At 33.5% G+C, this 58,064-nt stretch overlaps 4 protein-coding genes and 1 pseudogene across 58 annotated transcripts; 2 read left to right on the top strand and 3 right to left on the bottom strand.

Annotated features, from left to right (window-relative positions):
• Positions 1 to 2,327: 2,327 nt before the first annotated feature.
• On the bottom strand, positions 2,328 to 8,136 carry LOC147406827 (clustered mitochondria protein-like). 5 transcript variants are annotated; one of them, XR_015176603.1, is made up of 7 exons: positions 7,028 to 8,136; positions 6,796 to 6,907; positions 6,439 to 6,525; positions 4,477 to 4,732; positions 3,774 to 3,922; positions 3,353 to 3,424; positions 2,328 to 2,623 (listed from the first exon to the last, which is right to left on the bottom strand). XR_015176603.1 is itself a non-coding variant. In XM_086435108.1 (7 exons), the coding sequence occupies exons 4-6, from the start codon at positions 4,644 to 4,646 to the stop codon at positions 3,353 to 3,355; spliced, it is 306 nt and encodes a 101-aa protein (XP_086291234.1). In that variant the 5' UTR covers positions 4,647 to 4,732; positions 6,439 to 6,525; positions 6,796 to 6,907; positions 7,028 to 8,136; the 3' UTR covers positions 2,328 to 2,623. The 5 variants fall into 5 exon arrangements, 2 of the variants coding, with proteins under 2 accessions (XP_086291234.1, XP_086291235.1); XM_086435108.1 differs by having other exon boundaries at positions 3,859 to 3,922; XR_015176605.1 differs by lacking the exon at positions 2,328 to 2,623 and having other exon boundaries at positions 2,630 to 3,424; positions 3,774 to 3,897.
• A 7,434-nt stretch (positions 8,137 to 15,570) lies between these two features.
• LOC147406826 (7-deoxyloganetin glucosyltransferase-like) lies at positions 15,571 to 19,313 on the bottom strand. Its single transcript, XM_086435107.1, has 2 exons — positions 18,739 to 19,313; positions 15,571 to 16,675 (listed from the first exon to the last, which is right to left on the bottom strand). Exons 1-2 carry the CDS (start codon positions 19,277 to 19,279, stop codon positions 15,741 to 15,743), a joined length of 1,476 nt encoding a protein of 491 aa, XP_086291233.1. The 5' UTR covers positions 19,280 to 19,313; the 3' UTR covers positions 15,571 to 15,740.
• Positions 19,314 to 34,251: 14,938 nt separating this feature from the next.
• Positions 34,252 to 34,830, bottom strand: LOC147406825 (UDP-glycosyltransferase 85A8 pseudogene; annotated as a pseudogene).
• Positions 34,831 to 34,936: 106 nt separating this feature from the next.
• LOC147406823 (ubiquitin-like domain-containing protein CIP73) lies at positions 34,937 to 48,510 on the top strand. Of its 39 annotated transcripts, none has more exons than XM_086435082.1 (10): positions 34,937 to 35,041; positions 35,133 to 35,179; positions 35,927 to 36,118; positions 36,406 to 36,636; positions 37,317 to 37,374; positions 45,307 to 46,512; positions 46,780 to 47,113; positions 47,310 to 47,365; positions 47,839 to 47,993; positions 48,082 to 48,510. In XM_086435082.1, exons 7-10 carry the CDS (start codon positions 47,097 to 47,099, stop codon positions 48,247 to 48,249), a joined length of 396 nt encoding a protein of 131 aa, XP_086291208.1. In that variant the 5' UTR covers positions 34,937 to 35,041; positions 35,133 to 35,179; positions 35,927 to 36,118; positions 36,406 to 36,636; positions 37,317 to 37,374; positions 45,307 to 46,512; positions 46,780 to 47,096; the 3' UTR covers positions 48,250 to 48,510. The 39 variants fall into 39 exon arrangements, 29 of the variants coding, with proteins under 29 accessions (XP_086291208.1, XP_086291219.1, XP_086291222.1 ...); XM_086435084.1 differs by having other exon boundaries at positions 34,943 to 35,179; positions 36,406 to 36,493; positions 45,307 to 45,352; positions 45,528 to 46,512; XM_086435076.1 differs by having other exon boundaries at positions 34,943 to 35,179; positions 36,406 to 36,493; positions 36,597 to 36,636.
• Positions 38,391 to 44,968, top strand: LOC147406824 (uncharacterized). Of its 13 annotated transcripts, none has more exons than XM_086435073.1 (9): positions 38,392 to 38,826; positions 40,118 to 40,172; positions 41,805 to 41,846; positions 42,100 to 42,148; positions 43,402 to 43,438; positions 43,641 to 43,683; positions 44,254 to 44,315; positions 44,517 to 44,641; positions 44,735 to 44,968. In XM_086435073.1, exons 2-8 carry the CDS (start codon positions 40,167 to 40,169, stop codon positions 44,539 to 44,541), a joined length of 264 nt encoding a protein of 87 aa, XP_086291199.1. In that variant the 5' UTR covers positions 38,392 to 38,826; positions 40,118 to 40,166; the 3' UTR covers positions 44,542 to 44,641; positions 44,735 to 44,968. The 13 variants fall into 13 exon arrangements, with proteins under 13 accessions (XP_086291201.1, XP_086291199.1, XP_086291196.1 ...); XM_086435070.1 differs by having other exon boundaries at positions 42,100 to 42,179; positions 43,636 to 43,683; XM_086435063.1 differs by adding an exon at positions 39,748 to 39,846 and having other exon boundaries at positions 38,393 to 38,826; positions 42,100 to 42,179; positions 43,636 to 43,683; positions 44,254 to 44,641.
• Positions 48,511 to 58,064: the final 9,554 nt, after the last annotated feature.

Here is a 58,064-nt window from a genome sequence, read left to right as displayed (position 1 = left end):
AGCTTTTCGAAATTATTAAAAATCTTCATCTCTGAAACAAATTTTGGAAGAGATTGATTCGATTTCTAAAAAACAATTATCTCTGTAGCTTTCTTGTCTTTGTAGTTCCTCCCATTCTTCATCGATTTCAACTCATCTTGTTCGTCTGAGTTGTTTTCGTTTGTAACATTTGATTTTGCTCTTCTTAGTCGATTTTTTGTCATTTTTTCTTATTTTGGTTGTTTTCTTTGGTAAATCGATTGGAATCTGCTTGTTTTGTAGAGTTTGATAGAAATTATTACAAATCCGAGTGTTCATACTAGTTTTGTTATCTAATTCGTGATTCTTAGTCGATTTTTAATGGATCTTGACGCATGAGTTAAAGATCTAGCATTGGAATACTTTTTTTTTTATCACTCTTACGATGAACAAAGCTCTTCGATGTTTGAACTTAGCATTGAGCCTTGGAAATTCAGATAATTAAATTTGCTTCCTGCAATTCAGTGTCAATGGAAGTGAAGTTTTGATTATTTTCTTTGAAAAGTCGATTAGTTATGGTACTGTGAATTCCCTGTTTCAAAATCTTGCTAGCACTATTTGTAATTAGCTGTAGTTAGTGGGTCTCATTCAACACCAAACATTTTGGCCAACATTTTAGCCAACCATTTTTGTCCTACATGGGTTAAAAGTTTTGGAATGGCCTGATTTTTGGTGATGATGAGCTCCTCACCATATAGATCATCCTCACCAAAAATCAGCCCATTCCAAAACTTCTAACCCATGTTTTGCCAAAATGTTTGGTGCTAAACATTTCACGTAGTTACTAGTATCATAGTAAGGAATTACTACTATTAGTATTAGTAGTCAATAGTAGGTAGTGATATAAGTAACATTAGCAACTTTATAAAGCATTGTTTGAAATAACAGTAGTAATAGATGTTTGAAAACGTATGTTGTTGTAGCTAAAATATCCGCTGCCGTGGATATGAATAAATCCGTCACAATAGACATGTAGCAACTGAGGCAAATTATGTCGTTAAACTTATAATGACAGCTGAGACGCAAGCGGATTTTTTTTTCCATCGCAATAGGTTGTAGCAACGGATTTCTTGCCCTGTAGCAGCAGAAATATTTATTGCTATAGACCTTTTTTCTTGTTGGGTGAGATTATGAGGGTAGGATATAAAAAGTCTGTTTCCACGTTTAAATTGGGATATTTATGAAAAAGTGATTAATTTTTGACGAATTTACGACTCCGACTCATTGTTCATTTTAATTACCAAAACATGAAGGGTAATGAATTTAGAGGTTTTTAAAGTGACTATTTTACATGTTTAAAGTGACAATTTTATCGATTTAAAGCTACCATTTGACAATTTTGCAGGTTTAAAGCAGCTAATCGGAAATAACCACTTTAAACCTGCAAAATTGTCACTTTAAAACTTACCGTTTTTAATTTTTTTAACGAAAACATGGTCATTTACATTTTGGTAATTAAAATGAACAGTTATTCGAAATCGTAAATAACTCATTTTCAACTCACGAAATGGTAATTCACCCGTTTAGATATCCCATCATCCTAAGTTCTAGGAAGAGGGTCAATTTGAACCTTGTTGGGTTCGAACTTGTAAACACATTATATAGATATTACTTCATGCTCCTTAGTCATTAGCACAAATATAAAATCCCGAATGTATTCCTTTATCAAGGCAAACATGTATGTGCCTTTGAAAATCAAGGGAAAATCTTATATGCTTCATGAACAATTGTAGGTACATGGCAAAAGGATAACCTTGAAGTTTTGTGTAAAAGGAAAACTTATTCCTAATAAGAAAATTTTGCTTTGATCTATGAATAAAGATCTAATCAAAGGTAATGTCAAACAATCTTTAATATTCTTACCGTTACTTTGTCAAATTCCCAACTGACTTGTTTGTCCAAATGTTTTCGTAGGATCTTATTGACACTACAACAAATATGGCAATTAGGAACGGTTTATTACCGTTCCTAATCCACTATGAAACGGCTTGCAAACCGTCTTTAATCGAGGCGTCGTTAATGAGGTTAAACGGCTGAAAGCCGTTCTATATTTCATTATTTGGAACCGTTAAAAACCGTTCCAGATCTCTGAATTTGGAACGGCTTAAAACCCTTCCTAATCTGCGTCTTTATATAACAACGTACATTACCCCTAAAAGATTTGAGACATCGGATTTTATAGAACTGATGTCCTAGGTCTGAGACTTTAGACATCAATTATAAACCGATATCTAAAATTGTTATAAATCGATATCTAAAATTATTATTATTATTATTTTTCTATTTGCCTATTACCCATGGTTAAAATAGATCCAAATAAAAAACATCGAGGTTCTCTATCACATTAATTTATACACAAAAAGAGTTGCAATGAGTCATAATTTACAAATCCAAAATTACAATGCATCGATAAACCATTTACAATCATTACACAAGCACAAGTCCTTACAAGGAAGCAATGCCAGCACTCCCATCCCTCCTATCTTCTTTAAGATCCCCACAATGCCCGCAACTACCAATAAAATAATTCTTTCGTATCACCACATTGCATACTCTCACAATAAACTTCCGCACCTTCAAAGGAGTATCCGAGAAGCAAGTGCTCCTGATCAACCAAAGAACCAAGGATTATAAGGTGAGAAACTTTCATGTCCACTAGTTCATAAAAGCCACCGATTTAGAATGAGTGTACTAGAGAGTTGTATGTAAAAACTAAAACAAAATGGATATAATTTCATAAAAGCCAGCTCTTATAGTGCAAGAAAGCAAAGAAAAACACACACACACATAGAGAGAGAGAGAGAGAGAGAGAGAGAGAGAGAGAGAGAGGGAGAAGATGAGAGGAAGTAATCATTTAATAGGTTTTATAAACTTTGCAACATTATTAGAAAAAAAAAAGAACAGAATTGATTATCTTAAAATGGATATCAAAGATATCAGACACAATAAATTTTCACATCTAAAAATATAGATAAGGATCCAAAGGGTAGACTACAATTTTAATTGTCACAGAAATGTTTGTGAAGCAGATTTCCCAATTTAATAAAATTCTGAAGTCATACTATAGAAAAAAATTCAAGTGGGTAAAAAATTCAACAGCTTCAAATGTATAAAAGATTAAATGCATATTCAGCAATGATAATCTCAAATTATACACACACACGCGCGCGCGCGCACAAAAGAAAGTAAGAAATGAATATTAATCGCGGAAAAGAAAAAAAATAAGCTAAATTAATGAGGTGTAGAGTTTAAGATAATTATACATCATTGTAAAGCTCATAAGTGTTGAATAAATGCCAGAAGATAAACCAGGCAAAAGAAACATGGGCAGAACTCAAAGGGCACTCATCTTCCAGTTTAAATGGACGGATCTAGTAGTCATGATGGCATAACCCACTGCAATAGCCTGAAAATATTAACAACCCAACTTGGAGTTAAAAAGAAAATCTTATATGCCCAAGAATGTGTTAACAACTGAAACAATGACTACAAATGAAAGTAACTTTTTTCTTTCATATCCAGAATCTCAGGAACCAGATGATATGAGAAATCACAGTACTGACAGGTTTTATATATTTATTTATTTATTTATTTGATAGATAAGCAGTAAAGAGTTATGTCTGTGGCATATTGGCATGACTAGTCACGTGGAAGGATGTACAAATGAAATAATAAGGTCATTGGATCTGGATTCAGGAAAGAAACAAACAATGTTGTTGGAAATTGGAAATTGGAAATTGGAAAGAAAGACTCACTTCTAGAATGACAGAAAAAATGATAAGATTCCTAGCCATTCTTGTCCACGTTAAACCCAGGTTGATTACAACCTCATTTGGATACCTTTTCTTCCTTCTCATGCTGCAATTCCACAAGCTTGATCTGTTTTGTTGAGTAAACACACTTCCTATCAAATACAAAAACAGATGTATATTTGCCTAGATGATATAATTCACTATAATAACATTATTCGACAAACAGAAGATCTATTATTCTCAAATAAGATGGATATAATATTAAAAAAAAAATTGTTTTGTTAATGGCTAAGATACCCCTGCATATTTCTACTATTACAAAAAAAGAGTCATGATAATTTGAGTAGTTCTTTGACATGCTGATAATGTCTCCTGGTATCAAGATACAAATTTGTTTTGTTAATGGCTAAGATACCCCTGCATATTTCTACTATTAACTCTTACTCTTGTTTAAGGGACAGTATGGTCAATAAAAACACAATTAAAAATGTATAAGCTGTTTTTCACCCAAACCCTCGTGGCTTTTGGAAGTGCTTTTACACTCAAAAAAATACTTCTTGTATATCTTCACCAAACAATTGATATTGCAATCATGATTCTTATAGAAGTGATTCAAAGAATTTGAGGCTGATAGAGAATAATATTTCTGTTAAAAAGACTACCACGTTATGCTAGATTGAAGAAGTAAGTTGGAGTTGGAACTTACAATGAATGAAATTGTTCTTCAGCACTGTTTTTCATAGAGGTGGGCTTTGGATTTGGATCAGACTTGGGCTGAATGAAATTCAATCTTCTTGACCCAAGATAGATGACATGAGAGTACAATTGAGAGAGATCTGCACAAACAGAGACCACCCTAGTCCTCCTCCTAATCATTGTTCTGAGTTTCCCAAGCGTTGTTCTGAGTTTTGTGCTAGAATCTGATCAGGTTTCCGTGAAGCATGCAAAGCATGTGCATCCTTCTGTTTTCCAATCCAATAAAAGAGAAAAGTAAGTTGTTTCCTTAGTGCAAGTGCAAATCATATTGACAACAACGACTCTTGAAAGAATATCTGTAATTAGCTATATCTGTAGTTACGATTATAATCAGGAATATGTCTGAAGAGATTGATAGAAAGGACAATCCCGACTACTCAAAAATGAGCCATGCAACTGTAGCCACAACAATGATCCCAAATGAAACATGTCATTGTTTCCACAAGTTGACATCAGCAACTAAAAAACTAGTAGATAGACTAAGTCAAGTTAAAAATGACGAAATCACAACCAAAAATTTATTTAAAAAAGAAAATATTTAAATTGAGAAGATTTTCTAAAATTATGAAGTCACAAAGGCCGAAATATTCTAGTTAACTGAAGCAATGGGATGGTTTGAACTAACATTAAACAAACGGTGAATGTGGAAGAAGCTCTTCATATTTAAATACATAGAAAGAAAAAAGAACTATAAAGCAAGGTTTATACAAATTATAAACCCAAAATAATGTGAAAAGGGAGCCAAACATGCACATTGTAGATCATAAAAGAAACCAAAATGTAGAATACAACATGGATGTCAAAGCAAGCAACTTCAAAAACCATTCACTCTCTCCCTCTCTCTCTCTCTCTAATCTATAGCGTCACATTAGTACCCAAAACACCACATCAAATTTGCTTCCTTTCCTTTTCATGTTCCCTTATTTTTCAATTAGTATTCGATTGCCCTTTTTCTTCATAAAACTTCAATTCATTGATTTTAGACAGTTTTGGACCCATAGCTTAGTTGATTTACAGATTGCAATGGCACTTTGAGGTCTTGGGTTCAAATCTAGGCTTACCCACTAAAAAAATAGAATTTGAAAAATGCACCTGATCAAAAAAAAAAAAAAAAACTTAACACAAGAAAAATAGCGACGCATAAACAATTTAATTTTCAGTTTTATCGTCTGCTTTTGTTCCTTTTATATTTTTATTTTTTTTAGCTTTTTCCAGAAATGTCCAGAATCAGGAGAGTAACAAAAATGAGTTGAAATTACAATTTCTTCATAGACATAGAAGCAAAGAACAAGGATACAACTTCTAGCAGAAGTGCATACAAAAATTGCTTCATGGTGAATGGCCATAACAAATCAGTCCATGATGAAATGTCAAAACTACAAGACTTAAGATTTGGGAATGAAACCATAAATCAATAATAATTGAGATGATAGAACTTTAATTTAGGTCTTGTTTTTCAGTTTGCTATATATATATATATATATAATTGGATTCCAACATCAAAATCTCAAAATCTGCCACATTTTTACGTTTGCCACCACCCATTATCAAGTGGATTGATAATATACCATTAGGTGGGTGCTAGGCTCTAAGCAAAGAAATATTGTATATTGATCGGACAGCCTGTTTATTGTAAAAGCAGAATAGTATGTAGAAAAAGCAGGGTTGAGAGCATTAAAGATTGGCACCAAAACCACCATGTTTTTACTTTCAAGTTTCAAATATGTTTTTACTTTCAAATTTCAAACATGGAAGATCTATTCAATGAAGTTACTTTCTATTTACATGCAAGGGCAACATTTCAGATTTTTACTGCAACTAAATGTGCAATGGTAAAGGTTCAAACCCAATATCTCAAAATTGTAGAAAGAACTTCAAGAACATAAATAGTTAAGCAGATAAGAAGGCTCACCTTGAGAATGTGTTTTGCAGACCTAACAATAATTTTGACAACACAATGATCCCAAATATGAGGTAAATGCCTAGTCATATCAGCTATCTGGAGAACATGATTCAGACTCATCAGAAAGAACCAAGTAGCGATTAGATTAAAAAAGAAAAAAGAAAGAAATATAACAAATCTTCAAATTGGAATTAAGAAAGGCTTATTTTCCTAATTTCTACAGCTTAAGAGAAAATGCATGGAAAAGGCAGTTAAACAACATGTCCTTTATGCACAAGGAATGTCCACATATTCAGCTAATGCTTGCTTTTCCCATATAACGGACATTAATTCCATGAGAATGTAATGCTTCAGTTAATGTCTGACCATCCATGGGTGAAACCTCAAGCGTGCAAAGATCTTGAACAAACTTAGGGATCACTTCATCTTTAAGATATAAACAAACCTTTCTCACACTATCTTCATCAGCAGCTACCTCCTAATAAATACGAAGAGGTTAAACAAGAGAACAGAAAATTGGAAGTCTATTAGAATTACAAAGGTGAAATCAAAAGGAAGCATCATCACATAGTTAATAACTTAAAATAACAAGACTTACTTCTTGACTCCCAGCCAACTTAAATTCGGTAAATACATTAGAGTTCAAAAGTTTTTCCTCAGACAATACACCATTTTCAGCAGGTGCAGAATCACATTCTTGGACAGCCTTAATATTCCCACTTGTTGTATACTGTGAAAACCATTACAAAGTAACTCTTAATGTGCTTAAAATAATTAAGAGGTAGCTAGTTGAGTACAAATTATAGGTACAATGTTTGTCAGACAGACAAGAAAATATGTGTTGAAGCCAAACATGATAACCCTGGAAAAAACATCAGATACAAATGCAATTATTTATAGTACTGCAATATATAGTATAACAAAATCTAAAGATAGTGTTAACCACATTCTAAGAAGACTTGTAGATTGATGGACACAGTAAAACTACGTCCCCATATATATAAATATTACAACAAAAAAAAAAGGAAAAATTAATCAAGATCTTGCTGTAACAACCATTTTCACAAACATCTGATACATATCAACGAGTGTTCAACATAAGAGATCATTTAGTGAAACGTGATGTTCTTATTATGCAGAACAAATATACATACAATTCTACCTTTACTTTGGACCGCTATTGTCCAGGTTCCATCAAAACATTTGAAGGGATATATTGTATCAAACAGAGCTTGTTCAGTTATTTTCTGAAGAAGATGGGTAAAAAAAAATTATAATTTTTATTTGAAATCGGAATCAAAATTCAAACTGATTTAACTTCAATCTCACAGTTTACTTCGATTTGATTTTAATTTGGATTGAAAAGGTGAAAGAGTTTTTTGAGAGTTTAGATGAAGAACTTAACAAAGTGAATCAGAATCAGAAATCACAAAATAAATTGAAGCGAAGCACAATTCGATTACATACCTGCTCCGTGTTCAACTCAGCGTCATCCATATAAATCTAGCTCTAGGAAGAAAGATCAGAAACAACTATCTTCAAATCTCTACAACTAAATCATCAACAGATCCTCAAAAAAATCGAAAATTTGGAGAAAATTTGGGCTTTTAATGCAAAAAAAAATATATCGAAATTACAGATTAGAAATTATCGGAGAGAATATCAAAATGTAAAAAGTAGTAAAACGAAAATCTAACCCGTGAGAGAGCGAGAGATCGAGAGAGATCGAGAGAGAAAGAGAGAGAGAGAGAGGTCGACTGAGAGAGAGAGCGAGAGATCAACCGAGAAAGCGAGAGATCGAGAGAGAGAGAGTGAGTGGCTCGTTTCCAATAATGAGACAGAAATGAGAAGGGAAATCAGATGTTTAAAACGGCTTAAAGAGGTAAAACGGTTTAAACCCGTTTTTAATTAAAAACGGATAAAATCCGTTTTATACTTTTGTTCTTGATTCACTGTTTTCTTGTAGTATGAGTTTAGTTCTACATCGGACATAAATTGCATTGCCTCTCTCCTTATAAGTTTTTGGGCCTCTCCACTCATTATCAATTGATTTTGAGTTGGAATCCAAATTTATCAAACTCCTGTGAAAATATCAAATGGAGATTAATGAAGGAAGGTCTGAAGGATTAATTTGAAGAACCCCCCCGGAATTATTTAGCAAATTCAAAACTTGTTGCTTTTGTATTTTTTAAATGTGCTTTTATATTTTAAAATTTGCATTTCTTTCAAGTTGAACCAGGAAAGAAAATTGAATTTAAAAATTGCAAGAACACCTGCTTTCTTGGTAAGAAAAAATTGCATCACCATTTCGCTGATTGGGTAAAACATCCTTTTAAAACGCGTATTATTGTATCTAAATGGTAAAAAGGATCAATCCCGGCCCATCAGTTTTGATCATCTAAATCTTGTTGGGATCCATTGATTGGTGGGTTTCAAGCATCAAACTTGTGCCAACTATATTATTGTTTTTTGGTCTTTATTTATGGATTCTGTAGAGGTTTTTGACTACATTCTTCGTCTTCAACCAATTTGAATTTGAAAAAATAAAATTTTCTTCCCTTAAAACTTTAGTAAAACGTGACAAAATATGCGATGCTGGTAACAGCCCATTAATTTGGGCAATAAGTGAGGAGTGAGGTCATATGACGTCCTGCAGATATTACAAAATGACGTGTCACCATCTTTGACCATATGTGAGATTCATTGACTTTACAATTGGTAACGTAACCACATCTTCAACTTCTTGTAAAAAAATATTTATTAATTTTCCTTAAAATTTCATCGCCTTCATCTTCTCATCTAATATTTATTTGTCTTACTCACATAAATGGTGAGTAAGACAAATTTATGTGCTCTCTAAATCGTTATTTTGAATCTTTATATGTCCTTCATATAAATGGTGGGTTTTGATCATCCAAATCTTGTTGGGATCCATTGATTGGTTAGTTTCAAGCACCAAACTTGTGCCAACTAACTTTTTTTTGTGGTTGACATTTTTCCAATATGAATTATATTGTTGTTTTTTGGTCTTTATTTATGGATTCTGTAGAGGTTTTTGTTAAACATTCATACTAAGTTACCACTTATGATCAGATTCAATTACATCAAGCATGATAAAAACTTTTAATATTTTTAACCATGGGGTGTTACCGGATGAACACTAGAAAAGCCTATAATAACATGTTAACTCTTCCCTCTTGGAATATTGTAAACTAGGGAGATATTTTATGCTCACAGAAAAGTTAATACCGAATGTAGTGAAGGCTCGCACGAGCCCTAAAAACCCTGAAGGCAAGACTCTTAGGTGTTGAGACCAAGTCACGTTGGCCACTCAAATGACTTCAAGAGGTGGACCAGTTTGGGTACTGTAGATCTATATGTCTCGGGATACATAATTGTACTTTCCCACAAAAAAGAGTATCCTGAGACATACAGATCTATGGTACCCGGACTTGTCCGTGTCGTAAGTCATATTATCACGACTATGTAAACTATTTAAAATATAACATCTCAAACCCAACCACCTCTCATTCATTTGGGCCCTCTTACTCATGGATGTTGAATCAATTCCTTTGTTGAAAATTTGAGAGTGATAACCAATGAGAAAAATTGGAAAATGAAACAGTGATAAAAATAAATAAAATAGAATATGAAATCTACGTGATTAGATAGGATTGTCTGTGTTCAGAGACAATGATCATATCTTTTCACTATTTCCTTAAAAATTTGTTGAGTTATAAACTCTCAATCGCTCATAAGGATCTCATGGGGATCCTAAGGCAAAAGTTACAAAATTGACGTATGAGTTAGACCCATGGAATCTCTCTTGGAGTACAATTAATTCTACTGATATAATACCACCAATAGAATACAAGATACAAGTATATAACACCTTGGAGTATTAAAAATCTACATGTTTTGATAATTTTTAACTGTTGATTTGGAGGGTTAGAAATCATCATCAACTACTTGTTATCCTAATTATTAGGGTTTGTAATGAGAATCATTGCATTTAAAGAATCTCTACATTTAATCATAGGTTTGAGATCAGAATACTTGTGAAAAAGCTCTCATAAAAAATACGAATTCTCAACCATGTTGTTGGGATGAAATACGTATCTCAATGATACATCATGTACTCATAAGATACAAAGTCTAACCATATATAGGATTTTTGTATTTCTTCCCGATGGATGACTCCAACCCTTTGTCATTTGATTATACTATGAATTATATATCTTCATTCAATGATTATTATTACAATCTTTTCACACCACCTTCATTTATATCGCTCTTTGGTCTCTCTCCTCGTTTCATTAACGTCTTTATTTATACCAAACATTTTTTCCCCAATAATGCAATTATTAATCTTCTTCACACATGTTCAAATCATTTAAGACAACTCTTTCTTATTAGATTTAGTCCTAAATTTCATCTAACACATTCGTCTCTTATTTTATAACTCCAAATCCTATGTGTCATCCATCTCCGCATTCTCATATCTATTATGCAAATTTTATAAATATATTGCTTCTTAACAATCTAACATTTAGCTTCATAGTGTTGATCTTATTATTATCTTGCAAAATTTTCATTTAAATTAATTGTTATTTGTCAATCATAGAAAACTTTTCAAATATTAGTTATTGTCCACTCAATGGTAATTCTATAAGTCACAATCTTGTTATTATGTTCTTCACTTTTGTATAGAATTGAAAACAAATTAATATCATTCTTTTGAGATGCAAATGATTTAAGGGTTTGATGATCCAAACTTAGAAGATCAAACATGATTAAATAATCAAAACTACTAGAATTTACGGTATGATTTTATCGTACATGCAGGTTCACAAAGGGGAAATTCAGTAATGTTGACTCATTAAATTTTGGAACGTATTTACAGATAAGAATGAGTAGGGATTTGCTGTTTTGAAAGTTATGTACTTACTTGCTCAAATAATAATACGACGCCACGTGTATTAATTTTTTTTTTTAAAAGTAAGCATTTAAACTGCTGCCAAATTTTCTCTGAGTGACGAATCACTTTTGCACATTTAGCACACATGGCGTCATGCCATTCGTTCATTAGCTTACCATGTAACTTTCGAAACGACAGATCTCAGTTCGATTAGGATGGGATGTCACGTGACATCATTCCTCGCGGCTTACCAAAATTACTGGATTGCCGGCTGAAAGATGTTTTTTTTTTGTCTCATTAGAAGACGGGTTTTGTTAACTCGTGCCCAAAGCACACGTACGTTAAAGTGCAGTAAATGCACTTTCGAAATTGGTATGTGAGGATATTTTGATAATAAAAAAACAAGAGAAATTTACAGGGCAATCCATCTGTCGCAATTTTATTTAAAAAACTCCCTTAATTTGTCATGTATGTTATCTTACTTTATGAATCAGTCTAGCATGATTAACTTAATAAGATTTCAAATTTTAGTAATCGTCATAGGCACACGAGATTTATCAAATTAGCAATTAACTCCATAGACATCTAGATTTTATGGAAAAACTTATATTAAAAAAAAAAAAAAAAAAAAACTTTGTTGAGTTTGATTGTAAGTGTTGAAAATGGATGGTTATTAATCTTTTAAATTTAATCTTAAAAATCGATCGTAAAAATTACTTATTTTTAGAATTTTTTTTCAAAATGTTCTTAGAATGTTTTCCCTTTATAACCTTGTCTTATCAAATCATGTTTTTGATACCATGGGTAACAAACTCGATAAAGTGAGGTTTGGTGGGTAACAGACTTCATAAATTAAAGTTCCTTGGTGTTGTGAGAATTCCAAAGGAGTTTTTGCAATTAAAATGCAACAGTTAGGTCTGCCCGGTAAATTTCTCAAAAAAATTTAAAGGACATTTTCGATACAAAATCCAATTTCCAAAGTGTATTTATTATGCTTTAACACATAACCTTACACGAGTGATTGTTTGCTCATAACGCTGTAAGTAAATTTGCTCACAGTCTGACACCATTTTAACATGTGGTGTTGATGATATATGTAGACACCCCAATTTGCACGAACTCATTATGAAAATTCAAATTTTCTCGAATTGATTTCAACTAAGAATTCAAGTTCCTCAACGGGCCCGCATTATCACGTGGCATCATTTTTATGCATACATTCATCATGTCATATAACTTTGCACACTCAACCATGTACTAACCCATTCAAAATTCGTATTCATTTTCCATTAACTGATCTATCACCCATACTCTCACCATAGTCCACTTCCTAACCAAATCTAAATCCAAGACAAAGTCCACATTTTAACTTAAATTCAAGCTCATTCTTTAAGTCCTAAACCCAATGCTATTCTAAACCCATAACCCAAATATATTTCCTAGTCCAACCTAAGTCTAAGACAAAGTCTATTCTCTAAGTCATAAACCAAGTCCACTCTAAGCCCAACACTAAGCCCATTCTCTCACATCCCATAAAAAAATGACACATGTTGATCTCCCATAAGTCCTCAATACCCAATGTTTAATCTAATTGGAGAGTCAACTCCCTTTGTGAAAGTTCAAGAATACCCTTCCCAAAAAGGGTGGTCAAACCAAAAAGATTATTTGGTCTTTGGTAATAATCCATAAAGTTGAGAGAGCTTCAAATCATACCCTCAAAAGGTGGGAATCTTCAAGTACATACATGGAACCCTCCCATTAGTCCATTTCAAAAATATACATTCACCCTTGCTTTATGAGTTATTTATAAATGAACCAATATCTACTTTTCACCTACCACTTCACCTTTACACATGTCACTCCTCTACTCACCCTCCTAAAAATAATTTTGTTCTCCCATTAATCCATTTCAAAAATATACTTCTACCATTGCTTTATGAGTTATTTACAAATGAATCAAGGTCAACTTTTCACCTACCATTCCACCTTTACACATGTCACTCTCATATTCATCCTCCCAAAAGTACTTTTGTTTTCTAACCATTATTTACCAAAAAATCAAAGAATACTTTTTAAGTTTCTTCACAAATGTCATCTTTACCCTCACACAAATGAAAAATCCAAAAAGAAATAACTTAAATCTCATATCAATTCTCTTTATTTTTAGTGTTATACCACTTTATCTCTAAAAGTTCTCCAAAAACTCAGTAAATTCTTTTATTTTTTATGAAAAATTCATGCTCTCAAGCCCCCATCTCTCAACCTGTACCAAAATCCCTACTCATTTACCCATCTTTTAATTTCAAGTTACTCAACCCTCAACCATTTTATTTAACTCTCAAGTCTCCCTCTCAAGGTTCAAGTTCATTAAGGGTCAAAGTGGGGTTATAAGATGTAGTCTATTTATTTCAAAGTTTGCATTCTCTTTTTCTATTTTCATTTTCTTTTATTTTTAGAAATCCCTAAGATGTAATGCGTACCTTCTCCCACCTCCGATAGATTGGACTAAAGTTCGATCAAAATGATAAGGGTTGAAGTCCTTTTTACCTCAATCTTATGTATCATATTGTACATAATGCATACACTCACATATGTATGACAATGATGAAGAAATGTGTCACTCTCTTGATGGGGTGAAACACTGGAAACTTCAAGGAAATTTCATCATGGAATCTCTCTAATAACTTAAAACTAACATTCATATCCATATAAATGATGTGACTACATGGGTCATCCTTCTTCATAAGATGTCCCTGAGTTCACATTGAAATCAAAATTCTTCTTTAAGGGGATATTTTCATTCAATGCACACACCACCTTAGCATGCATCTTCTTTTTTATCTATGTTTTTTAAGTTTTTTTTTTTTTAAATGGCCAAGCAAGATAACCACCTTTGGTGGAGAGGATAAAGTGCCTAACTCCTTCCCCATCCTTTAACCAGACCTCCTTACCTAGATCTTAGGAAGACCTTGCCCTTTTCAACACATGAGAATCACTACAATGCCATGAAAAAAAATGATTTTCAAAAAATCAATTCGGATGCCCATTCACACTCATTTCCAAAAAAGAATGGTGGCGACTCCAAAGAATGTAACATTGAGGTTAATGGCGAACATTTGATGTCTACAATATAAGTAATAATAGAAGATTTTTTCTCTTCTGCCCATTGTAAAAAAAAATTAAATTTTCTTTTAAAATCACCTCTTGGCATTCAAAAATATGATCCAATAAAAAGTTATTGTAGAGGATGAAATTCTATGAATTTCAAAAAGGAAAAAAAAAATTAAAAAGTTATTTTTCACCATTGTATTTTAATTTTAATTTTAAGTGCTCAATAGTCGTCCATTTTCAACACCATTATTAAGCTCAAAAAATGTTTTTTTTTTTTTTTCAATTTTTTTATCATGAGTTTTTTTCATGAAATCTAAAAGGTCGTGATTTTCCATTGTCAATATGATAATCCACGTGGATCCCACAATTCTTTTTAAGATTTGAAATCTAAAAATTAAGATTTCTAGGTGGTGGATGTGCGGGCAGGAGAAAGAAATTTCTCTCTTATTACTTTTATCATCAACGCTACATGTCAAATAGGTGTTAGGATGAGATGTGAGCAAACAATCACTCCCCTTAGGCACACACGTAAACAAGACCTTGGAAGACAAGAAACAAAGTCCTTTGATGTTGAATTCGGATTTGACGGTGGAGGATTGTTTACACAAATCATTTCTTCTTAATGTGTAGTTGAGAGTAAAGACATAGGGGAACGAGGATTTCAAGATTATTTAAATATATGACATTCAAAAAATTGATGGTTAATTAGGCAAACTGATTTTAGGGATATTTATGAAAAAGTGATCAACTTTTGACAAATTTATGATTCTGACTCACTGTTCATTTTAATTATCAAAACGTGAATAATAACGAATTTGAAGGTTTATAAAGTGATAATTTCGCAGGTTTAAAGTGACTAATTTAAACTTGTGAAATAGGCACTTTAAAATCGTCCAATTCGTTATTATTTTGAATTTTTTGTTTTGAACAAAATGTGATTATTCACATTTTGATAATTAAAATGAACAATTAGCTAGAATCGTAAATAACTCATTTTCAGCTCATGAAATGGTACGTCACCCCTGATCTTATTGCAAAATGCGGTTGGATGAGCGACCTGTATGGTCAAGTCTTTAAAACACTTAGGACAAATTTCAAACCGATTAAACGGACATGATGAGCAGTAATAATGGAAAAACTCCAACCAATTTTTTTTATTTTGTTGAAAAGATCTAGTTATCTTACCTTATTACATAGAAGAGAGGAAATAAAACTAAATAAAACAAAAGTCTCTCCTGCAATTTGGATTGGCGTCAATTGAGATTGAGATAAGGATCCTTGACTAATTTTTGGAGAGAAGAATTTGGTTGACAACCTTGTCGATATTAACATAAGATGACCCACCAGGTGCAACAGCCTCTTCACCACTCTTCCTCCACTCCATTGCCTTCTTCTTCATCTCCTTACCTTTCTCTCCCTCCATTAACTCTCTTACAAGATTCTCAACTTCATCTCTTTTAACATCATTATCTATCTCCATCCCTATACCCCAATGGGTACAAGAGTATCTGCAGTTCGTCTGCTGTTCCGCGAAGAATGGCCAGCAAATCATTGGGACACCACTGCACACGCTTTCGATCATTGAATTCCATCCACTATGTGTCAAGAACCCACCAATCGAAGGGTGGTTAAGCACTTGTTCTTGTGGGCACCAAGTTGCTAACATACCCCTTTCTTTCGTCTCCATTATGAACTCGGGAGGCAGAATTGCAGAGTCACCAACAACAAGGTCGGGTCGAATGATCCATAAGAAATGTTGTTGGCTATTAACAAGACCCCAAGCGAACTCGGTGAGTTGTTGAGGAGTCATGACAGTGATACTACCGAAATTCACGTACACAATTGAGTTGGGATCTTTCGAATCGAGCCAGTCAAGACATTCTAGTTCTTCCTTCCATAGATTGGATCCAATGGACTTCAACTCATTTTGAGGAATACGACCAAGAAGCAACTGAAGAGAACCAATGGTGTAGATTGGAGGTAAAGATTGAGACTTGAGTGCAGTTAAAACCTCGCTTTCCATGGCATCGAAGGTGTTAAAGATGATGGCAGAAGCTTTGAAAGCTCTCCCTACTTCTTTGATCAAGAAGTTGAGCATGATATCGTTGGGGTCGGTTGTTCGAATAAAGGTTGGAAGATCTCTCAAACGGATGTCTTCCATTCCAGGAATCCAATCAATGGGAGTCTCAAGATACCCATTTGTTAGATAACTCTCATCTACATAGTATACACAAACACCACAGAAATGTAGGCTTAACTTCAAAAATCTTATAAGAAATCTTGGTCTCAAGGGATATTTACGAAAGAGTAATAAACTTTTTGACAAATTTTCGATTCTGGCTGGCTCAATGTTCATTTTAATTACCAAAGTGTGAGATAATCAATTCAGAGGTTTTCAAAGTGACAATTTTGCAAGTTTAAAATGACTAATTGGAAACAGTCACTCAAAGCTTGCGAAATTGTCAATTTAGTTATCATTCCCGTTTTAGTAATTAAAATGAACAGTTAGCTGGAATCGTAAATAACTCATTTTCAGCTCACAAATTGGTAATTCACCCTAGATTTTTTTAAAAAAAATTACTTTTAAATCAACAAAGGATGTTATAAGAAACCTTAGATTTCAAAAATCTGAATTTTAACGTCCAAAAAATTCATCCATACCTCTCTCTCAAGAGAATATTTTGAGGAGAAGAAATATATTTGTTCTCTCCTCTCTCTCAAAATGAGCACTTAGAGAAGAAGATAGTTCTCTCTAATTAGAGCACTTAAAGTAAGAGATTGATTTATTTTTACTTTTTATGAGAAAAGAAACTATGGTGCCATAATAAAAAATGAAGACCAACTATCTACCGCAAGGTAAATTATTTAACTGGAAAATTATTAATGTTCTACAAGTAAATGTTGGAGTGGCAATAAAAAATTTCTTAATAAAGAATATTTGATATATGAGTCGTGAACTTGTAATGAATGCACACGGTCTTGGTATGTGATGGTAAGCGCAAAAAACTTTATATCATTTTTATCGAGATACACGCAAAAAAGATGTACTGTTGTAAGCCCTTGCCACATCAGTCACATATCCAATTGCATATCAAGACAGCATGCATTCATCATTGTTGTTGATATATACCTAATCGTACTAGTATCCATTAGATCTTTAGACAATGAAATTATCAATGAATTCATATCACCAATCAAATTGATTTTTTGTGTGTAGATTCACCAAGGGATGGATCACATATCCATTGGGTTAGTGGGTCATCTAGATTTTCAAATGGTATAAAATGGGATGCCACCTGACCTTCGTTAGGAACGATGGATCCCTACTCTACTTTTAAATGGCAATATTTATGATCTCATCCAAATAATAAATAATCTTATCATGATTCATGAGTTCGAAGGTGCACGGAAAATGTTTTGACTCAGAGCATCAAACTATAGTTGAGATAGGAAGATAGGGATGGTTTTGTAAACAAAATGCTAGGAAATCTGTTCAGTGCCGTACAAGACCAAACATTGTCCCTCACTCTCTCTTGGAATGTTCAATGGCTACAAGTCAAAGATGTCGCGGTGGCATATTCTTTTGGCTCTAAAATAACCCATACAATCTTGGGAGCAGATCCTCTGTAGCCCGATTTTTCTGTAGCTGTCATCAACAGATGAGGGTGTGGCCCATCATGAAGACGGCTACATCCAGTCGTTCAAATATTTAAACGAATGGTTACCCTCTATTTTCAAACACTTGATTAGGTGTAATTTTTTTCTTTCTCAAATCTGATCTAAAGTATGAGCAAAAGAGGATTGACTTGCTATTTTTATTCAATCTGATATTCTAAGGACTGCAGGATCCCGTTCCCTACACTCTTGTCCTAACCTTCTTTTCTTTTATTTGTCACAAACGGAAAAAAAATAATAATAATAAAAAACAAAAAATACGACTTCAGGCATTTGATGCAAAATACCCAAATCCAAAAGGAAAGGGGGATCATATAAAAAACAAAAACAAAAAATTTAGGACTCCAGGCTTCTAATGCAAATACCCAACTCCAAAAGGAAAAGGAGGGGGGAGGGGGGGTCACATATATAAGGCTAACTTTCGGTTCCTTGCTCCTATATATAAAGAGTAAGCAAAACATTGATTGGTCATGCGTCTATAGTAAAGAGTTATTTGTCAAAAATCAAAATATGTATCTAATTATCTAAAAGTTAGGGAGGATCATCTAATAAAAAGAGAAATAAGGGTGGCAAGTAAACTCTTGAATTGATAATAATAATAATACCTTTGAGTGGTGTAAGGCCTTTACGAAGGAGATGGGGGTATTGAAGATAACCCATGAAACCACATGCACTGGTGGTCCAGAATAATACTTCTGGGATTCCCAGCTCTTCAGCCACTTGTAGAGTGAAGCTCATCGCTCCATCAGATACTATACAAGAGATTGGAGACCCTACTCTTGATGATGGTGATGATGATGAAATGTGGTTGAGTTTGGAGATGAGGTTGCGAAAGGGAACTAAGCAATTATAACTGGTGGACTCACAAAGGGCTGGGATGTCTTGGGTGGCGTCGATATCGGATGGTGGGAGACCATCGGGGATGGTTTCAAATTGAAAATCGGGTAATCCATTGAGAGAGTCAGGACCTCTGGACTTGAGTAAGCGTTTGTGGTTGTAATCTGTGTTAACAAATGTGATATGAAAGCCACTATGATGGAGAATCTTGGCTAATTTAAGCATAGGGTTTATGTGTCCTTGTGCTGGGTATGGGATGCATACTGCATGAGGCTTGTTACTGGCTACAGCATTAATAAGAGAACCCATCTCTCTCCCTCTCTTTCTACAGTTGGGGTGTGGGTGTGGGTGTGGGTGTAGTTGTAAGGGAAGGACGGTCTTGGTTTTATAGGGAGGAGAAAGTTGAACATTAATTTGAAGCCCAGTCAAAAGCTATAATAAATTTGATTATTGATGGGATCTATCTCTCTGTCTCTGTCTCTCTCTTTTGGCAAATAAAATACTATGCGTACGAATTAAATATTAATTTGAAGTCCAATCACAACTTCAAGAAGATCGATAATGGATGGGGTCTCTTTCTTGGCAATAAAATACTATGCATCTGTATAGCGTGTAATGTATCCGCTCGCGTGGGTACACGTCACAGAGCGGATTTCAATGGAAAATTAATTGACTTCCCCTCATAAAGATTAAATTAAAATAAATAAACAATAGAAATCATATATCATGCTCGTGTTGGGTTATAAGTTTAGGGCGGAAAAAGATGATAGCTATTTTGAATGACATTTTACGAACCCATTTTTTTTTAAAGATAAAGCAAAATAAAATTGATAAATTCAATATGAGTCTGGATCTCAAAACTCTATATATATAGGGTCAGGTTCGATAATCAACATTAAGGAGCCAACATATTTGTCTTATATGATTTAAAATTTTTGGATTGAATTGATTAAATATAAAAAAATTTGGACAATGCAAACATTCACATGAAGTCTTGGATGTTAGCATTCTTCATATATATTTATATGGGAGGTGTTTGATTGATAATCTTAGGATAACAAAATACTAACAAATTTTTTTGTCCTATATAACTTAAAAGTTTCAAATTAAACTTATTTTTTAATAATGATTTCTATGGTGAGGAGTTTATCCTCACAAAAAATGAGCCCAATATGAAACTTATAACCCTATCAAAATTATTTTAAAATTGCGAGCCGTTGATTTTTTATCAAAAAATTATAAACCACTTTTGATGGACTTGGAAGTTTTAAATTGAACTGATTTTTCATGTGGAGATTATCCTCACAAAAAAATCAACTCAAATCGAAACTTTTAAGCCACATAGACAAAAAATTTGTCAGCGTTTTTTCCTCCTACGATTGTTAGACAAAATTTTTAATATATATATTTTGAGTTATGATAGTCTAACTCCCCCACGTGACATACTCAATAGACACCCAGACAGGGGGTGTGCCAGAACCATAAATTTCCTTTCATTGAGATACATAACTGCACAAATTAATGGGAATGTGTGGTTGTGTATCCCAAGGCATAAAGTCTTTGGTTCCAGCACACTCCATGTCAGGGGAATCGAGTATGCCACATGGGAAAGTCGTATTATCCCACTCAAATATAATATATGCACTCATATATATATATATATATATATATATATATATAATGTGTGTGATTTCCCAAATGATTGAGGAGAGTATGAGGGAAGTTAACTCATATGGTCGGCATCTCAATAAAGAGAAACTCAGATAGTCGAAAAATGTCAACAAGGTACCCTTAAGAGTAGAGGTAAAAATCAAATCTGTAAAAACCAGGTACTTGATTAGACAGGACAAAGATAACAATTTTGTTATTTCTTATATCAATCTTTTGATTATAAATTAGATTCTATTGCTATTTTTATTTTTTGTAAGTGAATGATTTTTATTTTAAATTACATTTCATGTCCATAAATTTTTGTTATCTTATGTGAATTTTGATTATATTAAATGCACAAATTCCCCTCCGACATTAAAATTAGGAGTTTTAATTGAAATATTACACTTTTGAGAAATTGATTTGATTGTTAATTTCTAAATCTTCAGGTAGGATCAAATATTTACTTGAATCTTATAGAAATAAGATGATGATCACAAGTTGTAAGAAATCACTAGCTGGATCCCCAATACCTTAGCAAATTTAATTTTTGTTTCTAATCCATTAGTTTTGCTCCATAGAAAAATGTGGAAAAACGCAATTCTTTAAATCGTTTAGGTCAAATCTCTTTCACCTCATGTGTGTCTTGTTCACTTTTGATACAATTCTTGTGGATTAAACTCAAATTCTTTCTATTTCACTTCTTCCTCTTTCTCCTCCTCCTCAATCCTCTCTCTTCTTCTTAAATTTTTTCCCACCATAATTTTGTGTAAATGAGATCAAACAATGGAACTTTATTTTCTAACCCAACCTATTTTCATTCATTTTTCAATAAAGTTCAAATTTCATGAAAAGTCATTTTTCATATTGTTAATAATTTCATGAATAGGTGACTCACACTAACACCAATAATTTCATGGAAAATTGATTCACAGTTGAAAATCCTTGACCAACTATTCAACAACTAAAACTAGTATAAAAGAACACATTTAATGTCCCTTGCAAAGGCACCAATGATGGCTCCCTTTATTTCTTTTTAATTTTTTTTTCAAAATAAAATTTTATTTGAAAGTGAAGATATTATACGTTAAGAGTAAAATAAAAAATAAAAGAAAAAATTACTTAAAAGACCCTGAAGAAGGAATTTCTTTCTAAATAGTCCATAAGTTTTTGGTGATAGTTACATAAATTTATTTAGTAAACTTTTTATTTCTTAATGGTTCCTCATCATTGGCAAACTCAACCACTTTTTATTGTTGCATTCACCTAGGGGTGTCAATGGGTACCCAATTACCCGAAACCAATTAATCGATTTTGGATCCATTATGAGAGACCCGATTAATTTTCGTGTCAGTCACGAGTAGTCATTTTAAGGACCCATTAAGAATCAAGCCTCTATCGAGTACTTGTCTGGTAAACGAGTAAAGAGGGTAATTTTTTATAATTATATAAGAGGATGTTTACATTCATTATTTAGTATTATAATTAATTAATAGTAATTACTAATTACGGAAAGATATTTCAATATTCAACATCTTCTCAAACAATTGACTTAATTTTCAAGTTTCAACATTTTCTATTTTCTAAACGTTTATCCATATTTTCTTCTCTCCTTCTCAATTTTCAACTTACACAAAGAACGGAATTACTCTCACAGGCTAGATTTTTCTTATCTTTAATCCTTTAAAAAAATTAAAACATGACATTCAAAGTTCAGAGAGTACAAACAAATGCAAGAATTAGACTAGCCTTACTAAATTAGTAAGGATTGGACCCTTACTAATAGTCATTGGGCTCACCTTGTGACATAAAAAAAATATGATCTGATGATTTAGGATTGTAGATGACAAAATCCAAAGATACTTATTTTTCACTATTGAAATTTTTAAGAAAATAGATAGAAGTTCTGTAGCCTTCCATTCTCAAAACCTTGGATCAAGTAAAAAAAAATTTATTTTTTGGATCCAAGTTTTTTGATAAAATTTAAACTGTTGTGGTGTTAGATTGGTAATGTGGTATTCCATTTGAGTAAAATGAACCTTATTAATTAAATCAAATTAATTTGTCTTTATCTTAATGGGTACCCAATGGGTATTGGCTATTTGTTGGGGCAGTTCTGATTCCAAAGGTCTCATACTAGGAATCGAAATCAATCGAAATCAAAACTAATATTTAAGTTTGGGTCCAATTCTAAGTATATATGGAATTGCCCCAAACCCGCCCCATTGACACTCCTAAAGTCTCCACTTTTTATTTATTGTTGAACTTGATAGTAAAAAGTGGTGAAATCGACATTGATAAAACTTACTCATTTACAATTTTCAAGTTTTTTCTTTTAAAATATGTGAAAAGATCGACTAAAAACTTGAGATAACAACTTGTTTAAATGATTTCAAACCAAAAGAACCATTTTTTATTTATCTTCGTCCAAAAACGAAGAAAAATAATGGAAAAACATTAATTTTTTACCTACATCTTCAAAATATTGGAAAAAATTCTTGAAAATGACTTTATTTTTTTTTCATTTTAAATCTTTTTCGACGGAATGGAATCTCTAAAACTCGATTTAAATGTTAAAAATCCAAAAAAAAAAATTAATAGTATGATGAGTTGGAATGTTTAAGGCATTCAATTGTAAGAAATGAGGGAAATAGAGTACAGGGATTGATTGAAAGAAAATTTCTATTAAATATATTATTAAGAGATGCTCTCAAACTTTAGGACTAATTAGAAAGAACTCTCCCATCAGAGTCTTTTAAGTAATTTTTCCAAATTAAATTAGTTATAACAAAAAAGAAAGTGTCAACGATGGACCCCCCACTAAACGTCACAAAATGCAACGGAGCCGACAGTCCATTAATTGGGAAAAACGTCAGCAATGATGTCATATGACATATGTTCTTTGTTAAATGGCACGTGTCACTCTCTTTTCTATTAACCCTTTAAGGCCGGCACAGGAAGAAGATATACGGTTCTGTGCCCTTGCCACGTCAGCCGAATATCAAGGCAGTATCACTATTCATTGCGATTAATGCACGTGGCTGACTTGTTAAGGGCGTAGAATCATAATTATTTTCACCGGGATACACAAGAAAAAAATGTCCTTAACGATGAATGCAAGCTGTTTTAGTACGTAGCTGATGTGGTTAGGGCACTAAATCACACATCTTTTTCTGTGTACCCGATGATTGGTGATCAGGTTATGCATGCATGTACCCTCTTCATCTCGAATCCCTTACCAAAATATTATGAAATCTAAGGGTATTTTAATAAAATAAAATAAAAATTTATGGACATTTTTTATACAAAATTGATTTTTCAAATTGTATTTATTGCACTTTAACGTGTGCCCTACCCTACGACACACGCTAACAAGAGTACAAGACCTTATATTTATTTATCCTTAAATGTTTTTTATTCATTTACAACAAGTTGACTTTATTAATTTTTCTTCCAAAAGGTCTATTATTTTTGCCGGATTGATTCATTTGATGAACTCATCTAAAATATATTTATCAATTTTTTGACTAAGCAAGTAGAATATATTAAATAATTCGATACATGTAATCAAAAATAGGGTATTTTAGAAATAAAGCCATGTGAAATTGGTAATATTAGGTTACCCTCTTGAAAAATGCAAGATTAAGTTTACCCCCTTGACCACATGTTACTTTTTCTTAATGATTTAATAGTGAAATTTTAATTTAATAATTTAAATATTTGAAAAGGAAAAAAATTCCATTGTTAAAATGTCAAGAAAATGCAACATTGACTTATAGTAAAAGGTAAACCTAATCTTACATTTTGCAAAAAAGTAAACCTAAAATCACCAATTTTACAGGGATATTTCTATATTCCTTTATCAATATTATTGAAATTCTCCTATAGAACCAATAGGATTTTGAAACAAATTAAAATCCAATTCAAGAGTTAAGAAAATAAACGATTTCATAACAAACCTCAATTTAGATTTAAATTTTTTTTTATCAAGATCTAATTTTTTAAAATAGTTCTTGCAATAAAGTTTATTAAATCTAATTTTCTTGATTGATTTGATTTGGGTTTAGTTGATTAATCGAAATTCTCTCGATACTGGATTCAAACAAATTCTCAATCATGATTGATCAAATTGGAGTGTCTACAAGTAGTATATTAAAAGCAATGAAATAAGGTGCAAAAATCATATTTAAAGATTAATCATATTCTTAAAATTAAGGATTAGATATGAAAGATACAATCGTCATTATCCAATTTGTTAGGGATTACTCTATTTTGTAAATAAACCTGCATTATGATTCTTGTAATTGAATTATCAAAATGAGTCCATAATGGTAGTCAAAAAAATATGCTCGAAAGGTACAATATGCATGATGAGGCATCATAATTGATCATAAATAGACTCAATCATGAACGAGTAGTTAGGGTAGCTGATCGAGTGGCCAAACTTTCCTATTAGAAGTTTGTCTGAAAAACTAGGTCCTTGTCTTGGGATCCGCTATAAAATATCTTGAAATCTAAGAAAATGTCTAAAAAGGTATTTTAAGCATGCATTTTCTCAAGTTTAAGGTCCTATAAAAATTTTGAAATATTTTTTAACCAAAGTAGGGATACGTCATTCGGAAGTAGATCCTTTGTAGCACACAATTCATGTAGCACATATCGAAAGGTTGAAAGAGTGCCACAACAAACATACAAATTAGATCTCACACTTAAAATATTAGGGGTTCAGTTGCCATTCATTTTCAAAGATATGAATCTGGAGGAAAAACCTGTTTATTGAATTTTTTATTTATTATTAAAATCAGATGTAAGTCATGATTACAAGAGGCTGAGATGTTATTATTTTTTTTTTTTCCTAAGAAAACTCTCTCTCATCTGTTGGATTTATGCCATAGGGTGCTACAAATGATCCGTTTCCTATGTCATTTAAGGGTATTTTGATTATTTTTACAAAATTAAATTTGAGTTTTCCCAAGCTTATTATGGATATTTGGAGAGTTTTTGAGTCATTTTGAGGGTATGTTAACGTCAAGGGTATTTTAGGCCTTTTCATTAGAATTTAAGATCTACTAAAAACAATATTAATTTTGATCCTAAATTGATATTTTAGTGAAAAATAACATATTATATATCTAAATAAAATATGATGCCTAAATAAAATTTGTTCATCATTGAAGATGCAAACATAATAAATTAGTAAGTGAGACAGATACAAATCTTTTTTTTGTTGGGATCGATCTATTGACTGACTAGTGGATTCAAGCACCACGTGTAGGCGACAGGGAAGTCACACTGTTCTTTCTTTATATTTTGTATGGTCGGTTTCCATTATTAACTCATTATTGTCGTTGTTTGATCTTTATTTATGGAAATATTAAAAGAAGATAACTTTTAATTGATTGAAAACATGCATCTGGCCCGAGAGCTAGTACAGACAAGTCACTGGACCATAGGATTGTTGCCTTCTCAAAAATAATCGCCAAGGCATTCATGGAGGCATGTGCCTTAGGAACTTTAATATTAATATCTGTGCAAAATAATTTAAAATCTAACATCTCAACCAAATCTTCCCATTATTCGTGGATGGTTAAGCAATATATCTTGGTGTATGAAAAAATGAATAATGGTTTTTTCACAACCACCCTTTGATGTGTGTGCGCGCACACAGCCTTTAACATGGCATGTGCTAGAACATAAATTCTTTTCCTCGAGACACATAATTGCATATATTTATGGGGATCTAAAATTGTGTATCCCAAGGAAAAAAAAGATATGACTCTAGCCCATGCTATACCAGGGGCGTATGGGGGTGTGTCTCAGAGAGGGCATCGGTAACAAAATAGTACCGACAACCAATGATAATAAGACAATGTAATATGAAGGTCAAAAGTAAAAAAATCAATAAAATTGCTAATCAAGGTGATGATGAGATTCTTTTACTATATTCATGAAAACCAAGGTTATACTCTCTTTTCTAAGAAAAATTGAAGATTCTTCATAGAAAATCCTAAAATGAATTGTCAATGAATTTCTAATGAAAAAACACTTTCCCTACTAACATAGTAAAAAAGTTTTTCTAACGGCATCATATTGTAACATCCAAAAACATGATATGATTTCACAAGATTTTGAAGAACAAAATTCTAAGAACTTAGAAAAAATAAATTTCAAAAAAGGGTTAACTATCATGGTTGAATTTTAATTTTAAAATAGGAGGTTCAGTATCTTTCATTTTCAATAGCTTGGATCAAATTCAAAAAAGATTTTTTTTTAATAGAAATTTTTTGATGAAATCTAGAAGACTATAGTGTTGGATTGCCAATGTGATAATCCATGCGAGCCCAACAACCCCTAGTAAGAACTGAAATCCTACTATGTTAGTCAGGCTAGTCTGGTTCATTTATACTTAAAAAACAAAATTGTCTACAGGAAAAAAGTTACTATTGCATGTTAAATCGTTACTTTGTGCACTATGTAAAAACTAAAAATTTTGACAAGAAAATTTGATGGGCCAAAGCCCACAAATTTTATATATGAATTTTGATGGCCTATGGTCGTTGAAATTTTTGATGATCCCCAATTCGACAGCTTAAAACCATCAAATTTCTCCCATTTTCCATTAATTTAATGGTTTCGATCCGTCGAAAAAAATAAATTTCACAATGAAAATTTTGAGGCCTTGGTCCGTCAAATTTTATGAAATTCGACAGCCTTGGACCGTCAAATATAAGTTTTTTCTTTTCACATTGTGGTGTACAATTCTTTATGCCAATACAAAGCTAGGTCAGATTTACAATCGGGGGCACCCCCCAAGATAATAAAATCTGCTACTATTACCCTTATAAACAAAAATTTTACTCTTATTAACCCCCAAATATTTTCCCACCCTTAAGTTGACCCCACGTGGGCAAAACCCTGGCTCCGCCCTGACCTCAATTAGGAATCATCATTTACTCTTTGTGTAATGATTTTCTAACTCAACTCTGACAAAATAACTCAAAAACTCAATGACATGGCACGTGCAAAAACTGTGGATTCTTTCCTTCGGGATACACAACTGCACTTTCCCATGGACATGTACAGTAGTGTATGGCAAAGGAAAAAATCTATTGTTATTACACGTGCCATGTCAGTGAGTTTGTGAGTTATTCTGTCATAGTTGAGTTAGAAAATCAGCACTCTTATCATATTAGACTGCTTGGTAAAACACACTTCTTAAAACAATCGCAGAAAGAAGATCATAGAAGTCAAAATGGTAATTAGAACCAATTTGATCAAATTATCATCTATTTCTTTTTGTAGGACCCATTGATAGGCGCGTTTCAAGCACCACACATCTGCAACAGGGAAGACACCTTGTTCTCATTTCCAATATAAACACATTGTTGCCATCAATGGATTCTGCGAAGCTTTTTCTTGGACATCATTGTTGACCATCCATTGCATACCAAGAGATCAAACCTACCACCATGACTTTATCAAACAATTCAGTCAGTCCCCAAGAAAGATGATAACTTTTAATATTTTGAAAATATTATGTGAAATCCCGAGGTACAGACCAAAAGATTATTGCGTTTCAAATAATATTCTTTAAGAACCTTAAGTCAAGGCTCTAGAAGTTGAGGCCCATTAATTCTATTATCTATACAAAAGATTCAAATTTAAATCTGAAATTATCAACTCAAACCACATTGATGGGTGTTCGAGCAAATCCACTATTGAAAATTTGGTTGCGAGAACCAACTGATAACAATAAAAAAATGCAGATCAATTATAAGGAAAACAGAACACATAATTTACGTGATTAGACAATATTGTGGATGTGCATAGGCGATGACTACGTCTTTTCACTAATTTTATTTGCAAATAACACTATTTTCCATTATAAATTAGAGTAATAGATGTTCAATTACAAAATCACATTTTAAATTCTTAAATGTCAATTTTATTTAAACAATTTTGTTTTATTATTACAAATTGGAGAAAAAATTCAACCACAAAATCACATTTTAACGATAATGAAAGGATAGGATGTAAAAGTCCCATCAAGGGTGGGACAAATACTAACTCAATGGTACATGGAAATTCTTAAATGGTACATGGAAGGAAACAACACGAGAGCAAGGGAAGAATCATAACGAGAATGTTGATAAATCTGAAGACACACTTGCACCATTAGAAAGTCATGGGAAGATGTCAAGGAATCTCGAAAGATCTCTAACAAAAGGGAACCTGCCAAAATGGTTACAACATCCATGTAAAAGGGATGAGAGCAAATATCACAAATAAGGAAAGTAGGGTTAATAAGGAAAATGACAACTAGGGGATGCCCACAAGATTTTTCAAAGTTAATAAAATATATGAGCTATTACGACACATAACAATGGTGGATAAAAAAATCCATTCTATTGCTCTAATAAAAAATTTCCCCCTTCTCAATTTCCCCCGCGTGGGCAAAATCCTGGCTCCACCCCCTGGGCCAACTATGCAATGTGCAAACTAGAAGCCCAAGGAGAATCCGTAAAAGGCCTTAAGTATGACACTAAAAGGTATGCAATTCCTAAAATGTTGATGAGGGATAGAATAGTTTGGAACCTAACATCAAACGGCCAATTTACTTTGAAATCGACTCACGAAGCGCTATGTGAAAGGCAAGAGTCAGTGGGCTGGAAGAAAATTATTTGGAATAATTATATTCCAAGATTTTCCTTTATTGTGTGGTTAGCGGTTCAGAAGAAGCTATCTATAGTGGAAAATCTGAATAAGAGGGGTTTCAAATGGGTGTCTCGATGTGCCTTGTGTTATAACCATCAAGAGACAAATGACCACTTGTTCTTTCGTTGTCTATATACTCGATGGATTTGGACTCAATGTTTGAAGAAGTTTGAAATTTTAAGAGCAAGAATGGGATCAATAGAGGATGAAGTACAGGTGATCAAGAGTGTGCGAATTCAGTGTAAACAAATTATGCAAATGCTTGATGCATCCTTTTGTGCCGTGGTTTACTTTTGTTGGAAGGAAAGAAATCAAAGAATTTTTGAAGACATTAAGAAATAAAAAAAAGCTGTATTGACACAAGTTGGCGAGGCGATAAAAATTTAGTTTGATGGTTTATCAATTGAGGATAGATTCATGCATACTTATATGCAGATTTTAAACAATTGGAGTTGTTGTTATTCCATTGTTAAATCAGTTACAAAACAGATATGTTGGTCAAAACCAGAGGAGAATGTTGTGAAGATAAACACAAATGGATCTCGATCTTTGCAGGGGTCAGGATTTGGATTTTTTCGAAGAAATAGCGTTGGGTCAATGCTTTTTGCAGGCTGGAGTAATATTGCAGCGGATGATATTATTTAAATTGAACTTCAAGCAATACTAGAGGCGATAAGGTTTGCTAGATCAAGGGGATTGAACTGACTTCTAATTTCTTCAGATTCATTATATTCAATCAAATGCATAAAAAAAAAAAATCATTCCATGATGGAAATATGATGAAAAGTTTCTGGAAATTGCAAAATAGAGATTTTTTTTTGCGGATTGTTTTTTTCAATTTGTCTGGAGAGAAACAAATCGGGCAGTGGATTGTTTCAAATGGTTTTTTCATTGATTAAGAAATGTGTAATGTTCCTCAAGAACTTTTAAGAATTATTGAGGAAGATTTAACTTGTATTTACACTCGACAGTAGTGTTTTCAGGGTGGGGTCCCTTTAACCCTAACTTATCAATCAAAAAAAAAAAAAAGGTATGCAATTTTTTCCACTCAAACAATTATTTTGCCAAATTATTCAGTGACTTGAGCATTAGAGTATCTCCTTATGACACAACAAGGCATCAGAGGTACTCAAGTAAGGTAGTAGGTTTCTGAAGAACTTAACATAACAACAATTTTAATTCTTAAAAGACTAATGATTTTGGAACCCAACTTGACAACGTGACTCAAAAACTCATCGATGTGTCATGTGCAAAAAACCGTAGATTCTTTCGCTCGGGATACACAACTGCAGATTGTAGGTCAGTCAGGTATCTCGAGGGACAGAACCTACGGTTCTTTGCCTATGCCACGTCAGTGAGTTTTTGAGTCACCTTGTTAGGTTGAGTTCAAAAATTAGCACTCTTCTTAAAAATCAATTTTATGTATAAAAAAAAGAATCGTGACAATCTCACTACCCCACGTGGCAAACTCAATCGACTACCCTGACGTTAAAAGTTCAGGAGCCGTTGATCTGTGCTCCTCGGGATGCACGGCTACACTTCCCCATTAAAAGTGTATCTCGAGGGAATCGTATATCCTAAGGAGCGTAAATCTATGGTTTCTAAACTTGTGATGTCAGGTAGTCGATTGAGTTTGCCACGTGGGGTAGTCAAATTATCATGACTCATAAAAATTAAATAAAAAGTCCATTTTCAAAATTTCAGCTGACATGTCTCATTTCTCAAATGAGTTAATAGGATTGGCACTTTAATATGATGGGAACGTCAGACTGTCACGGCTACACTTCCCCATTAAAAGTGTATCTCGAGGGAACCGTGTATCCCAAGGAGCGCAGATCTATTATTTCGAACTTGTGATGTTAGGTGGTCAATTGAGTTTGCCACGTGGGTAGTCAGATTATCACGACTCATAAATAAATAGTCCATTTTCAAAATTTCAGCTAAGATGTCTTGTGTCTCAAATGAGTTAATAGAATTGGCACTTTAATATGATGGGAATGTCAGTCTATCAGAGAGTACATCTCTCTCAGATGCCTCGAAGGTCGAGTCGTCTTGGACAAGTTTTAAAACCATGGTTACATATCCAAATGTTGTAGTCTGGTCACCCTCATGTTATATGTAGCTAAAACCAGCTTGAACATTATTAAATGCCCAAACATTTCAAGCCCAGATGTTAAGTAGTTGTCGAACTCCCCTCATAGCAGGAATCCAATCAATAGGGGTGTCAAGACATCCATTAACTAAGCAACTTTCATCCGTATATAACATGGAAATATGTTAATAAGTAAGCATTGTTATTTTTAACACACTTAGAACCCGTTTGGATTGCTTAAAAATGTAACTTTTTTAACTTTTGAAAGTCGAAAACTTAAAATGTTGGTTACGATTAACTTAAACTGCTTTTAAATAGTAAATATCTTAACTTTTTAAAAATAAAAGAAAATTACTTTCGACTATCTAAAATGCTACTTTCTTCTGTAGTTACTATCTACTTTATGTTAAAACAATACCTTCATATTTGAGATCTTGGGAATTTTTTTTTATAAAAAACCTAACCAAGACACTATAAACGTCTAGGTGATAATAGTGAAAACTCAATTTATTGAGTATTTTTGGATGAATATTACATGAATCCAGATAGGATATTTATAGGAATTACATCAATCAAGATAAGGAAACTAGCTTAACATAAATATTTTAATTTATTAGAACTTTCTAATGTAAAATATCTCAATTGATATTGCTACATATATTAATCTTCAACATTCCCTTTCTTTTGAGATGAGATACATTGATATGATATAATGTATCTCATGTATTATAATACATTGCATTTAGCTCTCTAATATCCTCCTACAATTGCATGGTCCTTCGACGAAGGAATATGCAATTGGTTTCTCAGAATAATTTCTCTTGATCTCATTAAATATCATGTTATCGTCAAAACTCGAATTGTACTTCTTGGTGGTCACTGTCTGTTTGTGAAGTCTATTACTGTCGCATCCTGATTTTTTTTTATTTTTAGTATGTCAGAGCTGGTGGCTTACGAGACTAAGTCTATCATGATCTCTCTCAAAAACAAAAAAAATTATGATTGTGCGATTTAAATAAAAGAACTCTTGTTGGAGATTTTTTTTTTTTATAAGGAAAAAAATTAAAATCATAAGAGATGAATATATAGACATGGGAGATTTGTAGAGAAATAGAAGGAGATGTGATTTTATTGAAGAAAAAAATATAATAATAATAAATAAATAAATGGATTTAGGGTCGACGATGGTGGTGGCGCTATCGCCAAAGAACGACGCAGTAGGGTTGATGTGCTCAATGTAACATGAACCCTATTAGGGTATTTATAGAGATTACATCAACTAAGATATTAGAAACTAACCTAATATAGATATACTAATTATCCATAATTCCTAATTCAAAATATCTTAATAGATATTACTAAATATTTTATTCTCAATCACCACCTCAACCTTCCTTTTATTATGATACATTGACAATAATACAATGTATCTTATGCATCATAATATGATGCATCTTTTACATCCTCCCACAATTCCATGGTCTTTTGAAGAAAGAGTATACAATTGGTTTCTTTGAATGAATCCTCTCGATCTCATCAATTGATATCCTGTCTGTAAAGTCCATCATCATCACATCCTGCTCTTTTTTTTTTTTTTTGAGTCTATCAAAGTCAATGGCTTACAAGACCAGATCTGTCATAATCTCCCTCAAGAGCATACAAAGAAGGATTATGCGATTTAAATAAAATAACTCTTGTTAGAGAGATTTTAGATAAGAAAAAAAAATGAGATTGTAAGAGATAAATGTTTTGATATAGTAGATTCGTAAAGAAATAAAAGGAAGTGTGATTTTTATTGAAGAAAAATTGAACAATGGTAAAGGGGAAAAAGATTTAGGTCCGATGACATCACCACATTTGCTTCCTGTCGTTAGATTGTCTATCCTCCCAATCCGGGGACCCCTTAAGTGATAGGGGTAAGGGTCTTGTCTTTGCTCATCCGTCGATAGATATTGAGCCTCAGTGTGAAAATTCATTCTTGAGAAGATAAGTTGTTCATTTTGTGATGGTGAATCTTGGGCCTATGGAATAAAGGATTTCTTTCTCCGGTCGGGGAGGTGACGTACGGAATTAGACTTAATGTGGTGATTGTTGCTTTCCATCCCAGAGATATTCGGAGTAAGGATTGATAAAAAGAATAGCCCTCAAGTAACAGTCCGACGATGACGGTAAAGCCATCGCCAAAGAACGACTCTCTAGGATCAGTGTACTCAATGGAGCTTGAGCTCTAATACCATGTGAAAACTAAATTTATTAAGTATTCTTATATGTATATTACATGAATTCTGATAGGATATTTATAGGGATTATATCAACCAAGATAAGGAAACTAGTCTAACATAAATATTCTAATTTGTTAGAACTTCCTAATGTAGAACATCTTAAATGATATTGCTACATATATTATTCTCCAACATTCCCCCTTTCTTTTTAGATGAGATACGTTGATACAATACAATGTATCTCATGTATCATAATATATTGCATCCGGTTCTCTAGTAATAATAATGCGTAAAATTAAGCTCATATCTTTTGGGATTGTAACACAAGCAGCTTTCAGCCTTAGTACCCTTCTTTTTACTTTTTATGGTCCCCAATTAGAGCTTTCACCCCGATCACCTCCCTCTTGAGATTCAAACTCATGAGATATTGTGTTTGGTCAATGCCATTTGATAAGAACTTGACTAAAGAAAATGCTTGACTACTTGCGTTGGACACTGGGTTCAACATTTACCTGACCTGGTAATGCGTAGAGATCCGTTGATTTTCTAACTTGTATCTCTAGGAAATAAATCTATGGTTATCTGTGCACCACCAGGTCAGCTCAGTGTTGAACCCAGTGTCTAACGTAGGCAATGTAGCATGACTCCTTGACTAAATTAGCCCACCTAGGTGATAATGGTATGTAACCTCTTTCAACGAGCTCTCCACAGTGAAGATAACCCAAGAAACCACAGGCACAAGGAATAAAGAAGACTAGCTCTGGAATGCCTAGCTCCTCCGCTACCTGTAGCGTGAAGTTAATGACTTCGTCGGATATTATACTAGTAACAGAAGGCACATCTGATGAACGATTGATCTTAATTATAAGATCGCACAACGGGTTAACACAGTTCCTTGGCATGGACATACATAGTGCATTAATGTTTATTATGCCTCGCTTGTTCGTAGGTGGCAACCCATCCAGGATGGTTTCGAAGCAAAAATCATCCAAACCCTTTAGAGAATCAAATCCTCTAGACTTCAGTAGGCGTTGGAAGTTGAATTTTGTGTGGACAAAAGTGATGTAGAAGCCTTTGAAATGCAGGAGCTTTGCTAGTTTGAGCATTGGGTTTATGTGACCTTGTGCAGGCAATGGAACACATATCACATGAGGTTTCTTTGTAGTTGCCGCAGACTCCATTATTTCAAAGTAGTAAACTTATGAAGCATCTCTCTTCAATATCAGCTTTTCTTATCGAGGAAAAGTGAGGAATTTCCATTATCAGTCTTTATAAAACAACAAGGACACACTACAGCAAATTGAATCTATAGCAACGAAAAGTAGCGACGGACACCCCCTGCCGTCGTAGTAGAGTAGGTACCGACAGCTTGCTAACTCATCCGTCGCTATGGTATTCTCTCATTTGAGGTTCGAACTCTCTTTTTGCAGCCACCATCGCCTCTCTCTCATTTTTTATAACTCTCTCTCTCTCTCTCTTCGAGGTTCGAAGTGGTTGCTGCCACCATCGCCAAAAAATCCTGCAAATCGGGTAAGAATTTTTTTTTTCTATGATTCTTCTCTATAGTTTTGTATGTTGATTTTGGATTATCTCCAATTTCTCTTTCGTTTCCTCGATCAGTGACCTCAGAATCTTTGCTACCATTGCCATCGTCTCAAACCCTAACTAAATTACATTAGGTTTTCAATTTTTGACTCACGTTGTGTGATTTTCGGCAACAATCTAAGTTAGATGGATGGATTCAGTAAACCATTTCGATCTCAAAATAGCAGAAATTTCTCTTCTAAGTATGCGATTCTGCATTCGAAACCTACCTCCGTCACACTTAATTGAGCTTTAACAATTGGATTTCTTCATGATTTGTACCTTTTCCAGTTGAATTTGAACTCAGATATTGATTTTTTCTATCAAACCAATTAAATCGATAACATTACTGTCCTTGTGGTTGAATCTGTGTTTTCGATTACAAATTCGAAGAGTTCGAACATGTATTTGAGTTTAGAGTGAAGTTTATGGTTGGATTTTGATGCATTTGTTATAAAGTTTAGTCTTTAAGTTCAAAATTGATTAGACATAATGCATGGTGATATTATGAAATTCATAAAATATTCATAACCTCAGTGCTGATCCTAGTAACATTCGTACACAGGCAAGTTTCTATTATGCCATTATCTCATATTGTGCATTCCCTCCATTTTCTCAGAGTCATTTCATGCTCCTGATTCCAAAATGAATATTCATCATCATGAAGATTCTGAATTTCCTTGATGTAAGTAGGTTATCCGCATGGTGGGTGAGAGCACAGAGGTTGTTGGTGCGTAATGAATAAGAACAGAGAGATGGTGCTAGAGTTGGGGGAGGTAGTAGCGGCAATAAAATGCCTACACTTGAGGAGTATGGCATGGAGTCCTGTTGCTAACTTGTGGCTGCTATGTTAAGCTACTAAGGATTTGAGCACCATTATGGAAGGTAGCGTAGAGTCAAACACATTAGATGAAAATTTAGATTATATCTTCCCATATGCCCAACTTAAGAATGCAAAACATAGTATGACTTATTTAATTGCTTAAAAGAAAACATAGTGCATACATTTTAGTTTGCTGGAGATTTTTTTTTTTTTTTTTTCCATAAATAATATTCCATGGTATTTAATAAATTGTGAGATTTGTTACTTCTGCCATCTATAAATCTTTCTTTAGAAGTATATATTTAACTTATGAGTTGGCCCAACTTTCCATGGTATGTTTGATTGGCAGCCAAAAAATGGACTATATATAGTTGGTGATTTTATGACCAAGAAAGAGGATTTACATGTGGTAAAGCCCACCACCACCATTGATGAAGGTATTTCATTACATGGTTTGATGTCATAAAGTATGTCATCATTCTTAGTTTCTAACATACACATCTTTGCATCAACAACATTGGAGGTTCTTGTTGAAAACAGAATTACTGGCTTTGCTGTGATTGATGATGACTGGAAGTTGGTGAGTATTCATAACTTTCTTGGGATTAAGAATTTTCAGAGGTTAACGAGGATGAATACTACACACCTAAAATGTATGTTAGGAACATTGATGTAGGCTTATGTTGCTTATGTTGGTATCTTTTAATTTAAAACCGGTGTGTAATTTCTCAGACAATATTTCTTCTTTAACATCATATTTAAATGCTTAGATTTACAAAATCATACTACCCTAGAAAAATTGATTTTCCAATTCAAAGGAATTTTCATTAGAAGAATATGCAAGTAGGAGTGGCTCAGGTATTCCTAAGATCTGATGCCCAAAGCCAGATTGATGAGATCGAAACAAAGATTAATATGTCTACTGACACATTTTTTGATAGAACAGAGAAGAATTCAGATAAAATACAAAACACGTTGAATGCCGTGTAAATAAAAAAATGTGGTTTTGTTGCTTTTGAGATTAATTGCAACTAAATCCATTTCATTTGTTTCTGTTCATGTAGGAGACTGAGTCTAATCATAATTGCTGCTATAATGCTTAAGATCAACAGTTTATATTCATCGATTGTGATAACACTACCTTGACTCATAGATTGAGAATTTATAGACTTATCATAAGTACATGAACATGAGTTGTGCACAGAAAATGTACAACTAAAAGAATGAGATATATCAACTTTTTCTCTGTTTTATTTGCAGATTTGATAAGATTATAAAGAAGGAAATCCCTTCCAATGTGGTTTATGAGGATGATAAGGTACCGTGTTGTTTTCTACTTGAGATACTTTCTCTTTGTAATGGTGTTTTTCCTGTTATCCAACTCTACAGGTAGCAGTATCATAGAAATCATAAATTCACTCACAGAAGGAAGGAATGGGGTTCTACAAATGTTGATGGTTGTAATATTTAGCTTTATCTTATGGATTAACCGATCTGATTGTTTAAATTTTTACTTTTTCTTCTATATTAGATGTATATAAAGGATTATTAAGATTTTGGTGATAATACAAAGACATCTTGTTTCTAAAGTTTTACACCTCTTGTGCTTTCTGGGCCATGGTTTACTATTGTCACTACATATAATTCTATAGAGAAAGAACTCCAAGTGAACAAAAATCTGATTAGAAATGTAGGCATGTGGATTTTTTTTTTACATGTTTGTATTATATCATTCTCCTTAAGCCTAAAACAAGTTTATTTATTATGTTTCAAAAGACCTGCTAGTTTACAATAACATTTTCCATTGCATATGCCATAACTTATAGTTTTCTTTGTGATTTATTACCTAGCCTTCTATAGTGAGTTTTTAATGTGTAATTTCCTAGAAATAATCTTTTTAACTTCGAGATGATTGAAAGAAAACAGTTTTCTGTACTCATAATAGCTTGGCAAGTGTGGATCACTTGTACCATCTTCATTAACCAAACCAAACTCTTCAACTTTGTATATTTACTTTAGATGTATGATACTTGCAGCAAAGGGCCAGGTGGTTCACAGCTCTAATTTGAATGATCCTCCATTTTAGGGATTTTGTCTATGGTTGAAATTTTTTTAAAGGGCTTTTCCAACCCAACAGTGGTAGTAATGTTAGGGTGGTGGTGTCTTTCACTACGTCATATTGCACTTTTCGCGACGCAGGAATTGCGGCAAAAACGACTGCTAAAAGCTGTCGTTAATTGCGACAGTTTTTAACTGTCGTTTAACCGTCGTTTCTACATAATTACGTACAGTAATAAGTAAAAGTTGGGGTGCCAATAGCCACTCTAAAATAAGTAACAATTTCTTCCCCGATTTGGGAGAAGAACGACACTCTCTATCTCTCGTCCTTGCCTCTCGTTCTCTCCCACTCTAGGGTTTGCACGCACATACACACACACTTTCTCTCTCTCCACAGCTTATCATCACGAATTACCTTCTCTCTCACTCGACTCTCTAGGGTTTTATTTCATTTTATCTTGACCCATACTTCGATATCTCTCAGACCCAATCGCAATCGGATTTGAACACTCTAGGGTTTCGATCTCTCACACACAATCGGATTGAACTCTCTAATTTTTCGATCTCTTTCAAATTTTGTCTCAGACGAAATAGGATTTCAATTCTCAAGGGTTTCGATCTCTCTCAGACGAAGCGGATTTCAACTTTTTGGGTTTCCATCTCTATAAGATTGGAAGCTGAGTTTCTGCTAGGGTGCTCCTCACTCTTCAAGGTATGATCTATCTCAAGTACCCTTAGATTTTCCTCACTTGTTAGATCCATTCGATTTCAACTCTATAGGGTTTTGAGATGCAAATTGTTTAGGTTTCTTGACACGGTTCTTCTGTATTTGCTAGCACACCATCACTTTCTTCTAAATTTAAGTAACATGGGGGAGTAGGTTTACAAACCATGAATTTGGATTTTTTTTGTTTATCTTGTATTTATTCTTCAATCATCAGAGACTAAAATAGGTGGTAAAAAAACAAGAAATAACATAGTTCAAGTCAAATAGAATAGTGGAGCTTTTTTTTGGAATAGAGTGGATAGAGTGAATTAGTAGAATTTCTGATTCTTTTTATGTTTTTGGTGCTTAGTTTGTTTCTGATTCACCAAATCTAGAAAAGAAAATTATCATTTTTCATTTCTTATTTTGATGTAAAATATGAGATTTGGCTATCTAGCAATGAAACTCCATTTTATAAGAATTTTCCATGTTGGATACAATGTCGAACACAAAGATAATTTTGCCATCCAATTTTACTTTAAAATGTTTTTTTTTATTTGTTATTTAATATCTGAGAAAATCTTAATATTATTTTAAACAATTTTCTAAATGAAAGTACATTTGTTCTTTAGACTGAGGATTAGAACATGTATTAGTTTATAAATATTTTTTAATTCTCATAAGCATACCAAAATGTTCCAATATTGTTAGTTGGGTGAGAATTATCACATATTTGAATTATATTTAGATTATGCTATTTGTTGCCCCTCTTTGTATTAAAATTCCCCTTTTACTGATTAAAAAAATAAATGCACCTTGTCTATAGACCTCCCTTTTTATAGAAACTTTTGATTTGCACATTGTAGGACTAGAGTTCCAGAAGTGTTTATTTTTAACCAAGTTTTGATAGACCCACCTTGTTTACAGATCTTCCTTTTTATTGGCAAGATTTCAATCTTTCCCTGTTTCAGCAAAAGCTCTTGGTTGATATTGCTAGAGGTGTAACAAAATATTTTTCATTGGTTGGTGAGTTGTTCTTTAAGAACTCCAAAGCTTGAACAAACTTCAAAGTTTTCTTGATTGCATCAAATTCTGCTCTATTGATTTCACTTCCATTATATGTTGAAGGCCCTAATTTTCTTGGTGTTTTTTGGATTGATCATAATAGTAAATGGTAGTAGTTATTAAATGATCAATTAGATTGTGTGGCTTTTATTAGGTCCTTTGAGTGTGTTTTTGTAACACATATGTTGTTGTGCCTAAACTAAGACCAGCCAGCTAATTTGGTTCGTTTCAGGTGAGAGCCCCTTACTTTAAAGAAGGAAATGTGCAGCTAGATTCTAACCATGAATGTAAGGACTCAACTACTTTTCATTTTTTCATCATCCCATTTTTTTACACCTTGCTACTTTAACTTGTATGTTGCATTAAATGAAAAACAGTGGATGATTTTCATTATATAGAAATTAATGAAATATTTTAGTTAGTAATAAGGAATTCAGTGAGACTGCTTAACATGCTAATCATTATAAATAATTTTCCAATGACATGCTCATGAGTAGGATAACTATAAATTATTTTAGAGGTGGGGCCACATCACATTTTATTAGTGACTCTTTTACCTAAATATGCAATGTGGGGGTGGAGTGGCCAATTTTCTATATTTAGAAGAAATCACCATCATGTCCATGTCCATTTTGGAAAGGAAAGTGATATATAATTAAGTAGAGCAGAGTGGCATTGTCTTTCAGAAAATGTTAGTCGATTGAGAAATCAATGGGTTTGTTTGCTTGAGACCTACTCCTACTACTGTGCCTTCTCCTCCTTATATGGGTTAGTATGGTGTTCTATGCCATTGCATAAGCTCTCAAGCATTGGTGTCATTATGTAGCATACCTAGTGTTTATCACGAGGCATGTGGTATGGTGGCACCTCAACTCCAAAAGATGTGAGTGCTTAGTATCTGTGGTCCTTAATCATTGGTGACATTATGTAGTATACTTGGTGATTAAGCACCGGTGTGCATCTTCCCCTTGGTGAAGCAAACATTGGATTTATGCTTAGAAACCATTTGGGGAACCCAATATGAGTAGTAACAACTGGATAAACACCTAAAAACATCTTGCATTATGAGCTATGGGCCGTTTTTTAAACTAATGATTTATGTTCTGGGCAATAAATCTTGTTCTTACTATTAAACAGAGAAATCGATTTACTTGTAAAGAGATATGGGAGGAAACTTGAGTTACAACTTTCTATTTGTTAACTTTAGGGTCGTATACTTCTCACTTGAAGGTCTTGGACAGTGTGAAGTTTCTTGTGAATGGCCTTTCCTTGAGCTTTTGCGTATTTGCTTTGTTGAACCACCCTATTTTCAGATGACAGTGAAGCCTATCATCAACCATATGTTGCAATCTCTTTGTTCTGTATGTGCTTTCCGTAAGAATCCTAAGGAATGGGAATGGGAAAAATACTGTAACATGGGCTAATATCACTTTTAATATTAGAACAGTAGATAAATAAATATGTTTGTGTGAGAGTTTTCAAATACTTTTTATTATTGAAAATTGATATCATGGTAGAAGGAATTTAGGACAAATCTAAAGCACAAGAGAAAGTAGGTTGCAGTGATTATTGAGAAAACAAACGAGTTCAAGTCCAAAATCAATGTAAAGAATAATATAAACTACGGAGAATTACCTCAAAGGCTCTCTATTTTGAAAAATGGATTAGAAGGTTGAGGTTTACGTTTTAGAGAATATTTTCCTTGCAAAGATCTTTTGAAACATTCTTATCATGACCTCTTGAAGTATTATTTCATTCAATGCTTAAAATGCCTTTTATAATGCAATTCAAATCTTTTGAAATACGTTTTCTTTACTTGACGCATGAGCCTTATTTCAATTGTTCCTATTGAACTACTGGGCAGTTGTGCATTTTTTTTTTCCTTAGTTATTTATTCTTTTCTTTTTTCCTTTGAGCAGGATAGTCTTATGGCTGCTGCATTTGAACAAACACTTATTCAGGTTAGTTCTGGTGGATTTGTCCCATACACCTTAAATTTCTTTAGATCCAGTTAATGCACATTTTCATGTTAAATCCATGTTCGATGAGTAGAAATCACAATCACAATTCACTACCTTGCAGCTCAACATGCACATTAATTTTTGCCTCTTCTATTGTTGAAAAGTTATCACTTCATTCTTTTGAAGTTATTGGTTTTAAAATATGTGCATTCACTGGGAACTTGCTTCTCATGTAAAATTCACTACCTTGCAGCCCAATATGCTGGTTGTTGACGTGGAAAATTTTGCTTCATCACCAATAGGTAAAATAATGATGAAAAAACTTTCAATCAGGTAAAAGAATTTAATGGTCTTTTACCCTGTTTTCCTTATGTTGGAGAATCTGAAAGAGAGAAACAAAATAGTCTCTGAAGGAAAGGTGCACTCTTTTTGGGAAATTCTCGTGTCCATAGTTGGACTTCCAATTTCTTTTCTTTTCCTTTTTTCTTTAAGCAAAATATTTAAGATTTTTATTCAACATTTAAACAAAAAATTTATGTTTGAAGGCATGATTCATGAATTGTTTCAATAAGTGGTTTTCTTTGTGTCCAGCACCACGAGGTGCTTAGGGGGTCTCTTTATTTGAGCATTTTTTTTTAAAAAGTAGGAATCGTTGTTAGGAGGTGCTAGTTAGTGGTTTCTATTGTTTCATTTTGCTGTTTCCACATTTTTAGTATCTCACTTTGCTCCTTTTACTAATGAAACCCTGATACTAATCACAAATAAGCAATCAATCACTTTCCTACAATTTGCATGTTTTTCAGTTGCACTTACAACTGTACTGCTATGTGTTCAAGAAATGGATTGCAAACACCATAATTCAGGGTTTTATCTCCATAACACTTTAAAATTGGAATTGTGAGGAATTAGGGAGAAATTTATATACAATTTTACCTAACTAGATATAAGGACAGCACCCCTCTCAAGAAAAAACCCTACATTTAATAAATCTAGTTCCTTGTTGTGCTTTAGTTCTTTTGCTCATTTATAAAATTCTTAGAGTTTGATGTAGCTTCATCTTATTAACTATGAGTACAACCCTGACTTGCTGAGAAACAAGCCCAATCAACCTGGTTTGTATTTGTATGCAAATAATTCACTAATTATTTATTGGTTTTGTGATTTCCCTTTTTGATGACTGATTAAAGGGGGGTCTTGTTTCAAATTAGAAGAGTTATTTCATATTGCTTGCATTACTATTCATTTGGATGATCCTAAATTTTTTTTAGGATAAAGCTTTGAATTTCTACCATGTCGTCATCTTTAGCTTCGATATGTTATTGTAGGAGGCCTTGGTGTTGAGGTGATGGTGAGATATGCCTTGGTATATAGGATTAGACTGCCTTATGCCTTGGAGTATTGTTGAGAAATTTATGTATGGTGGTTGGATGAAACTTAATGATATTTTGCTTACAATGGTAGAAATCATGTAAAAAACAAAAAGTAAGCATTTTGAATTCAAACTACTTCTGAAATTTGATCTGTAGTTTTTCTGTTTGAATGCTCTTGAATACAGATACGGTTATTCCGGGTATGGGCAGTCTTTTGGAAAGGTATCGCATCTTCAACCAAGATTTATTGATTAAAGGAATTTTTTTTTCCAGTTTGATTAAGTTGGAGATTGTTGATTTGTGCTATTAATGGCTACTGATAGCCGAGCGACCAAAACATGTACGTAGACATTGAAACCGTGTATAAATGCCTTGAATTAATGCTTTATTGAATGAGTGTCTATTTGTTTTCCATGCAGAATAGTAATAAAATCCCAATGGTCAATTGCCTAGTCTTGATAATCCATGTGAGTGTTTCTATTCTGTTTTTTAAGATGTTAAACCAATTATTACTTGTTAGCTTGATTGATTGATTTGGCAACTAAATCTGAATTAAATTGGAGATGTATGCTTTAACTTAGTAAATCTATTTTGTTTTCCCTGACTTTTTATTTCTTTACAAAGCATTCCATTTGTCTTCTTGCAGTTCCAGGCAACACACCGTTTTAGTTCCTTGCATTAGCAATCAATTAATTTCAATAGAAATCAGCAATACATATCTTCACTGGTTAATATCTTCAATTCAACAGTCTATTCATAGAGTTTAGAACAGTTTCAAAATGGACATTCCAAAGGAGATCTTTCTGAAGATTTATAAGATGCCTAGTTACTACTTTGATTCGGTATACAAATTCTTTGAAAATTGATACATCAGTTTTTTTAATAGATGCAAAGTTTTTACTTGCATTGTATTGAAATCGGTCATGTGCACCTAATGCCATTTGATTTTTCCTAATTTTGTGTTGCTGATTGTATTGTGTAAATATGCATGTTAAAAGATGAATTTGTTTTGATGTACTTGTTGAACTACGTTTCAGGTGGACTTGAAATTTTTGCTGGGAGAGGAGAATACGGTTGTTGATTCAAAAAGAGTTGAAGGTAATCTTTTGATAGTCTTTGTTATTTTGATGGTCTATTTAGTTCCATTGCAAGAGTTACTTATCCATTGTGTCTTTCTACAATGTTGTTGGTTGTTTGATTTCATGAAATCTTTTCAATGTGAGTCGATAGTCTTTCTACAATTCCCTTTATATTTTCCAATGTATTGTGCAAGATGGTTTCCATGATTGCTTCGGTTAAGCTGCAAAATATGTAGAGTTCGATAGCACTTTCAATGAAGAGTAGAAGCAACCGGGGAAGTTTTTCAATGCTGCCTGCAAACTTAAGTTGAAGGAGTTTAGTGAAGCCGCTAAGCTGTGCTCAATGGTAATCTTGATTGCATTTCCATTTGATTGGTCCACGTCAAAGTTATTTTCTTTTAATAAATTTGTTTTATTTACTTCACTTGTTTCAAAACAGGTATTGAAGCTTGAACCTAGCAATGTAAAAGCGTTTTTCCAGAGAGCCGAAGCCTACATAAAGACACTTGATTTGGACATAGTTGAGTTGGACTTGAAGAACGCATTTGAGATTTATCCTGATAAGGGATTCTCGATAATTTTAAATTGTAGATTAGAATTTGGATTGGTAGTTACATTTGCATAATTGGTAGTTAGAAAATAGTTAGTGTTATGAAAGTTAAAAGACGAGGGGTATTTGGGTCTTTTCATGTTGTTAGTTGGGTTCTAGGTCATCAATTTCAAAGTATAGGGGTATCTCCAATATTCAGCAACATGTGAGGGGGTAGGTGTAAAATAAATTTTTTTTTTTAAAAAAATACCCTATAGCGACGGTCACTGACCGTCGCTATATCCTCATTTTACAGTCGTTTTTTCCGACTGCCAAAGACAGTCGTTTTTTAAAAACCACTCCTTTTAAAACGACTCCATTTGCGACTGTAAGGGCAGTCGTTTTTTTAAAAAACGACTGTCTTGGACAGTCGTTTTTGACGAATTATGACGTAGTGTTTGTTTTGGGGGTGCGTGATGCAGGGTCGGGCGTAGAATAAGAAAAGCTCCAAAAAACTCAACACAGAAGGTAAAATATGAAATTTTATTGGGAAAATTTGTTGCAAATGTTTTTATTTGTAACTGGACTCATTACCTGATTTCTAATTATTGTTGATTTTGGGTATACCTTGATCCACTTGCCAGCATGTGGGTCTACTCCCTGAAGACTATTTCACCCTATTAGTTTTATTAACTCGTTGCAGGAGTTTGGATTGGTAGTTGTCCCTTCCATCATGCTTAACAAGAGCCAATATGGAAAACACTTGTATATCTAATGTCCATATTTATGGGTTTCTTGTTCCTTTTTGGTGTAAAGTGTTTAAAGAATTTAGGGGGTTCATACAAATTCTATGCTTTGTCACTCTTTCAATGTTGTTGCCCCCACTGCATTTAGTAGAAAGGCAACCAGTCCAGTCACAACCCTCAGCTGGAACAAACTTTGGAGAGACCAATGGAAGTAATGATAACCGAGGTATCGATTCTTCATCTACAGCTGGTACTTGTATTTTTTATTTTATTTTTTTGACAAGATATCATTGGTTCAACCAATGCCACAATTTTCGTATAGCTCTTTGATGATGATGGAGAAATGTATACATATATCTCTTCCCTTCTTTTATTATGTAACATGATATTATTGCTCTGTGAAGTAAGGTTTCTTATATGTACTGTTCCATGTTAAAATATTTACCATTTTGCAGTTCAAGTAAGTGTTCTTTGCATCTCTGGCATCATCATATAATTAAGGAAAAATCCTAAAGTGACTGCAAAGGGCACTATGTTGGACACTGAGCTGACGAGGAGGGATGCTCAGAAACATGGATGCTTTTCCTCGAGATATGAGTGAAAAGGCATTTATTGTTTTGTGCACACCTCCACGTCAGCTCAGCATCCAACTCAGTGTCCTGTATAGTCACTCTAGCATGACTCTATAATTAATATAATCATGATTTTACAGACATCTACCAATCACCCAGCCCATTCTCTGCCTCAGCCCTTCCCAGCTGTAGTTGTTCCTTCTTATCAAACGGTAGTCTTCCTGCTTTGTATTTATGTTCCCCCCCACCTTTTAATTGCTTCTACTGAAAATTTCCGTGGCTTCTTTTTCTTTAATTCAGCCCATTCCTGATTCTTTGAACACACTTTCCGAGTTCGTAAACCGCATGGAGCTGGTTTTATTAGTCGATGGTAATAACTTCAAACATGTTACCGAATTAACTTCGAATAGGAGTAAGATGTTGTTGTTAGACTCGGGAACATGTCCTCCATAGAGTCAAGAATGTTGAATGGCCTTTGAGAGATTTGTGTGTTGAGTCCCGATGACCATCCAGTCATCTTGACCTAGGGGCAACAGTCTGCCCTGGCTGACTGAATCACTTCTACTTATCTGTTGCTTAACATAATCCTCTTTTTCTTTTCTTTTTATATATAATTTTTTTTATTTGATTGATGCAGGGAATCAAGCATCTCCTTCACCAACCAATATTGGAGATCAACAGAGAGTGGACTTGCCATCTAATGCACGTGGACTAGCAACACCTGAAGCACTATGCATCATTATGTGGTGAGCACAGCAACTTCTTAGTGGTCGTGATGTAGCTGCACTTTCTATATGTCCCCATTTTTTTAGCTTTGTTCATAGATGTATTGCTTGGTTATCTCTTGTGCACATGTGTGGCATTGTCTGTTAGTGCACACTTTTTGCATATGAATGGATGTGCAATGCTGAGCTTTCAAGATCTTTAATTTGAGTGGTTTCAAAAGCTGATCCCATGATTTTTGAGATAAGGTGAGCTGAATTTTCACAATCTCACCCATCATAAGTTTCTTCAAAGCTTTAATGCTATATATAAACACCAAGATGCCTTGCTTCCTTCAAGAGCGCAAGTCTTTTGTGGCATAATGCATATATGCATGTTTGAGTAATCCTTTTGCGGCATTATTCATGTATGCATATTTGAGTAATCCGACGGTGATCTCTGCAGATCTGACTGCTGGAAGTCCTATATGACAAGGACATGTGTATTGGTGTCTAACATAGGTACGAAGTGTTAAACACACCGATCCCCACAATCCTGATATGCCAGCATATGTGTACAATTTATTATCATCTGTTAAGGGAGATTTTCTTTTGATAAAGTATCTCATCATGCATTCAACAAGCTTGTTATGACATGGTGTCTGATGAGTCCATCTTCTAGAAATTGACTATTGTTATGTAGTGGTAAATAGATATTTAAGTTGGCGAGTTTAGTATGGATGGCGTAATATAAAAGTTTTTAAATAAGTAAATTTAGTAAACAGGCTAGATTAGTAGATATGTTTAAATTTGTAATGCTACCCAGGTCTTTGTTGAAACAGAATGAAATGTAAATTGTGTGAGCATGCCCAAAGTGGCAATTGTTTTACATTGACAGCCCTTGCATCCCCCCCCCCCCCCTCCCCTTTTTTTGGTTATTTTTTCTTTGTTTCTAATTTTTCATCGTTTGTAATTTGCTATGTAGAATATTGCAGGACGTTTGGAAGGAGATGGAGGTTCTACTGATCCTGCAACACGGAGCCAAATTCAGGCCGAATCAATGCAAGCAGGGCTAGCAATGCAACATTTAGGTGCTCTTTTTTTGGAGCTTGGCCATATAATTCTGACACTACGTATGGGGCAGTCTCCTGTATGATTTTCTTCCTTCACATTTCTTTGCTTCATTTTTCTGATATTTCAAATAAATTTTGTGAGAAATTGTTATCGTGCAACTGCAGGCTGAATTTGTGGTGAATGCTGGACCAGCAATTTATATGACTTCATCTGGGCCAAATCCTATAATGGTTCAGGTTAGTTACGATCTGTGTGATTGCAGGATATTTGTTTTCAAGGGAACATGGGTTCCTTTGGTAAATGGTAATGGGAACATGAATTCCACCATTTGATTGTACCCAGGAAAATATGAAGAAGAGAATTTAATTTATTATAGTTTTGAAACTTGTCGAGTTGACTTGAAACTTATCGTTGATTTTAAGGTAATTCGGCTCCAAAATTTGATGGAACCAAAACCAGCTTGTTAAGTCAAACTTGGCAAGTATCACGTAAACTCGTCTGCAAGATCAAGTCACAACTCGAACATGAACTACATAATTTTTTTTGTGGAAGACCGAAAATAAATATTTTATTTTGTTATTAAATATTTAAAACTATTTTCTAAATTTTTATCTGACTTGTTTGAGTCGACTATTTAGTTGATGACTTGACTTGATGGACATCCAAGTAGAGTCGAGTTATCTAGTTTTAATATGATTTTTTTTTCTCTCTCTCTCTCTTTTTTTATTTGAGTTGGAGTGTGTGTGCGTGAGTTGGATTCCGGTGATCATTTTATCATGTGTGCGTGTGAGTTGGATTCTGTGAGAATTTGTATCAGTCTGTAATAGTAATAGAATGAGCTATAGTAGAGAGGGCATTTGGGTCTATTCATATTGATAATTGGGGTGGAGGTCATCAATTTCAAAACATAGGAGTATCTCCAATATCCAGCAATACATGAGGGGGCTAGTGTAAATCTTTTTTTTTTTTATTTCAAAAAACTTTTATAGCGACGGCCAAAACCGCAGCTGAAGAATTTTTTTTTTTAAAAAGGCTACCCTATAGCGACGGCCAATAGCGGCTGTCGCTATAAGTCCTGTACCTAACGACGTTTCTATAAATTGTTGGCCGTCGATATAACATCTAGCGATGCGACTATTACCGACGATTGCTGACGGCCTCCCTGGCTGTCGTTAGTGTTTTTGCGACAGTATTTTGTACCTATAGCGACGGTCGCGGCCGTCGCTATAGCCCTATTTTACTGTAGTGACAAGTGTTGGAACAAAAGTGGTGTTGGCCAAATTATCCTTATGCAATGTACTCACTCTCAAGCAGGCCCACATACATATTTTAAAAAAAGTTTCCAGTGCGTAGACCACCTATGTCTATTGGGAAGATATTTATTGCCCCAACAGCTGTTCGCAATTCTTTGGTTATTTATAAGGGAATTGGTGGGGGCATTAGTAAAAGTTGGTGTGGCAATAGTAGCTCTCTTTGTAATTGAAATTGACTTGATTTAGATGACCATTGACTCAAGTCAAATCGAGTAAGTCAGTAGGAAGGGTTGAAGAGCTTGAAGATAATTTGTTCTGGGGAGAGAATTCAAGTGTTTTTTTTTTTTTTTGGTTGCTAGAAATTGAATAAAATGGTGTTTAGGTCATATCTCATTAGTATATGAGAGATGAGTACGGCAATGTCCCAGATATTTACCAAAACGTTTACATGCTCCCTTAACTTTGATTTTCTCCATTAGATCAATACAGAATTACTTCATTACTCTCATCTTCAACTTGAAACAAAAATCCTTTTGACTTCTCTTCTCGAAATCATGGTGACAAAGTCGAGACTCGGGAACAATTCGAGAGAAAACTTAGAAAAAAGTCAATAAAAGATCGATACAATGGGGAAAACATTGGATAAAATAAAAAATACAAATAATTTTTTTATGGAAATGTAAAAAAAAAAAAAGAGTATGTATTTCTTATATATACTAAATCATAAATAACACTTAAAATATGCTAAGGTTAAAAGTAATATGTGATTTTTTCAAAATATCGTCAATTGAATCACAATTAATTGTATATTTTTTAAAAACTTTGTGATTTTTTGAAAAAAAAAAAAACGTGATTTAATTGACAACTATTAACATCATGATTTAATCATAATCTTTTTTTCTTTTTTTTATAAAAAGGAAAATCATAGATTTTTGTCACTATGCTCAAAACCATTCATCTTCAACCCCTTAAATTTTAAGATCAACCTTAAAACCTAAAGAACAAAAGATTTATTATTTTTATTATTTTTAAGTAAAATATGTGAGATTTTTAATGGAAAATGGATTGAAGATGAGGTTAAATAACTTATTTTACTATAGAGGTTGAAAATGATTGATTTTAGATAGAAAAATTAAGGATTTTATTTATTTATTTTATTTTTTTATTTTTTTTGTGTTAGCAGTGGTTGAAAATGAGTGTACTTATGTTAGTTTTTTTTAGACTAAAAAAGAAGAACAAAATCAAAAGAAAATGTCATCAATTTAGGGTTATCTCAAATTATATTACTAATTAAAAATGTAGGGGGATGTCTAAATCACCCAAGAACTTGAAGGGGTAGAATAATCAAAGGGTACGTATCATCTTTTGAAAATATAAGGATATTTAAAATGTTCACCAAAATGTAGAGGGTTGTCTAAATCATCTTAAAAAATGGAGGGGTTTGGAATCAAGAAGGTGTAAGGTGGCCATGCCATAAATCTGAAGTCACAAGGGTATCTTAAATATTTACTAAACTTGGAGGGTATTTAAATCACTCAAAAATTTAGAGGGGCAAAAAATATATTGAGTAGATGCCCCCCATAGTGTTTGTTTCCTGTAGCACCGTGTGGTACTTTTTAAGTGACTGAGACAGTGCCCCATCACCAAAACAATTAAATCTAACCTTCTAAAATTTGGATGTTTAGCGACCCTCCAATTTTAAAGCCTTATCAAGTCCATTTATTTTTCTTATTCAATTTTTCTTTTCAAATATGATCAAGACCATGAATGCTAGAGGTCTGATATGTTATTTTGTTTTCTGGAAAAAAATAATATTTGAAAATGAGTTTGGAGCAAGAATCATGGGCATGGTTTCAAAATTCGGTTTGACGTCTAGTCTTGTCTATGGATGAGAATGAGTTGTCTTGAATGAGACAATTTATTTAACTCAATTTTAAATAATTAATTTATATATATTTAAATTAAAATAATTATAATTTTTTAATAAAATAAGATAAATTAGAAAATGTTTTAGTATATAATAAATAATTCAATTCTAAAACAATTAATTATTTTAAACAATATCACAGTTGATTTGGTCAAGATTTTCAAAATATCATCCTATACATATCGTTTATCTCACAAGATGATATGAATGTTGACTGAAGACAAATCTGTCCCTGAATGAGACCAAGATGACTCAAGCGAGTCATCTCAATCTCTGATGAGATTTAAAACCATGTTTATAGTTGGAAACATTAGGGCTTGAATCTTTCCTCGCAAATTGCTCAAATCAAAGGTCTGTCAATTAAGTACAAAGGTCCCCCACCTCTTTTCTTTTTCTTTTTTTTTCTTTTTTTTTATCACGGTAAACTGGGGTTGAGGGGACCCACCCTTTATATTAATCATAAAATTACTACAAAAGTAGTTATATGTTACATCATCTAGTAAAATTTTGACTAACTCTTGAAGAATGGCATTACTATCCTCTGCCACATAAAACTCACTTCCATATAAGAGCATCTCCAACCCATTCTTCTATAATTCTCCTCCATGGATAAGACTAGACGTTAAAATTTGAGTTACCATAAATGCTCGATTTTTATATTTAAATTTAATATAATTAAGATCATTTTAATAATAAAAAAAACAAAAAAAAATTGCCATCCATGATCATTTAACCATATTGCTTAGTTTCTAAATTGATCACTTTCCTTAATGAGTCAGTAAAGAAAATTGTGTGGCATCCAAAACCACAAGGATGTAGATCACAAAATTGGGTCTTGTTACCATGTGCCCTTAGGACACACATTAAAGGGAAATTAATACACATGGGGAATTGAATTTCATATTAAAATGCCCTCAAAAAAATATTTTCACTAAAATACCCCCATATGCTTATCCCTAAGGTCTATTTATAATTACCCTCTAATGTGTGCTCTGACACACACGTTAACAAAATCTTGAGAGTAGATCCGTTTTAGCATTTTTTTTTCCTTTCTTGTAGCGTCGTGTAGCACTTAGTCTACAATGGCAGGAGGACCATATCCGGATAAAATAACACTATAACCCTCTAGTGCTAAGGGTTTAGGTCTGCAGGAAAATGATGCTAAAAAGGATCCGCTCCCCCCACAATTTTAAAGGATTACAATTAAAAATTCCACAGTTGAAGTTCAATTTTAAATGTAGGAGTAGGTGGCCGTCCATTTCTTAAAATCTCAATCAAGTCCAAAAACATAATGCTTTCGGCATCAGTCAACAACCTTTTTATTAATTTAGTCATGAACAGAACAATTATTGCTGTGTTTTCATTAACTTAAGAGATTAATGGGAAAAAAAACTTTGAAGCAGACAGTTTGCTTCAAAATTTTGAAGAAACCCTTTTCATTGAATTACACATGGTATTTTTATTTTATTTTATAAGTATTTTAAAATTTGATAGAAATGTAAGGCATGAAATAAATTTAAAACGCAACGTGTCTTATAACGATAAGAGTTTCTTCAAAATTTGATGCGGGCTATCCGCTTCAAAGTTGGACTCGCAAATAATAATAATGTACTAAATATGACAACAGATGAGTTAAAAGTCAGTAGCTACACAATTATTCATAATGTAAAAAATCATTGCCAGCTAGTTTATTCCCGCTGGATCATCTAATTATTAAGAGATGTGATAAATCCACGTGGCAAATAGTACAATTAATTATTAATTATAAAGAGTCACGACTCATGATGAACTAAGGTTACAAAATCTGACGCTCTTTGTACGCTCCCTAGTTATCATAAATCTTTTTCATCGTGATACACAAAGAAAAAATCTATAATTCTATGCATTGCCAGCCACCTTATGGAGTGTAGAAAGAGCGATTAGTTTTGGGGGTGTTAGATTATTATTAGTCTAATTATAAATATATTAAACAAGAAATTAAAATGCTAAAGTGATTTGAATTGTAACGCTAGAGTGTGCAGAAAACATAACGTTTTTCTCTGATATACGAGTCTATATGTGCACTTGAGGAAATCGATGGTTATTTGCATAAACAATACTATATGGAGTAAGTGTAGCAAGGCTCATTAGACAAATACCTCAAATCTCATTGCATATAAAAATAAATTTGATTGGTACTCCATGCTTGTAATTATGCCAAGCTCAACTTCATCTAAAGCACAAGTTTATAGTTTTCATAAATTTTGATGTTCTCTTCCAAAGGTACCCTTGCATATATTTATTTATTTTACTTGTTGCTAAACAAGTAAAATGATTGATGTAAATTTAGAGTACAAAGATGAAGGGTCGCACCCCCAGATTACATTGGTCTTAAAATCAAAAACTCCAACAGGTCTCATATGAAGGATTTATGGTCCATAAATCCAATTTCCTTTCCTTGAAAACTTGGCATGTGGGGGGTTTTTAAATCTCCCACTCCACGAGATCCGTATTATAAATAATGCGACTCTCCAATCTTTTGCACCGATGATCTTATGAATTTTCAATCATCTTCTCCGATGAACCTTCCTTTCTAAATCGTCTTCTCCGTTCATTTTTATTTGAAAAGACAACGATATGGTACCGGTCAAGGAGCCTCTAACGATCAAGTTATTACTTTATAACAATTGCATAATAAGAAGAAAATAAAAGCACTAAAGCAGTGTGTGACTTGTACTTTAGGTTTGAGTAAGAAAGGCATCCCTATTTACAATGTGGACTCTTTAATGAGGTGATAAACTCAGTTTTAACCACTCACCCGTGTTGTCCAACATTTATAGTAATAAAAGTCAATAGTGCTTTAATGATAAACTCATTCATCATGGTTCTTGTAACCTATATGAGGAATGATTTTAAATATGTAATTGTTCCAACTCAATGACTTTTTAGTTTCTCGAGTTGACTCAATCGAGTTATGTGTCTTCAACTCTTTCGAGCACTATGTGTGTTTTACCTTGACAGTAAAACATGTTGTAATAACCTTCGCTACTTAAGTAGCTTTATGATGACTAGTTAGTACTTTGTTATGTTGTTACTCGGGTAGTTTTACACTATCTCCTTAAAGTAATTCCCAATAGTAGAAGAAAGAGTAGTAGTAATAAAAGTTGTAAAAGTTCTGAATATAAGGAGAGCTGCTAAGAGCTCTAGCGGTTTCCTTTACATCTTTCTAAAATAAAAGTTTTATCAAAAGAGATCCAATAGGTAGTTCGATTCAATCTTTCGATTGATAAAAGAACAACCTGCAAATCTCTGTGTATAAGTCTCATTTTCTTTTAGAATGGGTGAATCGTCTAGTGGATTTTATTGGAATAATCTATTTAAAGGTGGAGACACCACTATGGATAGATCCCTCGAAGCAAAACTAGATTTAAAAGGGAAGAAGGTTATCTCTATTCCAGAGGAGGAAATCCAAAAAGAAATTGATCGATGGGAAAACATGCTGGTAGGCTACATGCTGGGTAAGAGACCTTACTTTCTAGGTCTAAAGGCTACTATTACTAAACTCTGAAAAATTAAAGGAATGGTTGAAATCATCTCGTTAGATGATGGGTTCTTTTTGTTCAAGTTCAGCCTATCGGAAGATTGTGCAACTATTCCAAACTCAGTGATCTGGACAATTGGGGGACGTCCATTGATTCTTAGAAGATGGCAATCGGGTTTATCTCTGTCTAGGGAGATGCTCAACTCGATTCCAGTTTGGATTTGTTTGCCAAAATTTCCAATTCAATTCTGGGGGACTGAGTGTTTGGGATCAATTGGAAGTACCTTCGGTACGCCACTGCATATGGATGAAGCTACAACAAAGAGAACTCAATTATCCTATGTTAGGATCTGTGTTGAGATCGAGCCGAACTGTTATTTTCTGGATTCGATTGGATTGTTTAGGGAATCAAGTTCAGAGATAGTGTAAGAAATTAAGTTTGAATGGAAATCAAACTACCGTGATGTCTGCATAACATTCGAACATTCAAAGGATTGATGCCCAAACGTCAAACAACAAACTAATCGTAACACTTAGCCAAGAGAGTTGTTTGACTGGAGAGTTAAAACAACACATAAATCTAATGCCCAAACGATGACGCAAAAGATGGACTTGCATTGGTCCTTGTTAGCAGCAATAATGGTGGAGAAGATGGTGATGCAGCAAATTTGGTAACTTTTTCAGAAAAGGAAGTCAATTTAGAAGATACGTGTGTTGGTATCTGTAGCTCTCCAAGATTGGAAACTATGCCAATAGTGCAACAACCCTTAATGGAACTTTATAAATCATGCAAAGGGAAGGAAATTGTGGAAACGAATCTGATGGATACGCCAGAAGTAGCAGCAATGCCATTATAGGAAAGTATTGTGAGAATAGATACGGGGGAGATATCAATCAGTGTTAGTCAATTTTCTGGGGAGCAAGATCCTAATTTTCAAGTTGATAAAAATCAGTTATCTACTTTAGCTAACAGTTTGGATGGTAACATCAGTTCGGACATGGAGGACCTTAACTCGGAGGCTAGCAATATAAGTTTGATGGAAAAGGTTGCAAAAATACCTGGTAAAGGTAAGAGTAGGAAGAAATAGAAAGTTTCGAATGGGAAGTCAAATAAATCAAAGAAGAAATCTAAGTCGAAGTAGATATCAAAAATTATGACTCGTTCGAAGGGTGTGCCTACTGTGGAAGGCACGAAATCAAGTAGTTGTCTATGATTTTGGGTTGTTAGAACATTAGGTGTTTGAATCACATAAGTAAAAGGAGAGCAGTAACGGACCTTATATGTTCAAAGAAATTTGATTTGTTAGTATTGAATGAGACTAAAGTATTGAATGAGACTAAAGCTGAAAAATTTCTAGCAGCAGGTTTTCGTAGGAGCATTCAGAAGAGTTGGAACATTATAGATAATTACAATTCGGATGAGTCAGGGAGTATTTGGGCTGGTTGGAACCCAACGAAGATTATAGTGGAGAAAATTTTAGAATCAGCCCAATATATTCACTGTCAAGTGCATCGGTTAAGTAATAATTCTACGTTTTTTATCACTTGTATTTATGCTATTAACTTTCGTTCCGAGAGAGTTGAGTTATGGAATTCATTGATATCAATGGCTACAAGTATTATAGATCCTTGGGTTGTCATTGGGGATTTTAACACGGTGATATTTTGAAACGACAAAATAGGGGGGAACCTTGCGCCTCGTCGAAACTTAGAAGAGTTTAATGATTGCATTAATGCTTCTGGCCTGCAAGACATGATCACGACTGATCACTACCTTTCTTGGAGTAATAAGGTGACTAATGATAGGCGTATTTTGTGTAGATTGAATAGAGCCTTAGTGAATGTCCATTGGATTCATAGATGGGCTAACATGCAGCTAAACTACCTCCACCCAGGAATTTCAGACCATTCACCATTGCGGTTTAGTTTGGAAGACGTTGTTAGACATCGCAAGACTAACTTTAAATTCTTTACCTCGTGGATTAATCAAGATGGTTTTCGTAATTGGGTAGTCAATGCTTAAAATACTCGAGTAGCCAGAAATCCATATTTTGTTTTAGCTTCCAAACTTCGTCAGGTAAAGATGACTATTAAGAGTTGGAATCAACATCATTACAGTAATGTTACTAGCAGGAAAAGTGTGGCATAAACCAAGCTCAAGTTTATCCAGTAGAGAATTCAAGTTGAGCCCCTTAACACAGACCTTGCATATCAGGAAAAGGTAGCAGTTTGTGAGTTGATGAAAGAGATTGTGACAGAGGAGACCATGGTTAGGCAAAAGGCTCGGATTCAGTGGTTGAAAGATGGGGATGCTAACACCAAATTTTTTTATGCTTCTTTGACTTCTAATATTGCAAGAAACGGGATTCATGAGCTTATTGATGAGTCGGGGGCTTCTATCAGAGGTGAAGATTGTATTGAGGACTATGCAATTAATTACTTTCAGAAGGTATTTTCTTCTTCTTCTATTGTTCCTTGCCCTTCTATTCCCTTTAAAAATAGACTTTCTATAAACTAATCTCAAAGTTTATTTACCCTTGTTACTAGTGAAGAAATTAAGTTTGTTGTCTTTCAATCCCCTCTTAATAAAGCTCATAGTCCTGATGGGTTTTGTGCGGAATTTTTTACGATATTTTGGGATGTCGTAGAAGAAGATTTAGTTCAAGTTATCTTGAATATTTTTCTCATGGAAAACTCCTTAGGGAGTTTAACTCTACTCTTATTGTCCTTATCCCCAAAGATAAAGATGTCAATCACTTAGATAGATTCAGACATGTTTCGTTGTGTAATTTTGTTTACAAAGTGATCACTAAAATCATGGCTAATCGTCTTTCAAATCTTTTACCTTCCATCATTAGTCTAAACTAATAGACTTTCATTAGAGAGAGAAATATTTCTGATAATATTTGTAAACATGAGAATGTTCATCTTTGAACCTCAATACTACGTTATTTGGAGTCGCCACCATTCTTTTTCAGAAATTGGTGTGAATGGGCACCCGAATCGATTTTTTTGAAAATAATTTTTTCATGGCATTGTAGTGACTCTCAATCATGGAAAAGGTATGGTCTACCTAAGATCTAGGTATGGGGATTCGGTTAGAGAATGGGGAAGGTGTTAAGCACCCCATTCTCTCCACCTAAGGTGGTTACCTTTGGATTTGACCATTTTTGAAAAAGATTAAAATAATAAGTAGAATGCATGAGATGCATGAAGTGGGTGGGTGCACATAGTGTGTATGTACCTCATTAAAAGAGAATTTAATATTAGTGTGGACATAAGGAATATCCTATAGAAAAGGGTATCCCATGGAGTCAATACACTTTTGCATGAGTTGAAATGTTGGTTTATGATTTTAGAGAAGTTCCATGAAATGAGTTCTCTTAGATCTATAACCTTAACCTTAATACATGCATGTTTAGCTAGAAACTTAGTGTTTTAACCCCA

Source organism: Akebia trifoliata, chromosome 3 (assembly GCF_017979445.1).
Source record: "Akebia trifoliata isolate Shusen 1 chromosome 3, ASM1797944v1, whole genome shotgun sequence".
Classification (NCBI taxonomy): Eukaryota; Viridiplantae; Streptophyta; class Magnoliopsida; order Ranunculales; family Lardizabalaceae; genus Akebia; species Akebia trifoliata.
The sequence above is the reverse complement of the archived record's forward strand: the minus strand, read 5'-3'. Positions and strand labels throughout refer to the sequence as shown.

What these genes read in the sequence shown, in the direction of transcription:
- LOC147406823 (XM_086435096.1), top strand. An exon ending in TGTATTGGTGTCTAACATAG is followed by an intron (nt 47,366 to 47,838) that starts GTACGAAGTGTT and finishes AGAATATTGCAG; the next exon opens with GACGTTTGGAAGGAGATGGA. An exon ending in TACGTATGGGGCAGTCTCCT is followed by an intron (nt 47,994 to 48,081) that starts GTATGATTTTCT and finishes GTGCAACTGCAG; the next exon opens with GCTGAATTTGTGGTGAATGC.
- LOC147406827 (XM_086435108.1), bottom strand. Translation starts at nt 4,646, where the DNA reads ATGATTAGGAGGAGGACTAGGGTGGTCTCTGTTTGTGCAGATCTCTCT. An exon ending in GAAGAACAATTTCATTCATT is followed by an intron (nt 3,923 to 4,476) that starts GTAAGTTCCAAC and finishes TGTATTTGATAG; the next exon opens with GAAGTGTGTTTACTCAACAA. An exon ending in AGCATGAGAAGGAAGAAAAG is followed by an intron (nt 3,425 to 3,858) that starts GTATCCAAATGA and finishes TAATATTTTCAG; the next exon opens with GCTATTGCAGTGGGTTATGC.
- LOC147406826 (XM_086435107.1), bottom strand. Translation starts at nt 19,279, where the DNA reads ATGGGTTCTCTTATTAATGCTGTAGCCAGTAACAAGCCTCATGCAGTA. An exon ending in AGGCCTTACACCACTCAAAG is followed by an intron (nt 16,676 to 18,738) that starts GTATTATTATTA and finishes TATACTATGTAG; the next exon opens with ATGAGAGTTATCTAACAAAT.
- LOC147406824 (XM_086435064.1), top strand. An exon ending in TTGAACAAACACTTATTCAG is followed by an intron (nt 41,847 to 42,099) that starts GTTAGTTCTGGT and finishes ACTACCTTGCAG; the next exon opens with CCCAATATGCTGGTTGTTGA. An exon ending in GCCTAGTCTTGATAATCCAT is followed by an intron (nt 43,684 to 44,253) that starts GTGAGTGTTTCT and finishes ACTACGTTTCAG; the next exon opens with GTGGACTTGAAATTTTTGCT.